The 60948-nt window shown below is 38.1% G+C and overlaps 7 protein-coding genes across 9 annotated transcripts in view; 6 read left to right on the top strand and 1 right to left on the bottom strand.

Annotated features, from left to right (window-relative positions):
- The first annotated feature begins 1522 nt into the window (after nt 1-1522).
- Nucleotides 1523-2302, top strand: pet117 (protein PET117 homolog, mitochondrial). The gene is made up of 2 exons (XM_067416139.1): nt 1523-1722; nt 2150-2302. Exons 1-2 carry the CDS (start codon nt 1627-1629, stop codon nt 2300-2302), a joined length of 249 nt encoding a protein of 82 aa, XP_067272240.1. The 5' UTR covers nt 1523-1626.
- Nucleotides 2303-3680: 1378 nt separating this feature from the next.
- Nucleotides 3681-12131, top strand: kat14 (lysine acetyltransferase 14). Its single transcript, XM_067416138.1, has 10 exons — nt 3681-3939; nt 4134-4255; nt 4446-4567; nt 4649-4830; nt 6025-6444; nt 7862-8442; nt 8526-8659; nt 10920-11095; nt 11181-11371; nt 11622-12131. Exons 1-10 carry the CDS (start codon nt 3681-3683, stop codon nt 11793-11795), a joined length of 2361 nt encoding a protein of 786 aa, XP_067272239.1. The 3' UTR covers nt 11796-12131.
- Nucleotides 12132-13806: 1675 nt separating this feature from the next.
- dzank1 (double zinc ribbon and ankyrin repeat domains 1) lies at nt 13807-31772 on the bottom strand. Of its 2 annotated transcripts, XM_067414861.1 has the most exons (21): nt 31646-31772; nt 31360-31484; nt 31134-31284; nt 26967-27081; nt 26815-26878; nt 26577-26680; nt 26365-26453; nt 24499-24616; nt 24291-24404; nt 24110-24202; nt 23874-23996; nt 23362-23517; nt 23060-23282; nt 18926-19029; nt 18639-18722; nt 18464-18554; nt 16310-16395; nt 16135-16218; nt 14477-14604; nt 14322-14396; nt 13807-14249 (listed from the first exon to the last, which is right to left on the bottom strand). In XM_067414861.1, exons 2-21 carry the CDS (start codon nt 31466-31468, stop codon nt 14078-14080), a joined length of 2283 nt encoding a protein of 760 aa, XP_067270962.1. In that variant the 5' UTR covers nt 31469-31484; nt 31646-31772; the 3' UTR covers nt 13807-14077. The 2 variants fall into 2 exon arrangements, with proteins under 2 accessions (XP_067270962.1, XP_067270963.1); XM_067414862.1 differs by lacking the exons at nt 31360-31484; nt 31646-31772 and having other exon boundaries at nt 26967-27068; nt 31118-31274.
- Nucleotides 31773-33598: 1826 nt separating this feature from the next.
- polr3f (polymerase (RNA) III (DNA directed) polypeptide F) lies at nt 33599-38489 on the top strand. Its single transcript, XM_067414860.1, has 9 exons — nt 33599-33808; nt 34329-34446; nt 34532-34599; nt 36158-36225; nt 36311-36423; nt 36513-36656; nt 36937-37044; nt 37138-37329; nt 38208-38489. The coding sequence occupies exons 1-9, from the start codon at nt 33753-33755 to the stop codon at nt 38283-38285; spliced, it is 945 nt and encodes a 314-aa protein (XP_067270961.1). The 5' UTR covers nt 33599-33752; the 3' UTR covers nt 38286-38489.
- Nucleotides 38490-40220: 1731 nt separating this feature from the next.
- On the top strand, nt 40221-45859 carry nptxrb (neuronal pentraxin receptor b). Its single transcript, XM_067416137.1, has 5 exons — nt 40221-41135; nt 42439-42673; nt 42758-42999; nt 43079-43258; nt 44695-45859. Exons 1-5 carry the CDS (start codon nt 40443-40445, stop codon nt 44926-44928), a joined length of 1584 nt encoding a protein of 527 aa, XP_067272238.1. The 5' UTR covers nt 40221-40442; the 3' UTR covers nt 44929-45859.
- A 2262-nt stretch (nt 45860-48121) lies between these two features.
- dnal4b (dynein, axonemal, light chain 4b) lies at nt 48122-53478 on the top strand. Its single transcript, XM_067414859.1, has 4 exons — nt 48122-48251; nt 48711-48793; nt 52689-52772; nt 52867-53478. The coding sequence occupies exons 2-4, from the start codon at nt 48722-48724 to the stop codon at nt 53029-53031; spliced, it is 321 nt and encodes a 106-aa protein (XP_067270960.1). The 5' UTR covers nt 48122-48251; nt 48711-48721; the 3' UTR covers nt 53032-53478.
- Nucleotides 53479-57728: 4250 nt separating this feature from the next.
- The window catches only part of fam20cl (family with sequence similarity 20 member C, like), an 8870-nt gene continuing 5650 nt past the window's right edge, over nt 57729-60948 (top strand). The window contains exons 1-3 of one of the 2 annotated variants that reach the window (XM_067416133.1): nt 57729-57824; nt 57900-58280; nt 59896-60071. In XM_067416133.1, coding sequence (XP_067272234.1) covers nt 57904-58280; nt 59896-60071 — 553 coding nt within the window. In that variant the 5' untranslated portion in view covers nt 57729-57824; nt 57900-57903. Of the gene's footprint in view, nt 58281-59895; nt 60072-60948 lie in introns of both variants that reach the window. The other variant, XM_067416134.1, reaches the window with a different exon arrangement.

The following is a 60948-nucleotide window of genomic DNA, read 5'->3' as shown; positions in this document are numbered from 1 at the left end:
TTGATGAAATCCGAGTGCTCTCTGACCCAAGGTTTAGACAAGTTGTTTTGCGCACAAAAAGTATTATTATCAGATTTCATCAAACAGATGAAGATGTGAAGATGAACGAGGGTCTTACGGGTTTGGAATGACATGAGGGTGAGGAATTAAAGACAGAATTTTCATTTTTGGGTAAACCAACCATTTTGGGTTAATGGGATATCCACAAAGAACCTTTGACATCCATGGAACTTTATATGGTTCTTTATATTGGAAAAAGTTTAAGATTTAAAAAAAAAAAACGTTCTTTAAAGTAAGAAAATTATTCTTTGTGCAACCAAATATGGTTTGTTTATGGAATGGCTGTGAAAGAAACCTTTTTGGAACCTTTATTTTAAGAGCGTAGAATGACTATAATTATGAATATGATGATACCATATATTTTTTTGAAAACTTCAAAGAAGCATCTCCATCCCATGTGTTTAAGGGAACAAAATCGTCACTATTTTTTCCTGACTTGCTTTTCTGAGTGCGCAAATGAAATGCAAAAAAAAACAAAAAACATGTTATCTTTGTTTGGATGCCTGGTGTTTGTGAACGCAATCATGTGAGACACTTCTGGGAGGTCACACCAAATCACTTTGAGGACAGACTTTGGTTCAGACTTTTCAGATACTGTGAGTACTGTGCAATGAAATTGGTCCAGTTATCCAATCAATTCATCTTCAGTCACGTGAGTTTTTTTTAGTGAATTGTGGTATTTATTCAGTAAATGTGTTTCCATTGTAGTTTATGTGCATGTCTTATTGGATAAAAACAGTATCCGACTCAACTGAGTGCATGCGTTTTTTATAACGCACTTTTCATTCTGAAGAATCTCAAAGGTATGCACATCTTAGCATTTCCATACAGTGTTTTTTATTCTAAATCCCAAATTGCACATAAAAATATGTGGATGGGAACATAAGCAGTGCTGCAATGCGGGGTCAGGCATGTTAAATTGAAATTCGAACTCTTAAATGACATGAAGAGGACTTTACTTTATTATTGTGCTTTGTGCAAACAAAACATAAATAATTGCAGCTAATTTTGACTATTTATGCATATTTATTTCCTGTAAAATATATTGCTTTCTCAAAGTATTACACATATTTCTCTAAACATAATTTAGTAGGATTTATGGGGGACCAAAAATGGACACAAGGACAAGGATTTCTGGTATTTCCATAGTCCGTTCATCTACAAACAGCTCTGACCAATACGCTGTGTGATTTATTGGGGAGTCCAACACACCTCTGCAGGAGAGGAAGAAGACAGAAAACAAGGTGGGATGGGATGTTTCCCACGTAATAACTCTTAACATGTGGATTCAGACTTGGGACAAGACAAAAGGAAAGGAAGAGAAAATAATTGTGCAAAACTGAGTGAAGAACCATATTTATGCACAGTACGCAGTATACTGCGCATGCGCAGTGAGCGTATCTACCTTCGACTACATTGCCATTCGACTCCAGGCCGGGAGGCGGCAGTAATTAGCCCGACATCCTATTGAAACCACCACAAAGGAATCAGCTCCATTCTGTTATCAAAGGACTCTAGCCATCTATTATCCTACTGTAGTTTTATTCACAGTAATGCTTCATAATTATGTCTGCGACCTCTAAGGTTGTCTTGGGATTATCGGTAGTGCTTACTATCAGTACCGTTGCAGGCGTTCATATCAAGCAGAACTGGGACAGACAGGTAAAAACACTTGCCCTTTAGCCAAATGAGCACCATGCCTTTGTTAAGTAGGCTATTAATTCTTGTTTACCTTTAGTGTACAGTATGCGTACAATCAAAACAAGTGCAGGTGTGCAAGACAATCGGTTTATTACTGTTTTGCCTTAATGCAAAACATATCTTACAATTTTACTTTAGTAAAAGTAACTATCAAGATATTCTGTTTGAAATGTTATTTTTCAGAGGGAATCGCTTTAATCTCTAGCAGTTGTCACAATGTTAGATTGTGCTTCATTTCAAATAACGTACATGTATACAAGCTCTACACAGTTATACACAAACTATCTGTAGTTTACCTGTGATTATTGGGGGTTTACTTCAAATGCCACAACTGAGTGGTATAAAATATGCAGTATTTTATATGATAAATCATCTGTCACGTTCGCAGAGGCTGCACGAGGGAGTGTTGCGCGACCTGGAGCGCGTGGAGCGGAAGCGCGAGAACCTGCGCGTCCTCGAGGAACAGATCCAACTGACAAGAGAGCTCTTGGCCGCGCGAGAGCGACAAGAGGCTGGCACGGCGGGGACACACAGTTCATAAAGCGACTAGTTAGTACAAAATATTATTATTATTTTATATGATTATTTTACAGTTGTTCAATGTATAGGTGTCTACTCGTAACCCCCCCCCCCCCCAAAATAAATAAATAAATAAATAATTATACCATTGTTATTTTATAGATAATAATGGTAGCACAGGTGATACCTGTGCATACTATACATGTACTTACTATAATAATAACACTAAATTATCATAGTTACAACCACGGTTACGTTTAAAATGTATGGCACTACAGGTTACAAAATACATGTTTTAAAAAGTAATTTGTAATGTATTTCGTTAGATTACACAAGTTTTGACTTCATTTTCAAATAGTTTAGAATACTTTGGATTGGAATACTGATATATGATTTGGAGGCCGACGTCGGCCAGACGTATGTGTGCTATCTGGGTTATGTAACACAAAGGGGCCACCTAACATAAGACTTTATTTTTTCTCTGCATATTATTTTAAACAACATCGGTTTCCAACAGTATTTCTTGAAGCAAAAAAATGCATACAATCTTGGAATAATGGAAAAATAGTGATGCTCAGGGAGGCAACAAGCTTTGTTTAAACTTTTTGAAGTGGATGAACAGGGTAAATTGAACTTATTTTCTTCTTGGAAATATGTAGTTATTAGCTTCTGAAGAATAGTACTAAATGAAAAAATATGATCTTTAAACAGAATAAGAAAATTTTTCAATTAACCCTGTTCCAAAGTTTTCACCCCCCAATGCTGTAAATATAACATTAAAATAATTATGACTTCTATAAAGTTTTAATATGGATACTTTTCTTATACAAATGCGCCACTTCGCTTTAGGAGGCATTTATTAAACCCTGGAGCTGTGTGGAGCAGTTATATGATGGATAGATGCACTTTTATGGACTTCGTAAACGAGATAACAATTCACTGCCATTATAAAGCTTGGATTAGCCAGGACATTTTTTAATATAACTCCGATTGTATTAGTCTGAAAGAAGAATGAAATATACACCTAGGATGACTTGAGGGTGAGTAAATCATGGGCTAATTTTCATTTTTGGGTGAACTATGCTTTTAAGACATAATTGAATAATTTAAGACGTGAATTTTAACATAATGTTAGGTGCATTTATCCATCAAAAGCACATCCAAGAGAAATCTGTTTGGTTCTTGCCTTTTTTTTCCTTCTTTTTTCTCTGCACCGTCTATCAGACTTAAGAGTGCACTAAATTGAGTTCTCGTTCACGTCTTGAATGTTTAAGTTGGCAAGACTTAAAAAATTGGAAATTCGACACAATTCTGTCAACTTTCCAGAGGCGCCTTTCAAGCTGCTTCCTTATTGTCGAGCCCCGTATCTAATCGCGTCATCTTATCTATTAGGTGGAAAGATGGACAGCGGGGACCAGAGGGGTCTCACGGCTCAGGACGAGGAGACCATGTGCACGTCAGCCTCTGAGGGTCTGGAGGAAGGCGAGGTGGAGGGAGAAACTCTCCTCATTGTGGAATCGGAGGACCAGGCGTCTGTGGATCTGTCTCATGACCAGAGCGGAGACTCTATGAACAGCGACGTCGGTGAGGACGGAGAGGGAAGCTGGAACGAGGACATGTCGTTCTACTGCGAAAAGTGCCACAAATGGATCCCGGCCGGTGAGAAGAACGTTAACAAGAGGCGATATATCCGATACGCCCATATGTGACCAGTTTAAAGTGGGATGTTCAACTTTACACTTTTCAAGTGTATGAACAAACACTGCCTTTGTTCTCTCAATAAAGACTGATCTGAAAAAGCGTGCTTGGTCTCAGAGCTGTCTTTCCTTTATTTTTATCCTTGTGTGGTTCAGCCCAGCTACGTGGAGAGCAGCCCAGCTACCTGAAAGGAGACAACTTCTTCAAGTTCACCTGCTCGGACTGTGCGGAAGACGGGAAGGAGAGTTTTGAGAGGATGAGGCTGACCTGGCAGCAGGTACACACTTTTGGGAGAAATTGAAGTAAAGTCAAAAAGTACCAGACAACCTCCATGTATATGCCCAAAAAAGCATTCCAAAAATGTAAATCTCATAATATCCAAATAAAGACTTATGAGATGAGGTTTATCAAGTGATTTGATTCTGCATTCTGGTAAAGAAATTAATTGTTTGATTTTATTTTTATAGGTGGTTATGTTGGCCATGTATAACCTGTCTTTAGAGGGCACCGGACGACAAGGTTACTTCAGATGGAAGGAAGATATTTGTGCATTTATCAGTCGGCACTGGACGTTCCTACTTGGTTCCAGGTGAGAGTGAGTTATCAGAAATATTATACTCCTTATTTTTAAAGGTGAGTATGTTTACGTTTAATGTTTATCCATGCTTAGAAAGAAGACGTCAACGTGGTGGAGCACCGTGGCAGGGTGTCTGTCTGTCGGCAGCCCAACCTTTTTCCGCTCCGGTGCACAGGAATTCGGAGAACCCGGCTGGTGGAAGCTAGTCCAGAACCGCCCACCTACTCTACGGCCTGAGGGGGAGAAAAGCTCGGCAGCCTCAATAAAGGCCAAAGGTACTTGTAGTTTGGTGAATGTGATTTAATTTTACCAAATACCACATTATTGGATCAGCACTCTCGTGTCAACCAACCAATCAGATTCAAGGAACAAGTTTACATTTCATGTCAAGTTTTGGCTTACAACCAAGGTTAGGTGCTTCTACATCAGTGTTATTCACTTATCATTACCCTCTGATTTTAGGGATAAGCTACGGGCTTGTTTTAACAAAATTAAATATGTTTTGCATGGCAAAATCATGGTGACCTACATTAGGTTTTTAAAATGTAAAAATTCAAGTAGGGACAGATGAAACCCGTAAGATTTTGTTCATCTTCAGAACACAAGTGATGATATTTTGAATAAAATCTCTGTTGACACTTCAAAAAGTTTATGAAGAGATCATAAAACTAATCCATATGAATTGAGTGGTGCACTCCCAAATTTACTGAAGAGACTTGATCGTTTTATATGATGAAGAACAGATTAAATGTAGACTTTTTATTTACATTTTTATTCAAATATTGATCAGCAAACATAAACAGAAGCTCAATCTAACCTGCTTGATACGCAAGAACAAACCTCATTGGTTCTTGCTCAAGCTCAAATGTGCTGTGTAACACAAGAATGATCCTCACTGGTTCTTAATGAAGCTCAAATGTGCTGCGTAACACGAGAATGAACCTCATTGGTTCTTGCTGAAGCTCAAATGTGCTGTGTAACACCAGAATGATCCTCATTGGTTCTTAATGAAGCTCAAATGTGCTGCGTAACACGAGAATGAACCTCATTGGTTTTTGGTGATCAAGGGAACCTGCTTGAGCTTCCGTTTACCATTACTGATGTGTAAGTTTGATAATGTTTATATGCGAATAAAAGCCTGAATTCAATCTGTTCATCATATAAAGTGATTTTGTTTAACTAAATGGCTCAATTCATAATGACTAGTTTTACGATCTCTTTATGAGCTTTTTGAAGCGTCAAATTGGTAGTTGCATATCTGTCAATGGAGGAACTCCATTAATATTATTTTTTTTTTTTATCGAATCATTTTTTATTTTTCATTGGTTTAAATAAAATCAAATTGTAGTATAAGAGCGGTAAGATGAAAATATTGATATCGGTAATTTAAATGATTTTGTAATGCAGTATTTTTGCCTTCATTTTCAATGTAAATGTAATAATTTAGAATATGCATGTTGTTATTCCAGCTGTGTCGAAGCCGTCCCTTGACCCCATAATCACTGTGGAGGGTTTGAGGAAGCGTGGAAGTCGGAACCCAGTGGAGAGCGCCATGCAACTGAAAGAAAAGCGTTCCCGAACACAGGAGGCAAAAGAGATCCGGCGTGCACAGAAGGAGGCGGCCGGGTTTCTCGACCGCAGTGCCTCATCCACACCTGTAAAACTGGGCAACCGTGTGCGGCGGCCTGAGCCGTATCTGGAGAAGGGTGAAGTCATTGACTTTTCTTCTCTCAGCTCATCGGACAGAACCCCGCTCACCTCTCCCTCCCCCTCGCCCTCGCCCGATTTCTCCGCCCCCGGAACGCCAGCCTCACACTCTGCTACGCCCAGTCTGCTGTCAGAGGCCGATCTCATCCCGGATGTCATGCCCCCTCAAGCTCTTTTCCACGGTGAGATGCTGCACTTGCTTACTGACCAAACACCTAGTTACTTGTCTAAACAATCAGACTTACAGTTTTTACCTGAAAGATGCTAAGATGGTTACTATGCACACACATAGTAACATTCTAAGAACCACTCATTACACTCCTGCAACCACTTGGCAAGAGTACCAACCTGAGCTCCCTAGAAATGCCCTAGTGCCCAACTAGAACACCTTTGTAACATTCTAATAATGTCCTACCAAACACTCCTTGTTTTATAGCTTATATATTAATATTTTAAAGTGCCCTATATTGCCAAACATGTTGGGACGTCTGCCATTGCATGCAGATGAACTTTAATGACATCACATTCTTAATCCGTAGGGTTTCCCTTTGCAGCTATAACAGCTTCAACTCTCCTGGGAAGGCTTTGCACAAGGTTTAGGAGTGTGTTTATGGGAATTGTTGACTATTCTTTTAGAAGCGCATTTGTGAGGTCAGGCCAGTCAAGTTCTTCCTCACCAAACTAGCTCATCCATGTGCTCTGGTGAGCAGTCATGTTGGAAGAGGAAGGGGCCATCCCCAAACTATTCCCACAAAGTTGGGAGCATGAAATTGTCCAAAATGTATTGGTATGCTGAAGCATTAAGTGTTCCTTTCACTGGAGCTAAGGGGCCAAGCCAAAAGCTGAAAAACAACTCTATCCCATAATCCACCCTCCACCAAACTTTACACTTGGCACAATGCAGTCAGGCAAGTACCGTTTTTCTGGGCACCCGCCAAACCCAGTCTCGTCCATCGGATTGTCAGAGAGAGAAGTATGATCTGTTACTCCAGAGAACACATCTTCACTGCTCTAGAGTCCAGGGGCGCCGTGCTTTACACCACTGCATCTGACGCTTTGCATTGCACTTGATTTAAGGGTTGTATGCAACTGCTCAACCATGGAAACCCATTCCATGAAGCTCTCTACACACTGTTCTTAAACAAATCCGAAGATCACATGAAGTTTAGAAGTTTATTAACAACTTCTACGCACTGTGCGCCTCAGTATGTGCTGGCCCCACTCTGTGGCTGAGTTGCTGTTGTTCCCAATTGTTTCCACTTTGTTATAATACCCCTAACAGTTGACCGTGGAATATTTAGTAGTGAGGAAATTTCACGACTTACTGCACAAGTGGCAACCTATCATGGTACCACACTTGAATTCACTGAGCTCTTGAGGTCGAACCATTCTTTCATAGATGTTTGTAGAAGCGTCTGCATGCCTAGGTGCTTGATTTTATACCATGTGGCCATGGACGTGAATGGAACACCTGAATTCAATGATTTGGAAGGGTGTCCCAATACTTTTGGCAATATAGTGTAGGTTTGGTAAAAAAACAGACTTAGGGACAGCATCCTCATTTACTTCATCTCTAATCATTGTATTACTTTCCATCAGATGATGAAGAATTGGATGCTGAGGGTGTTATCGATCCCGGGATGGAGTATATTCCCCCTCCCAGCATGCCTTTGGCCACTGGCACCATCATGGTCAGGAAAAAGCTACGTCCAGCCGAGCTGATCAAACAAGAACTGGAGAGCGAAGACGAGGAGAGGGGTAGAGATTGCGATGAAGACGAGGGTCAGGATGAAGGCTTGTTGCCGGCGGGACGGGGGCGCGGGATTGAGCGGAGGAAGGTTCTCCAGGATAAGGGCGAGGGTTGCGTGTCTTCGCCCACCCCTCGTTACACGTTCATCAGCCTTTACGAGGAGCGCATGCTGCTCCACAAGCTGGAGGCCTGTCCGCAAGCGCTGGCCGTCACGCCACAGGCCAAGAGGCTGCAACGCAAGCTACTCGTGCGGCAGGCAAAACGAGAGCGAGGGCTTCCCCTGCTGGATGTGGATCAGGCAGTGAGCGCTACACTCAGCCTGGTGGGGGGCGTGTACGGGGCACAAGGGGGCTTGGCCAGCCACAGGACAAGCAGGGAGGAGAAATACAGAACCACCAGCCAGGATCTTCGTATACTCGATCGCTTTCAGGTAAGCCATATGAAAATGTGTATTGTACGTAATATAACTGATACTGAGAATCTTGTTAAAATGTTTTGTGTTTTGTTCCTCAGTCAACAGTGTCCATAAGGAAAGGGTTCTATCAGTCCACAGTGTCCTTCTGGCACAGGCTGATGGGTTCTGATGCCTGCATGGATCAGACCATCAAGAGTCCCTACACATCCAGAGTGCTCAAGCCGTACATCAGGTACACACATGGACACATTTACTCAATGTTCATTTCTTATTATTCAAAGCTGTTTGAATTTGATGCATCATGGAAAACCAGATTTTCTTGATCTTCTTAATGGGATAAAAGGACTGTATATCAAAAAAGTGGCAAATCTGTCTTGAAATTAATCTATTTTTTTATATATACTTCAGGTTTGTGAAATTGTCTACCATTTATTTATTTAAGTATTTACTTAGAGATATAATCATTTAAATATATATTTCATTATATGTTATGTTTTGATAGTGTTCACTATTGTTTTAAATACTATGCACTACCATTCAAAGGTTTGGGGTCAGTAAGATTTGTTTTGTTTGTTTTTGAAATAAACATCTTATGTTCACCAAGGCTGCACTTATTTGATCAAAAATACAGAAAAAGTATTAGTACAAATAGTATTACAATTTAAAATAACTATTTTTATTTTATTTTAAAGGGTTAGTTCACCTAAAAGTTAAAATAAGCCCATGATTTACTCATCCTCAAGTCATCCTAGGTGTATATGACATTCTTATTTCAGACAGATATTAAAAATGTCCGGGGTTTTCCAAGCTTTATAATGACAGTGACTGTTGGGTCATCAAACACCTGTGTAAGACCTCCTTCTTCCACCTCAGAAACATTGCCAAACTTCGTCCCATTCTATCACTGGCTGATGCGGAGAAGCTTGTCCATGCCTTATCTCCTCCAGGCTGGACTACTGCAATGTGCTCCTTATTGGCATCCCTAGCAAAAATCTCCAGAGGCTGCAGTGTATTCAGAACAGCGCTGCTAGGATCCTCATGAGGGTGCGCAAATACGACCATATCACCCCCATTCTAAAATCACTCCACTGGCTTCCTGTGTCGTTCAGGATCGAGTACAAGATTTCTCTCCTTACCCACCAGTGCATCCATGGTGATGCTCCCTCCTATCTCAAGGACCTCCTCACCACACAAACAGCCACTCGTAACCTCCGCTCTGTTTCGCTGTATCGCCTCAAAACTCCCACAGCCAATCTCCGTACTATGGGGGATCGGGCCTTCTGCTCTGCAGCCCCCAGTCTGTGGAATGCTCTCCCTGACCACCTGCGGACTCCACAGACTATAGATACTTTTAAGCGTGGTCTTAAAACCCACCTTTTTAGCAGAGCTTTTAATTGACTTGCTACTTGTTTAATTTATTTTATTTTATTTTTCAGTTTTATTTATTTATTGTTGTTGATTGTTTTGTTTTGTTTTATTCTGTAGCACTTTGAGATTTTGTTTAATATAAAGTGCATTATAAATAAAATTTATTATTATTTATTTATTATTTTTGAAGTCCATAAAAGTGCATCAATCCATCATATAACTGCTCCACGCGATTAATAAAGGCCTTCTGAAGTGAATCAATGCGCTTGTGTTAGAAAAATATCCATATTTAAAACTTTATAAAGTATCAAAATGCCTTCGGTATACAACTTACGGAAAAAATGTAGTGCCTCTCGCAGTTCAAAATGCTTAAATGTCTGATTGGCACGGGCACTACACTTTTTCCAGTAAGCTGAATACGGAAGGCAATTCGATACTTTATAAAGTTTTAAATATGGATATTTTTCTTACACAATAAGATTGTGATAAGATTAAGATTGATTGATTTGCTTCAGAAGGCCTTTATTAACTCCCTGGAGCAGTGTGGAGCAGTTATATGATGGGTGGATGCACTTTTAGGATGGATAGATGCACTTTCATGGACTTCAAAAATGACCCAACAGTCACTGCCATTATAAAGCTTGGAAGTGATTTTATAATAGAACTCCAATTGTGTTAGTCTATGTAAGATCCAGTTTATTCCTGTGATGGCAAAGCTGGATTTTCATTACTCTAGTCTACAGTGTCACATGATCCTTCAGAAATCATTATAATATGCTGATTTGATGCTCAAGAAAGATTTACTTTTAATGTTGTTGTGCTGCTTCATAATTTTGATAAACAGAAAGTTAAAAAGAACAGCATTTAGACAATATTTGAAACATTATAAATGTCTTTACTGTCAACTTTGATCAATTTAATGCATGCTAATCGAATATAAGAACTAATTTCTTTCTAAAAACCAATTTGACTTACCCCAAACCTATGAATGTTGTGAATATACAAAAAAAAATGTTTTGATGGTTATGATCCTTGAGTACATTAACATATAACTGACCATATTTACAGAAATAAATACTAGTAGCTTTGTGTATGTTTATAATAATGTGTGTTACTGTGTGTAGGAGAGACTACGAGAGTCGACCGCTGAAGCTGCGTTTACTCTCAGAGATCCGTGCGTACCATCACAGGAAGGACCCGACTTGGGTAGCTGAAGCTGACGCACCTATAGACTACTGCTACGTACGGCCCAATCACATCCCTTCAGTCAACTCCATGTGCCAAGAAATCTTCTGGCCTGGTAATCATCTTTTCATCCTGTCAGATGCAGATTTTGGATAAAACTAGTTCCTGAAGGAATAAACATGGGGTATTTTGCCCATCAGGTATCGACTTATCAGAGTGCCTCCAGTACCCAGACTTCAGCGTGGTGGTGCTATACAAGAAAATTGTGGTTGGTTTTGGCTTCATGGTGCCAGATGTGAAGTACAACGAGGCCTACATCTCCTTCCTGCTGGTGCATCCGGAATGGAGGCGAGCTGGTATCGCCACGTTCATGATTTACCATCTCATTCAGGTGAGTCACAATTAACCACATTGAGTTTAGCACAAAAAAAAACTGGAATCGTGATATGGTTTCGGCTTTCATTTAATGGAATAAATATATGCGCTGCGTGCTTCAGAGTGAAGCGCGTCAATGTGTTCATTAACACGCAGCAGTTCATTTATAACGCATTTTTAATTATTAAATCGCACCTTGATTTTTCTTCTTCAAATCGTGCGGCCCTAGTTGGTACAGAAATCTCTTTCCTCTCTCGTTTCTGTAGACATGCATGGGAAAGGATGTGACACTACACGTATCGGCGAGCAACCCTGCCATGCTGCTCTACCAGAAGTTCGGCTTCAAGACAGAGGAGTACATCCTGGACTTTTATGATAAATACTACCCGGTGGACAGCAAAGAGTGCAGACACGCATTCTTTCTGCGCTTGCGCCGCTGAGGATGTCACATGATGCACAACACAGACTGGAAACAGCCTGAAATGTCAGTCAGGGAGTGTTTGTTTGTGTTTTTTCAGTCATATTTGTTACGTTACTTTCCTTTTGAGGCTTAGTATGACATGCCATTTCATTTTATATTTGGTTTGGTGTTTAAACCGAAGGGATATTTTGTTTCTCTGTATACACAGCGTGATGATAACTCTCTTGCTCCTTTACATCAAACATGTCTTTTTCGTAGTTCCTATGTGTTTATTTTTAACACTCTTGTTTTTGTATGCCCAGACGATTATAAAAATGATTCAATGTTCATGTTTCTTATGCTGTTTTTAATTTTTCTTGATGAATGGTGTACACGCATGAGATGATGACTCATAATAGTTTTCTATTGAGCATGTAGTAAGAGTGTTTCTATGAGTACAGTAAGAGTGTTTTAATTATACAATATAATGTGGGGTTTGGAGAAAAAAAAACATGCGTATTGGCTGCCGCCTCTGTACATACGCTAATAGTGTAGGTTGGTGATGCGAAGAGCGGAAATTAAACAGAAGACAATTATCATCTTGCTTCTTCAGGGTAGACAACAGAAGATTCAGTTCCTGTACGGCCTCAAGAAATCATGTGAAGACTGACAAGTAAAAAAAATGTGTAGTTAACGGTACGGCATACACACAATGAAAATATTTGATGACAGAATATTCTGAGTATTGATGCCCAAGTTGCTGCATTTTTCTTGAACAGGTAAGAAAATTAAACTCACTAGTTATCGGTGTAATAAAAAAAATTAATTATATATACATATATATATATAAATATACGATTTTAATTCTTTAGTAGACATCTTGGAAAGATGCAATACGTTCAAGCTAGTTATGTAAATGTGCAGCATTAAAGGGTTCACCCAAAAATGAAAATTCTGTCATGAATTACTCACCCTCGTGTCGTTCCAAGACCTTCGTTCATCTTCTAGTTGTAAACAAACTCAAGCATGTTCGCTTGACGTGCGAGAACCAATAGATTCAGTCTTGTGTGGTACAAATCTCATTTGAGCTTCTGAAAGAACCAATGAGGTTCATTCTCGTGTCTTACGCAGAATATTTGAACCAATGAGGTTCATTCTCGTGTCTTACGCAGAATATTTGAACCAATGAGGTTCATTCTCGTGTCTTACGCAGAATATTTGAACCAATGAGGTTCATTCTCGTGTCTTGCGCAGAACATTTGAACCAATGAGGTTCATTCTCGTGTCTTACGCAGAATATTTGAACCAATGAGGTTCATTCTCGTGTCTTGCGCAGAACATTTGAACCAATGAGGTTCATTCTCGTGTTACGCAGATTATTTGAACCAATGAGCTTCATTCTTGTGTGTGATGCAGAATATTTGAACCAATGAGCTTCATTCTTGCGTGTGATGCAGATTATTTGAACCAATGAGGTTCAGTCTCGTGTCTTGCGCAGAATATTTGAACCAATGAGGTTCATTCTCGTGTCTTGCGCAGAATATTTGAACCAATGAGGTTCATTCTCGTGTGTTACTCACAGTCACATTTGAGCTTCCGCAATAACCAATGAGATTTTTTCTTGCAAGTCAAGCAGGTTCTGTTGAGCTTCCGTTTATGTTTGCTGATCAGTGTTTATATGTGAATAAATGTTCAATCTGTCCATCATAAAAAGCGATCAAGTCTCTTTGTGTATTTGGACTAAACCGCTCAATTCATATGGATTACTTTTACGATCTCTTTATGAACTTTTTGTAAGCATCAAAGTGGTAGTTGTCTATGGATGGATAGAAATCTCTAAGATTTCATCAAAAAGATCTCAGAATTTTCATTTTTGGGTGAACAAACCCTTTAACCAACAGAAATCTGTGTAGGTGCTGTGCTTCATACATACAGTAATGTCAATAGACCTTTTTTGCTACAAACAAAATGTAGGTAATGTGACCCCACATTAACACCTTTGTGTTATCGGTTCTTGAAGAAGAGAAATGCTAGAACTACTGAATAATGCATTGATTTAATCAACATATTTATTATAAACAGTGACAATCAGGAAATCACACATTGATTCAAAATGATAAAATTACACCAAGTATAATTAGAAATAAGAATTTTGCATCCATGATAAATGTTTGGTCCATATGGCTGTAATAAGCAATCATTTTGTTTCAACATGTCAGTTTTGCTGGTGAGGTGAAAATTTTGAAGGAGAAACTAAAAAAATCTCCCGAAGTACTGTATGTGGTGCTGATGAGATTTGGTTTGAGTGCGATGTGGATTGTCTCATGAGAACGTATCCAGTCCAGACGCGCTCCTGGCCTTGGTGTGGCGCTGTAGCAGACCCTGTCCCATGTGAGCGGCCATTAGAGAGACCACAGAGCTGCTTCCGGTGGCCACGGCAACATCATACGGCGTCTGTCCCCGATCGTTCTGCTTTCTGATACTTGCGTTACACCTATGTAACAGCAGGATATTTTTTAAAACAAGCCTTTGTAACTTTAACACCATTGCTGTTTGCGATTCTCACCCCAGGAGTATCTCAACGCTCTTCAGACCTTCATTTCCCAGAGCCGCAGCCTCATGCAGGGCCGTGTTATTCAACCTGCGACCCACGCAGATGATAAAAACACAAATTATTACAGGACATATCAAAAGGAGCTTGAAGCTTGTTTCCAAACTCACGGTCCAGATGCTTGGTTAACGTCGGCTTCTCTCTGAACCAGCACAGGAATGACATCGTGATGCCCATTTAGCACTGCAGCAACCAAAACAGGACGCCCATCACTTCCCAAACATGCTGGATCAGCACCCTGTAGAGACACACCCTCATTTAAAGGCGGCCGCCATTTGCACAAAGTTTATATAGCAATAGATTCTGTTCACACTGTAAAAAGAGCAGTATTTTCTTAGCAATTTGTGTAAAAAGTAATTAGATGCTAAACGTATACATAGTGACACTTTCCACTTTATTTCCACTGTTCAAATATTTTCTTAATTTGTTTATTTAAAATAAATGCAAACGAGTTCAAAAGGCGGATTCAAACTCACTACACTATTGCTGCTGTTAACAATCCAGCAACTTCCGTCAATTTTTCTGACCCAACCAGACGTCAGTGGGCGGAGCTAGTGTAAACAGCCTCTGCCAACATGGCAGGTAGAGTGTAAATAGACACTACGGCAGCGTCCGAAACCTGTGAAATGCTTCCTTTTGAGGACACATTAGGCAGGAAGGCATAAAGGCACATTCAAATCCAATGTTAGCTTTACTTCCTGCCTCCTGAGAGACCTTAATCTGATTGATTTTTGAAGGCAGCATAGATGCATCCTTCACTGCATTTGATATCCCACAATCCTGTGCGTTCCATTCAGTGACAGTTGAGCTAGAAAAAGAAAGATGGCGTTCGAAAGTTGTGCTTGCTGGGCAGTTTGTGTGTATATGTACATTTTTTACCAACTTTTTTACTTCTGATGTCATTTCTAACGAGAAATTTCTAATTTAGAAATTAAATATTTGTTTAGTTCTCACCAAAGAACACAGAGCACAACAGCAAAAACAATCTTAGAATTGCTACAGTAGATATAGTCTATATGAGTTATACAGTTAAAATAGCGAGATATACTCAAATGCAAGAAAAAAAGTCTGACTTCTGAGATTTAAAGATTCCTCTCGCAATTCCAAGTTTATATCTCATAATTCGGACTAAATAACTAACTCAATTGCATTTCGTAATTCAGACTTTATTTCTTGCAATTGGAAGATTATTTAAAAAATCCAGATTTTTCTGGATTTCTCCTAATGAAAAGGTAATTGTGATTGCACCTTAAGGTCCAGCTTTAAACAGAGAAGCTTTAAATATCATGAGAGCGCAATTCCATAAAAGCAGTGGAAAGTTCTGCATGTGATCTACTGACAAATTAAAGAACACAGACTCAGCCGGATCATTTCCATTAAAGATCAACACAATCTACCAGTTATCTTCTGGTTCAAGATGTGCTTTTTTGGGCGGGAAATAATGGCGCAAACACCAGTAAATTGACGAGCGCAAAGCTTAGTAAATCACCTTGTGTGATTCATTTAAATACTTCTCCCATAATTTTGCGTCTGAAAGGGAAACTCCTACAAATGCATATACAATAAGTTGAGCCGCAAAAATAACCCTGTCCACACCTTTTCAACGCTGATTTATCACTGAGTGTATTTAGTAAATCCTGACAGTAGTTTTTTAACGCCAAAAGAGGGTTTGCGCTGGCGCAAGCTGTTAGTAAATCTGGCCCTAAGTCATCTGAAGCTATGAACTTCGCTGTTGTTTGGAGTGCTGTAATTGGTTCTTTAGCCTCACCTCCTCCAATAACTGCTGCACCATTGAGATCCGGCCCCGCCCCTCAGGTCCCACCTCCTTAAGGAGAACACTGTCTTTAGACTCCTGAGAAAGACATAAACCATCCTGATTAAAAATGTATTTGTCTTAAAAATAAAAATGGTTATTATGTCAGTGTATTGTGTGTGATACTGACTGACTGCTTTTCTGTAGCGTCTGAGGTCCAGATCTTTTTCTGCTTCTTTTTTTTGGCTGAGGATCCTGCTGTATTAATGTTACTCTCTGTACAAACAAAAAATGACACACGGAAATAATTAGCACTTTGATCATTTTTTTAATAATAAATGGTAAATCACTTATTAAGTAGTAGCAAGAGAAACAATTGCATGGTAATTATTATTTATTATTAATAAATATTTTGACATGTATTTTATTTATATTGTTTATATAATCAAATGATGATTAATAATAAAAAAATCACTATTATTTAAAAGTATATGTATTATAATTAAAATGGTATTAATAATTACAACTGTTAATAGTGAAAATAATTTAGTTCTTAAGTGTTTATTTTTACTCAAGTGATATTTATTTGTTTAAATTATTAATTTGAATTATTTACTAATATTAGTTTAAAAAAACTAAAAGTGTTAATAACCAAGTTAAAATAATATAACCAGTCAACAGTCTCCACAAGGAATATATAATAAATAATTAAATAAACATAAATAAAAAATAAACATAGTAAATGATTAATATCTTTTTTTTATTATAAATAAGATCACTAAATGATTAATAATCATTTATATCATTTAAAAATATATGTATTTTTTAATAACAAAAATTGCATTAATAGTTAAAAATATTAATAATAAAAACATTTAAGTTCTAAAGTAATAGGGGTCAATCTGTCCCATCAGAAAAATAGTTTAATGAACATATTAAAGTATTATTAAATATTACAAGGGCTAATATATTATTAATCATGATGTAAATTATTCTATTTTTTAATTTTTATAACGATAATAATATTTTTTTAATATTTCTCTTACATGATTAAGTTGTTAAATAAATAGGGCCAGTCAAAGGCATCACCATGACAATCACTTAATAAATATACCACATAATACAGTGTCTTAGGGTATGCTTACATGACAACAATGTACTAAAAATTGAAAAGTTGTTGTGTGTTTTCACCTACAGATGACAACATTGTCAAAAAAAGCCCTGTTCCCACAGATCTGTGAAAACAACTTAAATGGTTGGTTCACCCAAAAATGAAAATGATTTAATTAATTACTCACCCTCATGTCGTTGGACACCTGTAAGACCTTCATTCATCTTCAGAACACAAATGAAGATATTTTTGTTGAAAGCTGATGGCTGAGAAAGGCTTCAGAAAGGCCTCCATTGGGATTCAGTACATTCACACTCAAAAGACCCATAAAGGGTCTAAAGACAAAGTCCATCTCACTACAGTGGCTGTACAATAATGTTACAATGCGATGAAAATAGTTATTGTGCGCACAAAAATCAAAATAACGACTTTATCCACCAGGTTATTGACATGAACTCGACGCATGCGCGAGAATATGACGCAGATCCGCCGTTCAGATAGATGACCCGGAAGAGGAGGAGCGCCACTATCGCGTGAGTTCACGTCCGAGACCTACACGAAAGACAATAACTTGGTGGATAAAGTAATTATTTAGATTTTTGTGCGCACAATAACTATTTTCGTTGCATCGTAAAATTATTGTACAGCCACTGTAGTGAGATGGACTTTGTATCGATGTGTTTAGTGCCTTCATGGGTCTTGTGAGTGGGAATGTACTGAATGCCAATGGAGGCCTTTCTTGAAGCCTTTCTCAGCCATCAGCTTTCAACAAAAATATGAAGATGAACGAAGGTCTTACGGGTGTCCAACGACATGAGGGTGAGTAATTAATGAAATAATTTTCATTTTTGGGTGAACTTACCCTTTAAAATGCTGCTTTATTCATGCCAGGCCAGTAGGTGGCGATGCGACTGTGTAAATAAACACTACACACAGAGACTGAACGTGTAACATATATGCGCATGCCGTCACTGTTTTCCGCAAAATCATGTTTTTGTAGTTTCCACAGAGACGATAATGGTATTATTTAAAAAACCAAACACATTAAAAACAGTTTGCGTTTTCAGGCCCCCAAAACGCATTCAAAGTTTTCTTTTTCAGTTGAGCGATGACATTTGATTGAAGCTTAGTAAGCAATAGAAAATATCACTAGTTAGAGAAGTACAACAGTACAACAGCAGAAGAAGCCAATGTAAAGGCCCCATCATGACAGAAAACCAAACGTGTTTGTACCCGGGCTGGCTGAATTACTGCCTTCTGTCACGGCACTGAGGTTCTGACTCTCTGATCCCACAGATCGGCTCTGCTGTCCTGCAGAAGACGACTGGAAAAAGACAACACAAATATGATCACACACGCTGAAAAGCCTGCAGTGCTCAAGAGACTATTCAGACTCTTCAGTGTTTACCCTGGATCCCTCCGGTGACGCACTGATGAAATTGATGCGCAGACTGACTTCATAGCTGTCCTCCTGAATAACAGCAGAGATCATCTAGAGAGCAGATTGACAAAAACACGTTCAGGATATGCAAATGCCGACTAATAATAATAATAATAATAATACAGAAATAAAAAATAAATAAAAAAAGTATGACATTAATTGCAACAATAGTAGATACTGTAAGTAAATAAATACATTGCAGGAATATATGTAAATATTTTTTTATAAAAATGTATAACTTTGAGTGGTCCTACTCTGCCCAGCCGAGGTTCTCCAATCAGAGCTCTGAACTCGTTATTATTCTGAGTGTAACTGCGCAGATGAGCGCAGATGTGATCCAGCTGCTTCCTCCAGAACCCTGAATTATTCATACATTAAAATAAAAATTCAAACGTCATGCATATTTGTCAAGCGCCTTTTTCTTTAGTGAACCCGGATGTCATTCACTACCCTCCTTCCACATTCTTTTTTTTTTTTTAAACATTATAACAAGAAAACTATGATAAAATTATAAAGAATGCCTGTTTTCCCATTCATTCATTCTTTCATTCATTCATTCATTTCATTTTTTTTTTTTTTGTAAAAGGGTGTGTAACAGTTAATTGAACAACAATAATTGAATCTTTGACTAAATAAGTGCAATTCAGCATTATTCCACAAAGTGGCAATGCCTCACACACAATGAAGAAGAGATCTTTCTATGAAGGTAAAAATTATGCAAAAGCATTGCAAGCGAACATTGATTTGCAAATGAAAACAACAGCTTCAGGAACTGCAAAACAGATTGACTGCATGAATTCAACCTTTGTGTACAAAATCGACTGTTGCAAATGTCTAAATGACTTCTTGTGCATGAAAGGCAAAAAAGTTCCCGAAATAAACCGATTTGTACAGTTCTGTCTTTCTTATAGCTGCACTTACAGTTTTGGCACGATTCTTTGCAAGTATGTCCACCTTCTTATTGTAGCCAATCAAATGAACTTCTCGCTGACTCTCGATTTACTCTTATCTGATTGGTTCAATAAACAAGCCAGATTTTATTAAAGGGATAGTTCAACCCAAAAATCAATAATTAAAAAATTAAAATGTTATGTTTATCTGCTTACCCCCAGTGCATCAAACATGTAGGTGTGTTTGTTTCTTCAGTAGAACACAAATGAAGATTTTTAACTCCAACTGTTGCTCGTATAATGCATGTCAATGGGGTGTATTTAAAAAAACACACACACATATATACGGTATATATATATATATATATATATATATATATATATATATATATATATATATATATATATATATATATATATAAACATATATCCATATTAAACCCTGTGGCTCATGACTACACATTGATGTCTTAAGACACAAAATGATCGGTTTCCGTGAGATCAGTATTTGTAATTTTTTAGATAATTTCAGACAACTCTCATCTACTATTGCCCAGCGCCATTACTTCCGTTGAAGGTCAAAATCTTGACGCGATCATATATAAATATATAAATATATAAATATATATATATATATATATATATATATATATATATATATATATATATATATATATATATATATATATATATATATATATATATATATATATATATACACAGGTCTTGACATTAACTTTTTTGCTCACCAGCCACTGTGGCTAGTCGTTTTCCAAAGTTACTAGCCACTCAGCATTTTCACTGGCCACAATTTTGCTGTTTGGAAATTACATTGTATATGTTTAAAGTTGACTTTGGCATATATAAATTACTTGATTTTGAGTCATTTTACTTGATTTAGAAGATTTAAAACCCTTTCAAACTTTCAAATGCAGAGTGACCCCCAAATCAAGACTACATTGTATATCAGCTGGGATGTGCAGGTGGGCAAGGGGTGGGCAATATAATAATACATTTGAAAAATGTAATATGATAGGCTATGAGTTATTTTAGTTATGCTATATATATATATATATATATATATATATATATATATATATATATATATATATATATATATATATATATATATATATATATATTAAAAAATACCCTAAGCAAATTACAAAAACAATAGTAAATACAAAATAAAATAAAAATTCAGATACTATTACATATTTATTTAACATGTATACATTTATTTAACATCTGTAGTTGTTTGCTTAACATTAATGACTGATTTAATTGGGCTCCTGAATGCATGGATGTAATATTTGTGACACATATAGTTATTACCCACCTGTTTACGTACACTTAAGCCATAACCGACTGTGTTCATGCGATGGACATTTTGACATCAGTGTGCGCGTGTATTTGACTATTCAGGAGCAGGGAGAACTGATCACGCGTGCGATAGAGAGCGCACGGCGAGAGCGCGCACGCGAGAGAGCGCTTTTGTTGTGTGTCATTCAGCGCGATTCCGCCTATCTCGCCATCACTAAGTATAAAGAATTGTATTGGAATTGTAGCCAATTTTGTGATACGACGGTCTTGGCATTTCATTTAGCTGTAAGTTATTTTCAACCCGCCAAGGTGGCTAGTGGGAGTGGCTGCCGCCACAGCTGAAATCTACCCGCATTTGGCGGGTTGGCGGGTGTTAATGTCAAGCCCTGTATATATATATATATATATATATATATATATATACTCCTTAGTGCCAGTGCGGATCAGTGGAATGAGGCATCTCTGTAAAAATATGTCTATGATCATGTCGGGTTTCTGACCTTTCTTGACGGAAGTAATGGCGTTGGGAATATTCGACGAGATTCGTCTACTATGAGGTACAAAAATTACATACATACTAATCGGTTTCTCGCAGAAACCGATCATTTCGTGTCCTAAGACATCAGTGTGTCGCCACGAGCCGCAGAGTTTAATATGGATTTGTATGTCTATGTGTTTTTTACTCTCATAGAATTACACCCCATTGACATGCATTATACGAACAACGGTTGGAGTTAAAAATCTTCATTTGTGTTCAACTAAAGAAACTAACACACCTACAACTTTGATGCCCTGGGGATAAGCAGATAAAGAAGGAGAAGAAGACACACTTTGTTTGAGCTAAGGCTGCAAGAAAAAACACAGACGAAAAAAAAGCATGCACAAGTGACGATTCTCTGTCAACCAATCAACGTTCTGCATTGAGTCTAGCTCCACCCTTTAGCACTGGACTGCTGTGCATCATTTTACCTTCATCGTTACCGTGGGCAGGAAATAGAAGTGCTTCCAAATAAGAAGTATCATCAGCAAAGCTTGAAACAAAGAATGAAGAAGCTGTAAGCGATCAAAATATTGATTTTGAAGATGATTAAGCTCTTAGCCCCGCCTACAATTTTTTTAGGACGGTGAGTTCGGTCTGGCATCGCTCCATAGAGGAGTAATTATCTCCAAAGAGAAACTGTTCGGACCAATGAGATCATCAGGGCGGGCTTTAGACGATGACGGACAGATAATAAACAGTAACGCAATAATGCACGTCATCAAAGGGGCTTGGATTATATTTACTCGAATCCTAAACGGAGAGCTTGTTTGTATGCATTTACCTTCCTAATTTCTCTCAAAGATGATGATCATGTTGGGTAAGGACTCTGTATATCATTAAATTCTTTTATTTTCTTATAACACCGGCTAAGATCGTTTATTCCAGCGCGTGTTGCAGACAGGGTTGCCAAGTTTTTATTTTGACAAAATCAGCCCTAAATAATAGCTTCTCAGGGGGTTCATCGGGGGAAAAATGGTGTTTGGGGGTAAAATGTGTGTTATTTTGACAAGATTGCCTGCTAAAATTCGCAATTATGGGTCTATATATTACATAACACTTCGCTTCAACCCTTGGACATATAAAACAACTGTGGGAAAAAACGCGGACTTGGCAACACAGTGCAGTTGAGCTCTATCTGTTGACATTTGACAATGCTTCGCTTCGTTGCTCTGATTGGTTGTAGGTCTATCCAGTTGATGTCTTTCCTGGTTCGGTTGAAACACGCCCCATAATCACAGCCCAATGGAGCAGTTTCAGACTCATATTCTGACTAGAATTGAGTATGACCAGGTCAGGCTAGAAAATGATAATTTAGAGAATATGTTTGAGATGGCGAATATGAGGCAGATTCTGAATGTACTGGGAAATAAGCTCTGATGGGGACGGTGATGATGGTATAAAACATCTGATCAAACTGAACCCTTCCAAGCTCCATAAGGTACCGAAATATACTTTATTTTATTCTTCTGTAATTGTTACTCTAACATCAGGAGAGTTTTATATTATCACGGCAGGTAGAGATACACACATGCAAGACAGAGATCCGGGTCTCTAAAGACCCGAATATGTAAGAATGATTGGGGAAACATTCATGGATTAAAGGTTTAAAAAAATAATATCGTATAGAAGCCTACCTCGGCCTGGACTAATGGCAGTGAGAAGGGGCTTCCTGTCACTCATCTGTTCCTGTCTGCTAAGCTCCGCCTCCCTCTGTTGGCTCCGTTTTTTCAGCTCAGTGTTGGATGGGAAAAACAGCCCCACTGTCTGCGTCTGTGCATCTGCACACATGCGCAAACCCCCAGCTGGAGGCACGGTTGTAGATTCAGGCACAGGAACCGCCTGCCAGGTGGCTGAGGACTATATGAGAAAGAACGAGAGAGAGGATGATATAATACTGTCGTTTTTTTATGAGCACCAAACAGGACGTGTACTGTACCAGATCAGCTTCCTGTGTGTCCTGTCCTTGGTTTACTTGTGAGGGCGTCCTGGGTGGGCCGTCCAGGAAGACACCACAGCCTCCGCAGTAATTAGAGTATGGGTGGCAGCTAGCTCCACACTGAGAACATATCACAGAGCTGGCTTTGTGGCCGGGCTGCATGTATAAACACAAAACCACACAGCATTTTGTTTGTATAGTACAAATTTTGTCAAGTATACACAATGATATGTTGATTAAAAAATCTCCATATTATAATTTACACTTAATAGTCTGGTGGGAAAAAAAATTCTGTGAGAAAAACAGTTTGAAAAGGACATAGAGTACATAGCTAGAACATTTTAAATGCAGTAAACTGTGTTTCAAACCAGTATAGTATGCTTATGACTGCAATATCAAGCAGGGTTACGAGTTGTTTTGTACAGCTAAAAAAATCTGGAAGCGGATGACACCGGAAACCTCACACATTGAATTTACAAATGAACTAAAAAATGGGACATCAAGTTTGTCACCTTTGCACCACACCAGTCACAGAATCGAGCATCTGAGTGGTTGACTCTATAGCACTTGGAGCAGGAGACCATTTTGCCCTGTGAACTGGGTACAGGTGCAGCTCTCTGTCCACTTAAAATGGGCTGTGGAATGAGAAAGCACTATTATAACCACTGTAGTGTCCTATCACAATGTTAGTAATGATTCAGCAGACTTCTGAGTGGCTAAGGAGAGTATGCTGATTCCTGGCTCTTACTGTGGTTTGCTGAAGCAGCTGGGATTCACAAGTGACACAGTGTGTGATGTGAGACGGGTTTCCTGTCCCACACGAGCCACAGATTAACTTATCCTAGAAAAATAGTGATATAATATACTGAATCGATTTAATGAATACATTTAATTGACTCATGAGTGATCCACTCCAGACAGACATTTACCTGTAGTCTCAGACTAGCCTGTGGCTGCAGTTGTTCAGCCAATGGAGACTCGCACACCACGCATGTGGCCGTATTGAGAGGCACCATGGTTTTACAGTGCACACATAGACCCATCTGTGAAAAAGCACAGCTGATGCTCATATTATTGGTAAATGATTACTGATGATCTGAAATTCACAGTATTGTGTAGTAACAAAGTACATATTACCTGTCCTCCTTCAGTAGGGGGGAGTCTTTGACCAGGTATTGGGGGTACTGGTGATCCACAGTGCAGACAGAATCGGGCAAAAGGGTCTGAAGGGCGATGATTCAGGCACTTTGGACATCTTCAGAAAGTTATAATATATAATACACACACACACACACACACACACACATTATAATATTCATCAAAGAATCCTGAAAAAAATTATAACATATTTCAACATTGATAATAACATGAAACATTATTAGTAATTGAGCACCACTAATATTTTCTAATAATTGAGCATCAAATCAGCATATTAGAATCATTTCTGAAGGATCCTGTGACTTGTAACAAAAAGTTTAAATGTAGCAAAAAAGTTCATTTTATGTTTTATAACAAAAAAATTTACCCTATAAAATGTAACAAAAAACTTGTTATTTTGAGCATGAAATTATTTAATAATTAATACATGTATGTACAGTATGCATGTATGTAACAAGGCCAGCTAATAAGAGCTGTGTGTGTAAATCTCACTCCCCTGGCCTCAATAGGCACGTCCTTGTTAGTGCCTCTAACTTCTATGCAGGAAACACCAATTCGAATCCCGCTTGGTGCATTGCGAGTGGAACCGGACTAGTTATGTTGGTGCCGTGACCCAGATGGGAGGAAAGTTTAAGGGGGTGAGTGTAATGGAGGCCAGCCAACAAGAGCTGTGCATGTAAATCTCACTCCCATGGCCTCAAGAGACATGTTCTTGTCAGTACCTCACCTTCAATGCTGGAAATACCGGTTCGAATCCTGCTTGGAGCGGTCCAAGTGGAACCGGAGGAGTTATTTTGGTGCCGTGACCCAGATGGGAGTGAGGTTTAGGGGGGTGAGTGTAACGGAGGCCAGCTAGTATGAGCTGTGCGTGTAAATCTCACTCCCCTGGCCTCAAGAGACACATTCTTGTCAGTGCCCCGCCTCTCATGCTGGAAAAAACAGTTGAACGGTCCGATTAGAACCGGAGGAGTTATGTTGGTGCCGTGACCCAGATGGGACTAAGGTTTAGGGGGGTGAGTGTAACGGAGGCCAGCCAATATGAGCTGTGCGTGTAAATCTCACTCCCCTGGCCTCAAGAGACACATTCTTGTCAGTGCCCCGCCTCTCATGCTGGAAAAAACAGTTGAACGGTCCGATTATAACCGGAGGAGTTATGTTGGTGCCGTGACCCAGATGGGAGTGATGTTTAGTGGGGTTAGTATAACCGAGGCCAGCTAGTAAGAGCTGTGCGCACAAACCTCTTTCCACTGGCCTCAAATGCACGTTCTTGTTAGTACACCTGCCTCTCATGCCGGAGACACTAGTTTGAATCCCGCTTGGAGTAGTGTGAGTAAAACCGAAGAAGTTATGTTGGTGTTGTGAGCCAGATGGAAGTGAGGTTTAGAGGAGTGAGTGTAACAGAGGCAAGCTAGTAAGAGCTGTGTGTGTAAACCTTACTCCCCAAGCTTCAAGAGGTGCATTAGATGCTGAGGCCTTTAGCATCCTTCTTAGTGCGCCTACCTCCCATGCCGAAAACACCCATTCGAATCATGCTTGGATTAGTGTGAATAGAACAAGAGGGCTACATTGGTGCCGTGACCCAGATGGGAGTGAGGTTTAGCAGAGTGAGTGTAACGGAGGCCAGCTGGTAAGAGTTGTGCGTGTAAAACTCACTTCTCTGGCCTCAAGAGGTGCACTATAGGCTGCAGTTTTTTTTTAGCGTCCTTGTTAGCGCACCTGCCTCCCATGCCTGAAACGCTGGTTCGAATCCCACTCAGAGCGGTGCAAGTAGAACCAAAGGGGTTACAGATATATAAACAATTAAATAATTTTATGCTCAAAATAACTTCTCTCCATCTCACTCACCTAAGGAAATCTGTCTCTCTCTGGATCCGTGATATCTGAGTGCTTGTCAAGTTTCTTAAGGGACTTTCCACAACATCTGAACTCTGGTTCTGTTGGGATTGAGAATGTTAACATTAAACAGAATGTGCTTCTGTTTTCTGCTTGAGATGACAGTGAACACCATTACAGTGAGGGTTGTTGGAGAGTGTTTTGTGTATGTTGTAAAGCTTTACTTGCGTGTTTTCAATTGTCAGCCGTGCAGATGAACCGGGGCCGAGACGCTGTGAGAGGAATCGAGGGCCTTTCAGAGCTCTGCGAGAGTCACTCCCAGGAATATCTGAAATAAAAGAATGCAAAAATAGCACAGGAAAGTCAAAGGACATGCAACTGAATTTTGTTTATGCAAAAATTTGTTTTTATAATTTGTGTGTATATGTGACAAATGCACGCTGACAAGAACAAATGATTTACCTAAATATTTAATAGAGGAAACGCCAGCTCCATTTTCGCTCCCCTTCAAATTCTTTAATGAATCCTGTTCAAAATAAAGTATTCTTTAATACATATTCTAAAATACATGAATCTTACTATGGGGGGAATCCATAAAAATGAACAAAACTGACATCCTTGCCATTGATCTTCAAAGAGTCACCCTTTTGGTCCGCAGTCAGATCCTCATCTGAAGCAGGCGGCTCCACTATGAAAACCTTGGTGACAACAGCACTCTGCCGGCCATCGCTGCATTACATTTCAAATGGATAAAGATTATTTGGGTCAATTTCAGGTACAATTTGTTGCTGGGTGTTTTTCACTTTTAGAAAATAAACTCTCTTGTAAGACTCTCAAAGGATATGCATCACATGACAATTCTCTGATTCTTATTTATTTTTTCAGAATTTTCCACCACATTTTAAATGATGTATTATGCTTAATAGCATTTGGTTACGGAAATTACATTTTAAACAGTTTTGAAAAAGAAAAAAAAAGAAAATTATTTGTGGAAAACATCTGGCATGCCTTCTTATAGTACAGAGCCCTTAAAGGAACAACATGACGATGAAGAAAATATTAAGTTGGGAGGGAAAAAATATATTTCAGTTCCTTTGCAAGAGAACTTGTGTTGCAACCGAAAGAAAAGTTTATCGGGGTAACGCAATACTTATGAAAGCGCACTTAAATATTTTGAGGGCTAACACAAAGTTTGTCAAGGTAATGCAATACTTTTACTAGTGTACACAATACTTTTGTGAGGTAACGCAATACTTTTACTGGTGTACACAATACTTTTGTGAGGTAACACAATACTTTTACTGGTGTACACAATACTTTTGTGAGGTAACGCAATACTTTTACTGGTGTACACAATACTTTTGTGAGGTAACGCAATACTTTTACTAGAGTATACAATACTTTTGTGAGGTAACGCAATACTTTTACTAGTGTACACAATACTTTTGTGAGGTAACGCAATACGTTTACTAGTGTATACAATACTTTTGTGAGGTAACACAATACTTTTACTAGTGTACACAATACTTTTGTGAGGTAACGCAATACTTTTACTAGTGTACACAATACTTTTGTGAGGTAACGCAATACTTTTACTGGTGTACACAATTCTTTTGTGAGGTAACGCAATACTTTTACTAGTGTACACAATACTTTTGTGAGGTAACACAATACTTTTACTAGTGTACACAATACTTTTGTGAGGTAACGCAATACTTTTACTAGTGTACACAATACTTTTGTGAGGTAACGCAATACTTTTACTAGTGTACACAATACTTTTGTGAGGTAACGCAATACGTTTACTAGTGTATACAATACTTTTGTGAGGTAACACAATACTTTTACTAGTGTACACAATACTTTTGTGAGGTAACGCAATACTTTTACTAGTGTACACAATACTTTTGTGAGGTAACGCAATACTTTTACTAGTGTACACAATACTTTTGTAAGGTAACGCAATACTTTTACTAGACTATACAATACTTTTGTGAGGTAATGCAATACTTTTACTAGTGTACACAATACTTTTGTGAGGTAATGCAATACTTTTACTAGTGTACACAATACTTTTGTGAGGTAATGCAATACTTTTACTAGTGTACACAATACTTTTGTAAGGTAACGCAATACTTTTACTAGACTATACAATACTTTTGTGAGGTAATGCAATACTTTTACTAGTGTACACAATACTTTTGTGAGGTAACGCAATACTTTTACTGGTGTACACAATTCTTTTGTGAGGTAACGCAATACTTTTACTAGACTATACAATACTTTTGTGAGGTAACACAATACTTTTACTAGTGTACACAATACTTTTGTGAGGTAACGCAATACTTTTACTGGTGTACACAATACTTTTGTGAGGTAACGCAATACTTTTACTAGTGTACACAATACTTTTGTAAGGTAACGCAATACTTTTACTAGACTATACAATACTTTTGTGAGGTAATGCAATACTTTTACTGGTGTACACAATACTTTTGTGAGGTAACACAATACTTTTACTAGTGTACACAATACTTTTGTGAGGTAACGCAATACTTTTACTGGTGTACACAATACTTTTGTGAGGTAACGCAATACTTTTACTGTTGTACACAATACTTTTGTGAGGTAACGCAATACGTTTACTAGTGTATACAATACTTTTGTGAGGTAACACAATACTTTTACTAGTGTACACAATACTTTTGTGAGGTAACGCAATACTTTTACTAGTGTACACAATACTTTTGTGAGGTAACGCAATACTTTTACTGGTGTACACAATTCTTTTGTGAGGTAACGCAATACGTTTACTAGTGTATACAATACTTTTGTGAGGTAACGCAATACTTTTACTAGTGTACACAATACTTTTGTAAGGTAACGCAATACTTTTACTAGAGTATACAATACTTTTGTGAGGTAACGCAATACTTTTACTAGTGTACAAAATACTTTTGTGAGGTAACGCAATACTTTTACTGGTGTACACAATACTTTTGTGAGGTAACGCAATACTTTTACTGGTGTATACAATACTTTTGTGAGGTAACGCAATACTTTTACTAGTGTACACAATACTTCTGTGAGGTAACGCAATACTTTTACTAGTGTACACAATACTTTTGTGAGGTAACGCAATACTTTTACTGGTGTACACAATACTTTTGTGAGGTAACGCAATACTTTTACTGGTGTACACAATACTTTTGTGAGGTAACGCAATACTTTTACTAGTGTACACAATACTTTTGTAAGGTAACGCAATACTTTTACTAGAGTATACAATACTTTTTTGAGGTAAAGCAATACTTTTACTGGTGTATACAAAACTTTTGTGAGGTAACACAATACTTTTACTAGAGTATACAATACTTTTGTGAGGTAACGCAATACTTTTACTGGTGTACACAATACTTTTGTGAGGTAACGCAATACTTTTACTAGTGTATACAATACTTTTGTGAGGTAACGCAATACTTTTACTAGTGTACACAATACTTTTGTGAGGTAACGCAATACTTTTACTGGTGTACACAATACTTTTGTGAGGTAACGCAATACTTTTACTAGTGTATATAATACTTTTGTGAGGTAACGCAATACTTTTACTAGTGTACACAATACTTTTGTGAGGTAACGCAATACTTTTACTGGTGTATACAATACTTTTGTAAGGTTACGCAATACTTTTACTAGAGTATACAATACTTTTGTGAGGTAACGCAATACTTTTACTAGTGTATATAATACTTTTGTGAGGTAACGCAATACTTTTACTAGTGTACACAATACTTTTGTGAGGTAACGCAATACTTTTACTGGTGTATACAATACTTTTGTAAGGTTACGCAATACTTTTACTAGAGTATACAATACTTTTGTGAGGTAACGCAATACTTTTACTAGAGTATACAATACTTTTGTGAGGTAACGCAATACTTTTACTAGTGTATACAAAACTTTTGTGAGGTAACACAATACTTTTACTGGTGTACACAATACTTTTGTGAGGTAACGCAATACTTTTACTAGTGTATACAAAACTTTTGTGAGGTAACACAATACTTTTACTAGTGTACACAATACTTTTGTGAGGTAACGCAATACTTTTACTAGTGTATACAATACTTTTGTGAGGTAAGGCAATACTTTTACTGGTGTATACAATACTTTTGTGAGGTAACGCAATACTTTTACTGGTGTAAATACTTTTGTGAGGTAACGGAATACTTTTGCTAGAGTATACTTTTTGCTAGAGTATACAATACTTTTGTGAGGTAACACAAAACTTTAACTAGAGTATGCAATACTTTTTGCTAGAGTATGCAATACTTTTTTGAGGTACTGCAATACTTTTGCTAGAGTATGCAAAGTTTGTCAGGTAATGTAATATTTTAAAAGAGGCCTAACATATTCTGTGAGCAAATGCAAAGTTTGTAAGGGGAACGCAATACTTTTGCGAGAGATATAACTGAAATATATTTTTTCCTCCTAACTCATCTTTTCTATCACCATGTCTTCTTAGTTGCTCTGTAGAGTTATGGGCAATAAATCAAGACATTCAAAACATTAGAAAAGCATAAAAATAAATAATGAATGCATGGTAACAAAAGAAAAAATGAGAAGATGTTCCAAAACTGTTTTAATGTAATCAGAATCTAAAAAAATAAATATCTTATGTTAGTTTTTATAAAACTCAATCCCTGGGCCATAATAATGCCCTTAGGTGACAAAACACCCAGCCAAGATATTAACAACATACCATAAAATGTACCTACGTGGTGACAGCCATGGCTCTCACGGACACTTTTCCCACAGGCAAGTGAATAGGTTCAGTAAACTTCAGAGTGATGCCACCAGAGCCCAGCCTCTTCATCGCCTCCGGCTTACTGCCGTCCAGCGTGTACAGCACACTCACATCAGAGGATTCTGGAATATATGCAATATTAATCACATGAAGATCAAAAAGCAAGGGACAAACTTGTGTTAAAACCTCTGACTCACCGGATTTGATCTCAACAGGAGTGCAGGAGTCAATCTCATTCTTGGCTTTACCTGGAGGAGGCATGCGAATGGGAATTATTTGAGGTGCTGCCACTGAACCTGCTGTCATGTTTGCACTCTTGAACCTGCGATATAGGAGAGAAAAAACATTTGTGGATCGGACAAATAAATCACATACAGATGTGTTTAATTCAGCACACGCATAAAAAGTGAAGTAGGCTACATTAGGCTATAGAAAATATGAGCTACCATACTGACTATTTGTGTATTTTAAAGTAGAACAGACCTGTACAAAAATTTGAACCATAAATGAAATGAACGTTTCGAAAATACTCGCAGCGCAAAGCTGTATCTAACGATGCAACAATGATACAGTCAAGGCAGGAAGTGCTGTTGTTGCGTCTTCACGTATCCCATAGCAACTGCACAGCCTAGCCTGGTACACTGACATGCGTAGTTGCGTACCCCAATCTCTCCCCCACCCCACCCTCAAACTTAAAGGGATTCATTCAAAAATGAATTATGTCATTATTTTTCCCTCGTGTTGTTTACAGCTTTCCCCAATATATTCTTTGGGAACACAAAATGAAATGGCGCACGTAAAATGCTCATTTGCATATGAAACGTTCTTTTTCTTAGCTTTTTTGCTGAAATGTTAGATGATATGAATTAATAGACTCAACTGTATGATTATATCATTGTATTCTGGCGTTGATTTAAACACAAAATACAGTGAAATTCTTAACTCAGCACTTGTTACAGTCCATTTACTGATTGTAAGATTCGTAGAAAAACAGGAACGCTTATAATGAAAATAATGAACGAGCTCCACAGCTAAACTTCTTGATTCAAAAGTGCTTATCGTTTACATACATTTCTTCAGTGTTTTCTATGTCAGGGGGGCTTTTTAACTTGGGTCTGGGGACCCGCATTGGGGCCAAAGGGAAGTGCTGGGGGCCTAAAGTGTGAATAGATTAAAATAAATAAAATAATAACAAAATTCAAATAAATGCAAAATGATTAAACAGTTAAATATAAATAAATGGGCATCAAAATAAAATACATAATAGAAAACATATTAAAATGAACAAATAAATAATACACAGCAGTAATGTGGTGAGTAGGAGAAGAAATATCTTGATCTGAGTATTACAGACAAATGACAATATGACAAGATAATGTTAATAATGTCAGCTAGCCTAACTGATAGAAAGGTATGTGATGGATTACAATCAGCTGTTAAATTTAAGGACATAATTAGATAATACCATTTTAGGTCAACCAATGAACAAACAATACTTCATTTTGTTTAGTCTGTGGTGTAAAAGGTCGCAAAACAATGTCAGGTCAAAGTGTCTGAATAATTTTGGTCCCAAATTTTAATACATTTTACTGCTAGTCTCTGTATGAAGAAATGTTGGGTATATAATATGTCTAAATTGTCTTTTATGTGAGCCAATTATTCTGTAATGCTAACAGTAAACTTGTCTTTTGATTGGAACTATTTGTTTTCATTCCCATTTCAGTTTGCTTCAAATATACTGTTCATCTAAATAATGCATATTAAACAATAAATTAACACAGAACATGTGTGTAGGCCCATATAAAATATGCCCATCATGACAATGGCACAGTTAACACAATGCTTCATTTTCATTCTTTTCTCATACCTTTTTAAACCGAAAAGTCTGTGCTAAAAAATGTCATTATTCTTATTAAAAAAAGATGTGTCATTAGGAATCTGCTAAAAACATAAACGCAGAGGTGAAGTGTCCAGTCCAATACACACAGTCCAATACAGACAAGCTATTAAGTCAACTAAAGTGAATTTATTGATATGGTTCAGGTACATTTTTAAATGCATATCAGTAGGATAAGTAATGCATATTAACAAACAAACAGAATGGAAATGGCAAAAAAAAAAAAAAAACACAATCTAATAACAGCACCTGGTGTGTCATATGAATGCTTCTCTTCTCTTACTCCAGCACAGTAGATGGCGCTGTGAACCTTTTAGTTTGTTCTACCAGCCTGTGTTGCCATGTCATGTTTTTATTCTTGACCTATACTTGTTTTTGGTTATAAATATTATAAGTCACTTTTGTAGGATTTATAGGATTACTTCCAGAATAAAGTAAGGGTTTAAGATAAAACATTTCACTTATCCAGAAGAAGGAAGTCGCTAATTTATGCTACCGTTTGATAACCCGGATACACGTTTATTTTGTGCGATCTGGCAACCCTCGTAAACTCGCTCAGCTCTGCATACAGCAAGACATGAGTGCAGACTGAAATTCTGCAGCGCTCTCTTCAACTTCAAATGGACATTTAAATGGATTATTATTATTATTGACATTCGACTTTCTTCTCAAGTAATTCCTTTCTTATGAAAAATGACAGAAGTTAAAGTAAAAAAAGAGTCAACGGACCCTGTAGATATCGAGAATCGGTGAGTTTCAACATGCTAGTTTTAGCCTGTAAACAGTATGACAACGTGTGGATGGATTTCATAAGCAATTACAGTTAATACCGAAGCTATTTTGTCAACTTTGTGGCTTGTGTGTATTTAATTTTATGTCAGAAAGAGTTCAAGCTTTGGGAAATATGTGTTAAACACAAAAGAAAATATTTTGAAGAATTGTCTGTAAGTTAATCAAACAGTTGACGGCACCCATTGACTTCCATGTTAATGAGGTCCGTCAACTGTTTGCTGCCCCACATTCTTCAAAATATCTTACAGAAACTCATACAGGTTTGGAACAACTTCAGGGTGAGTAAATGATGATTTGTGTGAACTGTCCCTTTTAGTGACATTGGTCAATTAAACGGTCAATTTTGATCTTTCTTTTTGCACTGAGACAGGAAGATTTGTAGAGCAAAGGAATGTATTTTTGTCTGTGCTGTACTGAGAATGTCAGGAAATGTTGTTGATATTGCTTGAGTATTTTTATTTTTTTCCTCTGTTAAAGGATAAAAGAGTTGTGTCAGCAGTTTCCACAGGGGATCACAGATCAGGTCATCCAGAATGACATGCCACACGTTGAGGCGCAGCAGCGGGCCACGGCCATCAACAGACTGCTGTCTGTGGTAAGATGTTTAGCTCAAGCTCAAGTGCAATGAAACATGTCCCTGCTCTTTATGCTCATGTGTGATTCTTCATTTTTGTTCTCAGGGTCAATTAGACTTGCTCAGGAACAGCAGTGGCCTTTTATACAGGCTTAAAGATGTTCAGGCTGCAAGGTTTGTCTCTTTCAATGCACTTGCATCATCTTAATTTACTCTATACAAAGATCAGGCATAACATTATGTCTAATATTGTGTATTGGACCCTGACCCGTCGAGGGATGGACTCCACTAGACCCCTGAAGGTGTGCTGTGGTATCTGGCACCAATATGTCAGCAGCAGATCCTTTAAGTCCTGTAAGTTGCGAGGTGCTCCATGGATCGTACTTGTTTGTTCAGCACATCCCACAGATGCTCGTTTGGATTGATAAACTAGTTGTTGCGCTCCTCAAAACCATTCCTGAACCATTTTTGCTCTGTGGCAGGGCACATTATCCTGCTGAAAGAGGACAGCCATTAATGGAGGGAAGGCGTTGATTGAAAATCCTGTCAATAATGGCGAAGCATTTTGTCGTAAATGATTCATCAGACCAGGCTATCTTCTTCCATTACTCCAGTTCTGATGCTCACATGCCCACCGTTGGCGCTTTCGGTGGTGGAGCTTCTCATGGATAGGGGTCAGCACACAACAAACTGTGATTTCTATCAGAACCAGCATTAACTTCTGGAGCAATTTGAGTTACAGTAGCTCGTCTGTTTAATCGCACGGGCCAGCCTTCGCTCCCCACGTTCATCAATGAGCCTTTGCCGCCCATGACCCTTTGGCTGGTTCACCACTGTTCATTCCATGTACGACGCTGCAGTTTTGGAGATGCTCTGACCCAGTCCTCTTAGCTATCAAAATTTGGCCCTTGTGAAACTCGCTCAGATCCTTACAGTTGCTCATTGTTACTGCTTCTAACACATCAACTTTAAGGACAAAATGTTGACTTGCTGCCTGATATAATATAATAATCCTACCCACTAATAGGTGCCATGATGAAGAGATAAGAAGTTCAATCATAATATTATGCCTGATCGGTGTGCATATACACATTACATATTTAATGTTTTCTATTTTAATATATCTTTTAAATATAATTTATTCATGTGATTCGAAGCTGAATTTTCAGCATCCTCAGTGTCACATGACCTTCAGAAATCATTCTATAATCATTAATATAATAAATAATAATTTGTATAGTGCTTTTTCTGGATCCTCAAAGCGCTTTACATTTAGAAGGGGGAAATCTCCTCAAGCACCACCAATGTGCAGCATCCACCTGGATGATGTGACGACAGCCATGTTGCGCCAGAACGCTCACCACACACCAGCTGATTGGTGGAGAGGAGATTTGCTGCTCAAGAAACATTTTATTACTTTCAATTTTAGATAAATGCTGTTCTTTTAAACTTTATAAACAACTGTTGTTAACATTGATAATAATAAATGTATCTTAAGCAGCAAATCAGCATATCTGAATGATTTCTGAAGTATCATGTGATGAAAATATGCTGAAAATTTAGCCTCATTCAGCTAGATTTGTGTGCATATATATTAAATATAAATAAATATATATTGGATTGGATTTTATATATATATATATATATATATATATATATATATATATATATATTTGCAATTATGTGCACATAGATTTATAATGTATAATTTATGTATTTATTTTTTTCACAGTAAAGTAAAAGGCTCTGATAACCAAGAAAAACTAGTTTACCAAATCATAGAGGATGCTGGTAATAAAGGTAAAAAATATTTTTTTCTTAATTGTCTGGTCTTTATTGATGATAAAAACAGCTTATTTTGAATCACTTTTTCTGTTTTCTAAAGGAATTTGGAGCCGAGACATCAGATATAAGAGTAACCTTCCACTCACAGAAATCAATAAAATCCTCAAGAACCTTGAGAGTAAGAAACTCATCAAAGCGGTGAAGTCTGTCGCTGTGAGTTGACCTCCAAACTTTATTCAGACATTTATTATGTTTAATTTACCTTAGACCTACTGAAGTCTTGATTTTTTTTTTTCATCCAGGCCTCTAAGAAGAAGGTCTACATGCTGTACAACCTGCAGCCGGACCGATCTGTGACAGGAGGTGCCTGGTATAGTGATCAAGATTTCGAGTCCGAGTTTGTTGAAGTTCTCAACCAGCAGTGTTTCAAGTTCCTGCAAAGTAAGGTTAGATTGTAATATTTCTTATTCCTTTTCATCTTTGTGATCTTAAAAGTCTAACACTATAACACTTTCCTCATCAGTATTTTTTTTTTTTAATTGCCAGTCAACGCCAGTGTTTTTGTTCATTTTTCACAAATCTTTCATGTTTCATTTTACGTGCAATTTGCTTGTATATTTACAAAAGTTTCATAAATGAGGCCCACTGATGGGATAGCATTGTCGTAAATGAGAGAAAATTCTGTCAAGCGTTGTCATAAATGAAAAGTTGTGTTGTTGTTTTTAGGCAGAAGCAGCGCGAGACAGTAAGCAGAGCCCTATGGTACAGAGAAACAGCTCATTTGCCACGTCTCATGAAGTGTGGAAGTACATCTGTGAGCTCGGAATCAGCAAAGTAAGTGGGAATAATATCTTAATACTTCAGTACTTCAGAGTTTTTAAACGTGAACTGAATTGGTTTATTATATTGTGATGTTCCTGTCCGCAGGTAGATTTGTCCATGGAGGACATCGAGACGATCCTAAACACGCTGATCTTTGATGGCAAGGTGGAGATGACCATAATCGCTGCTAAAGAGGGGACGGTGGGGAGTGTCGATGGACAGATGAAGCTCTACAGGGGAGTGAATCCCATAATTCAACCCACAGGCCTGGTCAAAACACCATGTGGACTGTGTCCGGTAATGTTCATATATTTATAATAATCACGAGTCAGAATTCAATAATAACTAGGGCTGTCAATTTAAAGGGTTAGTTCACCCCCAAAATTATATTTCTGTCATTAATGACACACCCTAATGGCGTTCCACACCCGTAAGACCTCCGTTCATCTTCAGAACACAGTTTAAGATATTTTATATTTAGTCCCAGAGCATATGCAGTCTATGCACACTGTACTGTCCATGTCCAGAAAGCTAATAAAAACATCAAAGTAGTCCATATGTGACATCAGTTGGTTGATTAGAATCTCTTGAAGCATCAAAAATACATTTTGGTCCAAAAATAGGCAGTGTGATGCTTTGGGCAATGTTCTGCTGGGAATCCTTGGGTCCTGCAATTCATGTGGTTGTTACTTTGGCACGTACCACCTACCTGAGCATTGCTGCAGACCATGTACACCCTTTCATGGAAACGGTATTCCCTGGTGGTTGTGTCCTCTTTCAGCAGGATAATGCGCCCTTCCACAAAGCAAATATAGTTCAGGAATGGTTTGAGGAGCACACTGAGTTTAACGTGTTGACTTGGCCAAATTTCCCAGATCTTAATCCAATCGAGCATCTGTGGGATGTGCTGAACAAACAACAATTCTTTGTTGAGTCAAATATTTTTTTTTTTCATTATGCTTTTCTCATTTAACACAAAATTATGACTTTAAATTGTCCTTTGGGGCAGTTTCTCAGCCAAATTCAATGTGCGATTAATAAAATGGCACATCATGTAATAATTTAATCAAAACATTTAATTGGTTGACAGCCCTAATAATAATTCTACAGCATAAAAATAATTTGTTGATTACATCATGTGGTTTACTGTGCTAAGTTAACTCTTTGTCTTCTAGGTGTTTGATGACTGTCATGAAGGGGGTGAAATCTCTCCATCTAACTGTGTTTACATGGTTGAGTGGCTGGACTTCTGACCACCCAAGCGGATGTCTTTGTTTTTCTCTGTGGAGAAAGTATTTTTCATGCAGCGATTCGATGCGGCTGAAGATTTCTTTTATTTATATTGAACATTAATGGCTTGAATGGCACAAGCAGAACTACACTGAGTGAATAAGCAGCTTATATCAGCTTACATTTGGAGTCATAAAAATAATGAATTCTTTCTTTTGTGGTATTTTTTTTTTTTCCACCCATAGTTATGTCTTTAAAGATATACCTTAACCATATCAACAAATAAAGGTTTCATATTTGTTTATAGCTAGTGTAAATGTTGGACTGTGTGTTTGTGCACCTCTATCATTTCTATACTTTAGCAGATGAATGACACTTATGTATAACACAAATCTCATAAATCAGCACTGACTGAGGTAAAAAAAAATTGTACAAAAAAGCAACAGTGAATACATAAATAATGTCTTGACAGTGCTTATTTTTTATATACATTGTTATATATATTTCTAATTTTGCATTTTATATACATATTCAGACAATTAATTATTCTTCTATCAGCGTATGAAGGATTTTGACAGTTTGAGAGGTTTTTTTTGGCCCCATTTTAACGATCTGAGCGCATGGCCCAGGCGTATAGGGTGTGTCCGAATCCACCTGTGCTACCGTTAATGATGAAAAACGGTCGGCCCGCTAGATGCATGATCCAAAAGGGTTGTATCAAGTCTCTTAACTCTTTCCCTATCAGCGTTTAAAAAAAAAATTTGGCAGGTTTTTTTTATAATTTTCACAAAAAAGTAATAGCCCATATAATATTTTGTTGTATAAATATCTGAGCATGTGACCCTCTTCTTTTATTCTAGCTTCATGCATTTCTTTTTTATTAACACTTGAATATGGGTAAGTTTCATTTTCAAAAAGTAACATTTTGGAATAAAAAGCAGGGGAACTTACCCTTTTGTGAAAGAATATCCAGGTCCGATTCAGAGTGATGATCAAACAGATGGAGTAGATCAAGTCCATCAACACCACTAATGCTTGCACAGTCGTGTAGCTCGTCCTGGGTCCACATTTCTTTCAGGAACATTAGGCAATTTTGATTTATATGATGTTTAATGTTGATGATCACGTTATTTTACATATGCGTCTGCTTGCATACGATCGCTTGGTTTTTTGTGCAGCTTCTTCGCCTGTGTTTTGATCAGAAAATTCTGTACTTATTCAGATGATGCGCTATAAACGCCCCCTAACATATAACAGTGAAAACACGGAAAATCGTGCTACGTGGTAAACTGGTAAATCCTGGTAAGTTATGGTAAATCATGCAATGATTCCCTTCCAGTGCTATAACATGCATCTCGACGACATAAAACTCTCACAATGAAATGCACATGCACCAAAACTGCAGTCAGACCCTTCTCAAAAACAGCATCACAGCTGCTTTGATCATTGATAATCAGAAATGTTTCAAGCATCAAATCAGCATATTACAATGATTTCTGAAGGATCATGTGACACTGAAGATGGAGTAATGATGCTAAAAATAAAACAAGAATAAAAATACATTTTCAAATAGAAAGCCTTGTAAATTGTAGTAATATTTAAATATTACTATTTTTACTGTACTTTTTCAATCAGATAAATGCAGCCTGGGTGAGCATGAAACTTTAACATTTAAAGATCTTACCAATCCCAAACATTTGGGGGAACTTTAAAGTAAAAATAAACTGTCCTTTAATTCTGCTTGTCAAAATGGAATCACTAAAACGTGGTAACAATTTTATGCCTTCATTGTGTTCTAGACTGCATTTTCCTTTTGGTGTCTCGGTCTGTACGCATGATATTCCAGAGCATTAATAGATGATGAAAAGACCAAAAGATGTTTTATTACATCAGTGTGACACATCAAGCATTTTTATCACGGTCTCTCACCGCCCTCTCTCGCGCTCAGTAGCCATAGTAACCGGCCAAAGAGCGCTTAGCAACACGAGAGGAGGAGGCACAGCATCATCTGCTAAGAGCGGAGGAAAAACAACCGATGCGATCGACCTTCATTTCATCCAGACCTGCTTCTGATGGAGAAAACTGAACGTTATATCGTTTAAATTCGGTTTAATGGGCCTACTTATTAAACACCCTTAATACTGCATTCAGCGCCTTTATTGTAATTCTCAATTGGCACGATGAAGTTCGTCTTGGTTTTGGTCTCCGCCGGCCTCCTGGCTTTTCTTGGCGCGGTCATCTGCATCATCGCCAGCGTGTATTCGCGGTCATCGGCCGCCGCGCCCCAGGCGCTCTCCGACAACCGCTCGCTCTCGCTCATGGAGCCGCTGCCTGGATCCGTAGCGCACCCCGGCCCGCTCGGAGCTCTCCATGGTGCTGAATCCTATGAAGGAGGCGGTCTGGACATCGGACTGGAGATGCCGTCGCTTAATGAATTGAGTACCGGGGACGTGACTGGGCCAAGTCCTAAGCAATTCACCCTCAATCGACTCATCTGTACCCCTGTTCCCATCAGTGACTGTAAATCAAGGGATTTGAGAGAACAATCAGACGACCCGTTTGCCGACGAGGAGGACTGGGGCCTCCGCACCACTGCCGAGGAGCTCCGACAGATCGTCATGCAACAAAACGACCAGATCCTCATGGACCAGAGGACCATCACGGAGCTCACCGGGAAGCTCTCGGAGTGTGAGAGCGGGCTGGAGGAAAGGAGTCTGCACGAACGGAGTATGGGAGTATGGGCGAGCAACCGGCGCCACATGGCCGGGGATGATGTGAGCAGCTCGGTTGCCGTACAGCTGCAGACGGCGCGGGCTGTGGAGGAACTGGAGAGAGCGATTCTTCAACTCAAAGATCGCATAGAGAAGTTAGAGGTTGGTGATACTAAACACTTTAAGACTTGGCAGTACAAATATTATTCTCAAAAGGAAATTTGGAATTAAACTAGCAAAGATAAAAATGTAGGCTACAAGAGAAAGGGCGATTTGGGGGAGAACTCAGTCCCTGTTCATTTTGTAGCTACTTTTAGTCTCTGTGTGTCTTTCTCACCTAGTGAGTGATTCCTTTCCCCTCCATCTTGTTCATTCCCTGGGTAGAAAGTCATACACATAAATTATGAGGGAGGAGAGAATATTCCAGGATCTCAGCTAGCTGACATTGTCCCTAGTCACACCTGAATTATAAATGTTGTGATATAGACTTACAGATCAGAGTTGTTATTAGCTAAAATTAAAACTATTAAAATAGTGGGATAAAATAAAACATAAATAGGCTATAATGTGGAAAAACTTGGCAGATAACTGATATAAAATAAGTTCTAAATTACTACCAGTAAGTACTAAAATTACTACACTCAAAACAGTTTTTAAGCTTTTTTTAAAAAAAAGATTTACACAATTTGATTAATATTAAAATTCCATCAAATTGAATTAGAATAGCCCATATTTCATTTCATAATTTTTTAAGGATTATTCAGTTTATTTAATTAAATTAGGTAAGAATTAATCAATTGAATTAGATTTGTAATTAACTATTAATTAATTAAATTGTGTAAATCTTAAAAAAAGTATTTTTTTTGTTTAAAATTATTTAAAAAATATTGTATTGTGAAAATTGCTTTACAAATAAATGTGTATTGGACTCACCTTCATGTCGTTCTAAAGCCATATCACTTTTTTCTGAGGAACAATAAAGGAGAAGTTTTAATGAATGGTAGTGCTCGCTCTTTTCTATGCAATTAGATGTATTGCTCAAGCTTCAAAAAGGATGTAAAAGCATCATAGAAGGTTTTAAAGTGTAGTTTGTATAACTCGTGCATCATATTCCAAGCCTTCTAAAACCATATATTAGGTTTTTGAGGCAGGGGCGTCGGTCTGGGGGCAAAACCTGATTTCCAGGGACCCAAGGGGAGAGAGGGCCCTTGAAAAGTCTGGAATATATTTTGTATAACTAGATTGAGGAATATGGGGGCCTATCAGGACTGCCTATGCATAGGGCATTGGATCTTGTGCTACGCCTCTGGATTGAGGAACAGAGCAAAGTTCTTATTCACTGAAAATCAGCTCTAGCTCACTTTGAATTCTTGTAATGCAAATGAATCTAATATAATCAGATAAACATGCTGAACAGGATAAATTAGGTTTTGCAATAACGACTTCTTGTATAATTCTCTCTCAGTTGGAAATAGGCCCTGCAGTGATGAACCACACTGAGCATACTGTGAGCACATTGGGGAGCGTAGTGGTGGGCGAGCCTGGCAGGCCTGTGGAGGATCTGGAGGGAGAGCTGGAAAAGAAGATTCGACTGCTGGAGAAGGAGAGGAAGAACCTCCGCAAAGAGACCCAGAGCCACCACCAGCACATCGACCAGGGACTCAACACCCTGCAGGAGCGTATTGCAGAGCTGGAACAGAGTAAGGAGGAGGGCTGGGGCAAACTCAGGGGAAAGGGGATGGAATTGTCTCTCCATTTTCCAACTCTTAATCTTTTCTTCTCAGGTCTAACAGATTACAGTTACCCACAAGGGTATAAACTTTCCTTCCCCGTGCGGACTAACTACATGTATGGGCTTGTCAGGCGGAATATTCCAGAGATGTACGCTTTCACGGCATGTCTGTGGCTCAAGCCTGCCGAGAATGGAATTGGGACACCGTTTTCCTATGCTGTACCGGAACAACCCAATGAAATTGTCCTGTTGCAAGGAATTCATAATCCCGCAGAACTACTCATCAATGATAAGGTAAGACCTGCTACACCTTCCATTCACAGAAACCTTGCTTAATACAGTTAATGGACTCAACCGTTCCCTCCATTTACAGGTGGCACAGCTGCCTCTATCTTTGCCCCAGGGCATCTGGCAGCACATATGCGTGAGTTGGACCCTACGGGATGGAGTTTGGAAAGCGTATCAAAGCGGAAAGTTGAGAGGACGGGGTGAAGGGTTGTCCGCATGGCACCCAATCAAATCCGGGGGCGTCTTGGTATTGGGACAGGAACAGGTGAGCAAGACAAGGAATTCTCGAAGAGTCTGAATATACCCTCAAAGGTACGCCTTCACTGTCAGAAAAAATTGTAAGCTTTAGCGGTGCAACGGCTTGTCAATGATGCAGTACCTTTTGAACCCCTAACATGTTCATAGTTGTACCCTAAGTGGATATTTTTCGACTCCAAAGCCCCGTTTCCACCAAAATTACCCAGAACAATTTGTCCCAAGAACTTTTCTCCCAGGAACCCCCCCAGAACTGTTGCTCTCTGCATTTCCATCACGATCTAAAGTGCAGTGAAGAATAGTCCGGTGGCGTAGGACTGCGCGTGACTTTCTGGTTCCCGCTGGATTTCGTCCTCCGCATATAAGCTTAATAAATCCTGAACCACGTCTTCGAATCATCTGTTGTATTTTTTAAACTTCATTGTTGATTCGAATAGCAAATCAACTAATCAAAATGCTGTGTGGACTCAACCAAGATAGATAGATGGATAGATATGATCTATCTCCTTTGAACTTTGAAAAAGTACTACCTTGCGAGCAGGGACATTTTGAGGGGGACATTTTTACTCAGAACTTAATTTAGACCTTGGCTCCTACGGTCGAATCCTCCCAAAGTCCCTAGTTCATCGGGGAAAGTTCCTGTGGTGGAAACGTGGCTTAAGCTACTAATATGCACTTTTCAGGGGTTGATAAGGTACAAAGTTGTCCTTCTACTGCAGAGTGATAAGCTGTTTTACCCCTTAAGGTATCATTTTTGCAATTTTTTCCCCTGGCACTGTTTGCGTCCTTCAGGAGTCCTTAAAGAAGCATACCGACTTTTGGGGACTTTATCTTATTCACCTTACCCCCCAGAGTTAGATAAGCTCATACATACATTCTCATCTCCATGCATCCCATAACTCTGTCTGACGTACCCACCGCTAACCTAGCTTAGCACAAAGACAGGGGATATACTGCTCCATCTAGCCTACTGCTCAATAAAGGACAAAATAACGGCAACATTTTCCTATTCACATGTTGTGATGTGTATCGTTACATCGTGTACTAAGACCGACCGAAAATGAAAAGTTGCAATTTCATTCCTGCATAATATTGAGGCCAATTTCATTCCTGCGTAACTTTAATGCCGTACCATGGGTGCAGTGCCGCAATGATATCACGCAGCGCCTGAAAATAGTCCCCAGCACGCTGCCTGTGCAAGCAGGCTGTCATGTTGGTTATGTTAGCCTAGTGCGTCAGACAGAGTTATGACATGCATGGAGATGAGAATGGTATGTATAGACAAAACTTTGGGGGATACGGTGAATAAGCTAAGGTCCTTTAAGGTACAAAGGTGTACCTTTGAGGGTAAATACCTTTTTGACAAGGTGTTGTCCCTTAAAGGCACCATTATTTTTGATGTAACATTAGTGTGTAACCCTTTGGCTCTCCTTGGCTACTCTGCAGGACACCCTTGGTGGGCGGTTTGACGCATCCCAGGCTCTTGTTGGGGAGCTTTCATTATTTAACCTGTGGGACCGAGTGTTGTCTCCAACAGAAGTGGCCTCTCTGGCAGCTTGCCCAGAATTGCCACGGCTGGGGAACGTGGTGCCCTGGACGGACCGAGATGTGGACGTGTTTGGTGGGGCCGTCAAGGACCCCGTGGACCCCTGTGTTCAGAGCTCTCATCCCCGGCAATGAGCTGGGTTAATATCATGGGTTCATACCTTTCTTTTTTAAGGAGGTGGTAAATAAGACACAAAAAAAAAAAGGCTTGAAATGTATGACAATTGCACCGTGGTCCTGGCCTAGGTACAGAATGCATTTACCGTAGAGCTACACTCTCACTGAGAGTTTGTTTCTGCAGGGAAGGGATTTGTTTGTGTGTGCAGTTGTGCTTGTTCGGATAGAGGTAATGCCGAAGGTCTGTTTGTGTCTCGTGTTGCTTGTGTTATTTCATGCCCTTCTTCTGAAAGCATTACCGCACAGTGGCCCCTTCAGATCTAGAGAATGTTTTTTTTAATAAGATGGATGTGGCTCATTCTCACAGCACTTGTCTTGCTCTTGTTTCATGATGTGTGTAATGTGGCGCTTTAGCTTCTTTCCCAGAGCAGCCCTTTCCTGTCTTGTTTTTTATTACCGCTCCCTTAGGGTCACTTCCCTTGGAATACACTGTTATTTCAGTCCGGCAGCACTTAAAGGTGTGCGACGTCTCGTCTTTATCATAACATGTCTTAAAATGTTTGTATTTTTGCATCTGGTGAAATGGGTCCTTACTCTGCAATGTATTTTCTTGAGATCCAAAAATATTTTAACCAAAATGTGTTATTTGAAGCTTAGTATCTTAAACGTCACACACAAATTTGAAGATCTGGTGTACAGCCCACACACTGTGAAGATGTAAATGTAAATCAGTATTTAGCATCTTGTCATGTTTTGCATTGCATACGTATAGCCCTCGTTGCCCCACCACAGAGAAAAGCTTAAGGAAGTGCCTGTCTGTTTATTTGACTCTTGCTATTGGTTGATGATCGGCTGTGATATCAGTGTAGTGCTTCTTCATATTTGCACCACCAAGGATCTAAAATGATATTGTGACAAATGTGGATGAAAATATTAAAAAGGTGAAGAAAATAAATATGAGTGTATTGTCTTGTTTAATTGTATAATTGTTTACTTTTTATCTGTCATGAACTATCCATCCATCCATCCATCCATCCATCCATCCATCCATCCATCCATCTGTCTGAGTCTATCTATCTATCTATCTATCTATCTATCTATCTATCTATCTATCTATCTATCTATCTATCTATCTATCTATCTATCTATCTATCTATCTATCTATCTATCTATCTGTCTGTCTGAGTATCTATCTATCTATCTATCTATCTATCTATCTATCTATCTATCTATCTATCTATCTATCTATCTATCTATCTATCTATCTATCTATCTGTCTGTCTGTCTGTCTGTCTGAGTATCTATCTATCTATCTATCTATCTATCTATCTATCTATCTATCTATCTATCTATCTATCTATCTATCTATCTATCTATCTATCTATCTATCTATCTATCTATCTATCTAACACAAAATGGTCTGAAAACACCCTAACATTTGTGATCACCAAAACAAATTTGATCATGACTGTTAAAAGAGTACACATTATATTTATTATCCCCATACACCTCAAACCACTCCAGAACAAAACATAAAATAAGTACGTACGCACAATGAGATTATAATTGGCTAAATTTTTAGAATGAGCTTCTATCTCATCCTCTCCTCCACTCTCCTCACGCTGCTGCTGAATTATAGATGTGTGTTAATCATCCCTCCATCACGCTGACCCCTGATGCTTCTCCCCTGCTGCATTTCCTCCTCCATACAATCTCTGTATTTGCCATTTCAATTAACTGAATCTTTTCAATAATGTTCAAAGTGTATTAATCATAAATAAGTCGCCTGGGCACCCTTACACAAAAACACAATCACATAAAAAATTATATCACAGCAAGGATGGTCTTTAGCCCCTGCAGCATTTGTTAGACACATTCATAAAGTGCCGATTTTAGTAACGCTCTGTAAGTGTAACTGTGTACAGTACGCAGCCAGACTCCCATCATTTTGAAAGCCTATTCTTCTCATAAGGTACCATTCTTAACCTCCTTTATATTCTTTCTCAAATCAGGTTAGATTATCCCCTCCCCCTGCTTTTATTTGTAAATCTATCTAGTAACTGAAAATCCTCTAATCCACAAATCAAAGCATGGTCTGTCTGGGAAAGTCACTGAAAGCTTTTAGATGATCAAATGCTGTGCTGCAAAATCCTAATGCATTTACATACCCTATACTAAAAAAATGGCTAGCTTAATGCTGTCCCTGAATATTAAATTGGGATAAAAGAGATAGTATTCAGTATTTCAAATCACACATTTGAGCTTTATTGCGAAATTTCATAGCATATAATTCATGCCATTTATTTGACTGAAACGAGGAACAAATGTTTTTATTGGGTCAAGTAAGTGATAATTTCACAAAAAAATTATAGTAGGCCTACTGCATTAGTGTAACATAAACTCTTGCTGACATTTCTCAGATATGTGTGACGGTTATCTGGGCCAAACTCACCAGCTGTGCACAGATGTATCGCTTAATACAGGTCAGTAAAAAGTGAGAGAGAAAACAACAAAAGATGAATATAGTGGGGCCGATGAAGCATCTAGACAGATGTTTTTGTTGGTGGGGTCACATGGGGACATGACACAGCTGGTGTGTGTACTCATAAAATACTGAGCATAAAGGGATAGTTTAAAAAAACAAAAAAACAACAACTATCATTTAGGCCTACTTGTTGTGGATAAAATATGTGTCAATATGTTGCCTAAAGGTTTGGAATAACACAGAGGCAAATAAATGATAACATAATATTAATTTTGGGTGAATTCACTCAAAAAAAAAAAAAAAAAAAAAAAAAATGATTGGACAAACTCCATTTCACTTAGGGCAGGTTTTCCATTTAATAAAAATATGTAGCTTCAACTCATAAAAACAAAACAAAAACAAATTCATGCAATGAAATGTAATTGAGTTGGTTCAACTCAATTCGGGACAATTTAATTGTTTCAAATATACATTATATTTATATACTTATAACGTGACTTTTGCATACTTGCCAAAACTTAAACAAAAAAATATAATTGGAAAATCATTTATAAGCAGTTTCATCATCACAGTAAACACAGGCGCCGCTCCCCCCCCCCTTTTTTTTCCATGCTTTGTCCCAATAGATATTACGAAATAAAGAAGATTCTAAAAAAAAACTAATAATTCTATATATACCGGTGTATGACGTGTTTTCAAGACACGCCCACGGACCAATCACGACGAGCTACACTTTTAGCGAGAGGCGGGGTTACGCGCTCAGCTGACGCGTCGCGCAGGAGTGGTTGCTATGGTGGACATGTATCCTTAGCGACGTCGGTTTAAGCACATAGAACTTGAGTTTCCTTTTATTACGGTACGTAAATGTCTCTTCAGACTTCCCGCGTTAGTTAATATGCAACGTTAAATGCTTAGGTAGCGGAAAAAACTTTAATGCAAATAAAAGCTAGAGACCTAGCCAATCAAGTGAGCTAACAGTGCTAACAAGCTAGCAGGTTACCTGATATTATACTGTTCGCTTTCCAAAGCAAACCTAATAATCGCTTCATAAGCATGCCGAACTATTAGTAGCCACTTTAAAATATGCATTTACATATTATTTCTATTTTCAAAAAATTACTATGGTATTAACGTTATTTGCACACTGTAGGCTACCATGGAAATATGTTATTGGAGCCTATAATAGAAATGTCATTTTTACATGTAAGTTACGTTTGCTGTACTATAGTAACGCATATCAAAGTGTGTATACCATGGTATTAAAGATACCGGTTTCTAATTTCTGATATCTTAAATATGTCCATGTTTCTTCTAGATCTAAACATCATGGCAGAGATAGTTGATGGCAAGAAGGATGAGGCAGACTATAAGAGACTACACAGCTTTCCTCTCATAAGGGTAAAAACTAATGGGTTTGAATCTTCCATGATCTCATTGTGTTAGGTTTACATTCTGGGTGTATATTTTTTTATGGTGCTTGTCAAATACAATTAATTAAAAATCACACTTTGGAAACCACAAAAAAATCAGGTTAAAAACATTAATATTAATACTTATTTGTGTGTACTGTGTAATTTTGTAATTGTGTGTACTTTTGTAAAAAAAAAAGAAAGAAAGAAAAAAAAGAGAACATTTGATGTATAGTCATTATACCAATAAAAAAATGTAAAACTATTTTTTTAAAATCACAAGTTATGAATACTACAAACTATGGGAGCTTCTTTCCATCACAGATTAATAATAATAAAAAAGCTAGTTGTGATTTTCTTTTTCTTTTTATCTCACAATTCCAACCTTTTTCTCACAATTTGCTAATCAAAATTTTGGGGGAAAAAAAATCTGATTTATGAGATAAAATAGCAATTGTGATAAGAAAAAATCAACTTTACTTGTTGAGGCACATGACTATTAATAACTAATTGATTAAGTAATGTAATTGTGGTTATGGGTTTTGAATTAATTTTAAATAAATTAATAGTCATGTGCCACAATAAGTAAAGTCATAACCTAATGATACCTTTGTAAATGTATAGCTAATCATTAATTAAAGCAGACAGCTGGAAGTTGACATGCATGTTTGGCCATTGTGGTAATTAACACATTCATTTACATCTGTGCATTAGTTAAGCATGAATTAACCTGTATGCACCTGTATTGTAAAGTGTTACCAAAGATCGCAATCTCGATTCAGACACCCACACTATCTTATTCCTAAATGACAATCTCCTGTGCATATTAAATATTTGACAAACATTCAGATCTGCGTTTGGGCTGACGCTGATCCAGAGAAAGCATTTGTAAGTTATAGGTGTTAAACAGATTCACAAACAGTCTTTTCAACCACACAGTATAATTTCTGTGTTACAAATATTTCTTATCATCACAGAAGAACTGGAATAAGTTTATAGTACAGATATAAATGCTGATGTCTGTCTACCGAAGCGGTCGATCGAAATATAACAAATCATCACCACTAAAAGTAACTTGCCACTTCAAATAATTACATCGTCCCATCACTAGGTGGTGACAAGTAACTTTAAAAAAATATATATATATATATACATATACACACACACACACACACACACACACACACACACACACACACACACACACACACACACACACACACACACACACACACACACACACACACATATATCATTGAATCATTTATTCAAGCGTTCGTTCAAAAACGCTGATTCGTCCAGTAATGAATCAAATTAAGTAATTATGAATCATTCATTCAGAATTATTTTTAAAATAATTTATTCAAATTAATAAAACATTTTTAAATAGTCTGCAGCAATTAACATTTTGTTAGAACCTCTAGTAAATTACATGTTTTTCTTTGTTTAGTTGTCTGTTCAGAATCGTTCAAGAATCATGATCTCTGAAAATTGTGACTTTCAGTTTATCCAGAATCATGCAGGTTCCGTCAGACACTATGTGAGAGAACATAACAAAAAAGGGTTTTATTTTATGTCTGTGCAGCTGCCTTTAACTTTGAAATACATGGGTCAAATTGACCCGCAAACATCATAAATGTAATATAGACTGATCATCAGGCATAACATTATGACCTAATATTGTGTTGGTCCCCCTTTTACTGCCAAAACAGCCCTGACCTGTCAAGGCATGGACTCTGAAGGTATCCTGTGGTATCTTGCACCAAGACATTAGCAGCAAGTCCTTTAAGTTGTGAGGTGGAGCCTCCATAGCTCAAGCTTGTTTGTTCAGCATAGGGCTGGGCGATATGACGAAATATATCGTCTGGACGATAGAAAATGTCTATCGTTTTATATAAGGCTCTATCGCTTACGCCACGATAAGGCGTTTATGGCAGAATTTTACGTCAAGATGCACCTCACGCCACGGCACGCCCATGCAATACATAAACGCGCTCCCTCTGTCTCTCTCTCGCTCTCTCACTCACACACACACACGCGCTGCAGCCTCCCTTCCACTCACGTCACTTTTTTTAAATCCCCTACAGCGCGAAACACGAGTCCCGCAAACGCGCCGCAGAGGAGCTTGTTTGTAATCAGAGGACAATGGCTCCTTAGTTTCGAAATGGTTTGGGTACAAGGTGATCGCGTTGAAAATAAAGGCGTTTGTCCAGCCTTAGAAGCTCATTTGAATCATTGCCGCGGCTCATTTAAGAAAATGACAGCTCCGAAGAGACGCCGCTTTAGTTTGAGGTAACGTTACTGCTAACAATAATAAAGAAAGACGATCAACACCTTATGTGTTACCGCTGAAATGAAGATGTAATATATTTCCAAATGTAAGCCCATCTTAAGCGAAATGCATGCTTCATACTGTCGTCTGCTCTGGCTCTAACCTTGAGTGTTTACTTTTTGCAAACCTTGTGAGCGCGCAAACCCAAACGCTGTGACCTCGCGCCAAATGTTTTTATTGGTTTATTAAGTACAAACAGGCGAGTTATGAAAAAGTGAGTGCGAGGGATATGTTCAATCACACAAAAAGATTTTGGAATGAGACGGCCAACTGTAGTAGCGTTTAGTCCACTGTCTATAATAGCCTAATTTAGAGATCACTTTTTTATTTATTTTAACCGACAACTTTGATCGGTTAACGTTGATACGGTCAAACGTTCATCGGTAAACATCCCTAGGCAGGTGTTAACTTTACTAACAGTCTTGCTTTAAAAAAAGGTTCTAAATAAAATAAAAATGTAGTTCATACTACCTTTATTTGTTTTGTATATCATTTCAAACTGCATTTCCACATTGCAATTTTGTATAGACTATTCATAAACTGAATTAATAGAAAGGTTGCTATATCGTTATGTATATCGTTATCGGGATATCAAATGAGCTATATCGGGATATGAAGTTTTGGCCATATCGCCCAGCCCTAGTTCAGCACATCCCAAAGATGCTCCATGGGATTAAAATCTGGGAAATTTGTTAGCCAAGTCAACACCTCAAACTCATTGTGCTCCTCAAACCATTCCTGAACCATTTTTTCTTTGTGGCAGGGCACATTATCCTGCTGAAAGAGGCCACAACCACCAGGGAATACGGTTTCCATGAAAGGGTGTTCATGATCTGCAACAATGCTTAGGTAGTACGTGTCAAATTAACATCCACATGGATTGCAGGCTATGCAGCCTCATATACAACAAACTGCGATGCACTGTGTATTCTGACACCTTTCTATCAGAACCAGCATTAACTTTTTTTAGCAATTTGAACTACAGTAGCTCGTCCGTTTGATCGGACCACACAGGCCAGTCTTCGCTCCCCGCGTGCATCAATGAGCCTTGGCCGCCCATGACCCTGTTGCCAGTTCTCCACTGTTCCTTCCTTGGCCCACTTTTGATAGATACTGACCACTGCAGACCGGGAACACCCCACAAGAGCTGCAGTTTTGGAGATGCTCTCACCCAGTTGTCTAGCCATCACAATTTGGCTCTTGTCAAACTTGTTCAAATTCCTACGCTTGCCCATCTTCTTGCTTCTAACACATCAACTTTGAGGACAAAATGTTCACTTGCTGCCTAATATATCCCACCCGCTAACAGGTGCCGTGATGAAGAGATAATCAGTGTTATTCCCTTCACCTGTCAAGGGTCATAATGTTACGCCTGATCAGTGTAACTTTCGCATGCACATATCACAACATGTCAGAATGTTGTCACTTTGCAGGCATGTTCATTACCCTAAATGAGGAAAAAAATGTAACATCATGCAAACTTCATGAAACCCATCCACCACCAAAAATCGATGTGGGTCAAATTGACCCACAACATATATTTATCCCACAGCACACAGACATGCCTGAGGAGATGCGGGTGGAAACAATGGAGCTCTGCGTTACGGCGTGCGAGAAGTTTGCCACTAATAACGAGGTTAGCTCACATTGCCATCTAGGTGAAGCAGTTGTGATATTAATACAATCTCCTTTGTGATTTTTCATCCCTACGGTTATTTCTTTCTCAACAGAGCGCCGCCAAAATGATTAAGGAGTCGATGGATAAGAAGTTTGGGAACTCTTGGCATGTTGTGATTGGCGAGGGCTTTGGTTTCGAAATTACGCACGAAGTGAAGAACCTTCTTTACATGTTCTTTGGTGGAAGCTTGGCGGTGTGCGTATGGAAGTGTTCCTAGCTCAAACACTGGCAAACTCACTTTTCACGTGCTTTCACACTTTATAATGGATGTGCCACAAGTGTGTATGTTTTTTTATTGTTTGATTTTATATCCTGTACTGAACAGGGTGCATCATTTTGTACATTACATTTTTACTGTAGCATTTTATGTTTTCATCTCCATGTTAACAGTTGGCTGGCAGGCCATCTGTGGGTTTTATTGTCTATCTCTGCCACTCTTTTTCTCCATCTGTCTCCTTTCTGTGCGTCCTGTTTATCATTTCTGTACTTAAGTGTTTTTTTTTCCTGAAGGATAAAGTATTTTTATAAGACAAAATGCTATTTTTTAATGAATATGTGAATATGTATGATCTGTTTTTAAAACTTCAGATATTTTATAAGAGTTGTACATTTTGCACAGCTGCAATGTGTATTTGTTTTTATTAATGACTATTATGTCATTGTCTTGTGTAATAAAATCCCATTAGAAGTGAAACTCTTGTACCTTTTTGAACCGTTTTTTGGAGCATATGCCTTTTAAAGAGATATTTCTGATTCCCTAAAGTACCTTTCAGTGAACAGTTCATTTTTGGTTTGACTGTATGTTTCTTTGCTCACAGCTGATTGGTCAAACTTAAGTCTGAGATCTCGAATTCAACCATACCCAGACTACCTCCCAAGATGGTCTCGGTTTGGTTTGCTTTAAAGGGGTCTGAGATCGTTCGGAGTGTTCACATTTGGGCCAAAAATCACGCAAATCGCTTTCAGACCCCTGAAAAGGACCAAGTGTGAAAACAACCTAAGAAAGCACAGCCTAGGTGAGAAAAAACGTAACGCAAAAGTAACAGCTCGTTACTATCCATAAAAAGTAACTAAGGCCATCTGTCCACCAAAGCGTTTTTGTCTTGTTAGCATATTTTTCCTGTTGTTTTCAATGGGAGCACCATGTTTTTAAAATGGCAGGAACGAGGCGCTCGGGTGTCTATTTCGTGCTAAAGTTCTCAGTCTTTTTTGCCGGCCGGCGGTAAGGTAAAGAATCTTCAGTTTGGGGTAAAACACAGCGCTCATCACAGTTACTTTTTACCCAGCCGTCCAATCACAGTGGAGGAGGGGCGGGACAAATGACTTTCCGAATATATATTTGTTTTCAGGCACATCCCTAATTGTAAAATTACTTTTAAAAGTAGCTTTCCCCAGCCATGCTTTTAAACGGCTGTCAGTGGAGAAAAATACCTCGATCCTTTGGTCAAAACCACATCCTGTGTCTGGGCAGTTAATTTATTTAATGTAGCTTATGTGTTTGTTGAGGATATAAGTTGTTTTAAAGAGCATGGGTTCAAATGTTGAGTTGTTGAGGCACATTTTATTGACAGATTATTGCACAAGGGAGTGTAGAAATCTGGCTCAGAGCATCTGTTTACACACACACGCACACACTGACCTGCTGTCAGGTTACACTGCCCTCCATACCCATATAAACACAGTAACCTTTCTTTGCACTCCTTTTTCATACATACAGCAAAAGTATAGTCACCTGTGCATCAGGCATTGTACATTATGCTAAATAAGTAATAATTTACTCAATTTTGTCATCATTTACCAACTTCATGCTGTTCCAAAAGCCTTTTCTTCTTCTTCTGTGAAACACAAAAAAAAATGTTTAGCAGAATGTTCATGCTGCTCTTTTCCAGGTGCTGTCAAGCTCCAAAAAATGAAAATAAGTCTCAAAATTAATAAAAACAGCTCTGCACTATATTTCAAGCACCACTATTAACTAAAATCTCCTCTACTGCAGCTTTCAAATCTTATTTGCATATGAATATGAATGACACTGCATCACCACAATGAATACAAGTAAAAATTCTACAGTAAAACATGTTCATTTGTTGAACTAAATTAACAAATAATTTTACATTCTCATGTTGCGCAGCACGTTTGAGCTTCAGCAAGAGAAAATGAGGTACATTTTCATGTTGCGCAGCACGTTTGAGCTTCAGCAAGAGAAAATGAGGTACATTCTCGTGTTGCGCAGCATGTTTGATCTTCAGCTAGAGCAAATGAGGTTCATTCTCGTGTTAAGCAGCATGTTTGAGCTTCAGCAAGAGGTTTGTTCTCACGCATCACGCTTCTGTTTATGTTTGCTGATCAGTGTTTAAATCAAAAAAGCCTAAATTCAATCTGTTCATCATATAAAATTCAAGCTTTATGAACTTTTTGAAGTGGTAGTTGCGTAGCTATCAATGGAGGGACAGAAATCTCTCAGATATTTGTGTTCTGAAGATGAACAATGAACTTATGGGTTTTGAACGACATGAGGGTAAGTAAATGATGATTTTGGGTGAATTAACCCTTTAATTGTTCACAATTAGATCTATAACATGCATTTAGAAAACAGATGGCGGATTCTCATTTAATTTCATCGTATATCCCTTTCTGAATCCCAGCAAAGAAAAAGAAACCCAAAAGAAACCCTCTTATGTGAGCTTGAAATGGTGAAATGCATCCTCTTGCCTGGCATATTATCAAACCACAGTCAATCTTTTAGTCTGCAGCACTTAATGAAAACTCTTGAAAAGGCTTTAGCCTCCCACTCTCTAAACAACTTTGCTTTAATCGTTTGGCCTTCTGGCATCTCCCTTTTGACCAACTTCATTTAAAATCTGTTACTTAGCAACCTGCACAGGCATAACGGACCATCCGCTGATACAGGACGCTGAATGATAACTAATTATGTATTTGTACAAGCACTTCTGTGTGTTTATTTATCTATATATCTATCACCATTGGCTTAATATCATGCAATACACTTCCCCTTCTGCTGTGTATCTGATTTGCAATCGCATGCCATGAGGTAAGATTAGCAAACATGCAGATTTGATCTCAAACGCACCAGGCGGTGTGAGGTGTTCTCCGGGTTATTCATCTGCTGGGACACGATTAGATGTGTTGTGAATGTGGGCGCCTTGAGATGTACATGCCAATCTTTCTCAGAGTTGCCATGGTGAGGAGATCCCCCATCAGATATACAGGGTGAGATTATTAAACCCAAAAGAGCACTTGTGCACCTGTCTACCTGATTCGGAATGGACTAGAAGGCATTTTATTTTACATGGCAGATCTTTTTTTTTATATGTCAAAACATATAACAACACTAGGGAATACTGGGGAAAAGAAGACTTCAAAGAAGGAAAACATTCCATAATTAGTTTGTTCAGTCCAACTATTTTTTTTTGGCCTGCTTTTTATTATCGAGATTGTAAATGACATTATGTTTAGAAAATTGGAGAATAGAATAATACAAGAATAATAGAATAATACAAAATAAAATAAGAATATTGTATAACATTTTAAACATTTTTTTTTATTTTAACATTAATATATTGTTAAAATATTCATGTTTCATTTATATTAATATAAAAAGCATTAATATTATCATTGACAACATATAGTTAAAAAAATGATCATGAACATATTTTTTGTTTATTAAAATGGAAAACCAAAATGTGTGTGTGTGTATGTGTGTGTGTGTGTGTGTGTGTGTGTGTGTGTGTGTGTGCATGTGCAATATAGTTGCATATATGCAACTCAGCATTCTTTCTCCTCCAAACACGACAAGTTGAGTTTTTACCAAAAAGTTATATTTTGGTTTCATCTAACATTCTCCCAATCTTCTTCTGGATCATCTAAATGCTCTCTAGCAAACTTCAGACGGGTCCAGACATGTACTGACTTAAGCAGGGGGGACACATCTGGCACTATGGAATTTGAGTCCCTGGCGGCGTAGTGTCTTAAAGAAGAAGTTACAGGTCTGTGAGAGCCAGAAATCATGCTTTTTTTGTAGGTGACCAAATACTTATTTTCCACCATAATTTGCACATAAATTTGTAAAAAATGTAATTTTCTTTTTTTTTCTTCCTCATTCTGTCTCTCATAGTTGAAGTGTACCTATGATGAACATTACATGCCTCTCACATCTTTTTAAGTGGGAGAACTTTTTTTTTACCCCACTATATAATACAAAAATAATATATTATAATTTTTTTTACGTTTTTTTCTCTCTTTTCTATTTCTTTTTCTTACTTTTCTTTATTTTATTTTAAAAGGATTTGATAATATTAATTAAATTATTTTTATACATAATTTAATATACATATTTTAAAGTGCTGCCCTGGCTGATTTTTTTTTTATATAGTTGGAACAGGACAATTTGTTATTAAATATTATCTTGTATAATCTTGTCCCTGCCTTTCTTTTTTGCTTCTTGGCACACAGAAAATAAATCCTCCCCACATCATTATAGATTTGCATTATATGAATTATTGATATGAAGCATATGACAAAAATCTATAAATAATGAATAAATAATATGAAATAAAAAAAGTAATAATGAATAATTCAGAATGAATTTGAGCTATGTGTGTTTTTTTTGTTTTTTTTTTTTTAAATAAAAACTGATTTTAAAAGTTTTCATGGCCATACTCCCAAACATTTAGTCTTTGAGAAGTTACCAATGTGAAAAAGAGTAAACAAATGTGATGAGTCGTAGGAGGCTAACTGGTAAAAAGTGTCACAGTTTACCCCACACTCCCCTAACAGGTTCTTCTGATTAGCCGCTCTGATGTGTGCTAGGCATTGCAGGGGGGAAAGTAAACATGTCCATTCAGATCAGCCTAACCTGGCACCTCTCCTCTGTAATGTTTGAGAGAAACAGGGAGTGCAAGGGAGCAAACAGGGGAATGAAGGTCTAAAGGACAAACAGCTTCCTTTTAGTCCAGGCAGACGGAGACGAAAACACCTTAAACTGGGAGCCGGGTATGTTTTGCTTTATATTCTTTAATACGGACGACTGTAGAGTTGAAATTAATTCTCTTTGCCATCTCATTTCAGTACAATGCGAATATGCACGCGTCGACGTTCACAGACTTTGCGTATGTGGCTAATAATTGTCTTCCTGAGTCTGCATTTGCTTGTGGTTTCACTTGTCCTGTCCACGTACCACACTTCTTGTGAGCCTCGCTCGCACCCTGACATCCAGACCTCCATCAGCTTCTTCGTTCAGAATACATCAACTTCGACAAACACGATGGCTGCTGCAGGAAGTGACACCCTGGAGGTGAAAATAGACAGCGCAGCAGACGACCTTGCCAAACTGGAGGCTCTGTACTCCCACCCGCTGTATAATATGCCCACCCCACCTGTGCCTGATGGTGATTTGTTGCTGAAAGTACGAACGAAAAGAAAAGAGGAAGGGAGTAACGCACAGCAGTGGTGAGGAATATATGACATCTTTAATTTTTTTTTTTGGCTACATGTGGATTTGCTTGTTCTACTAATCCAGGCGATATAGTAACACCTACTTGTAAATCATAGTGATGAAAGTGAGATCTAAAGTGAGATCTTTTCAATGGTCCTGTTTACACCTGGTATTAAGATGTGTTTTGTTCGATCGGATCACAAGTAGACGAGGGAGATACTTTCCCCTTTACACCTGGTGTTTTAATTAGACTCTTTTGTCCACTTTCGACCACTTTTGTCCTGATTTGTTAGAGGGGAGGGTCTATGATGTGTGGGAAAATGTATGTTTTTTTCCCCAGATCTTTCTAATAGACAAAATAAGCTGATGCAATTTACAAATGAACGCAAAAGGAGCGATTGGAAAAGAGAGAAGCAGCTTTCGTTTCTTGTCAGACAGCAACAAGACCACGTCAAACCCTGTGAGTGTGTGTTAGAAATCAGGAATGGTGAGAGAACATTGCGCTTGGTACGTTTTTCGTCTTGGGTCCAAACTTGGGTCTTCAGCCGACAAAGTTTGAATCCCGTCTGGCTATCGTGCTTCTCCTAATCTTTTCGCGGAGCCGGAGAGTAGGCGTCTTTTGTGGCTGTTCAAAAACATTTGCAAAATCAGCATTTACACTACGAAAGCAAACTGGACAAATGCGCAGCGGCGGACAGTAGTGGAGTATTTTTACTTTCCAAGTAATTTTATTTTCAAGTATAATTATTTACTTTATCAGTTTTCTTCTTTGGAAAACTTTTACTTCACAACATTCCAAAACAAAATATTGTGATTTTTACTGCACTGCATTTCATATTGAATATAATTTAATACTTAATTACATTAAAAATGTAGTGCTGCATACTTAATCAAGTAAAAGTTACTCAATTTACTCAATTAATATTACTCAATATTATTTACACACACACACACACACACGGTTCGACGTGGTCTTGTTTCTGTCAGAGCAGAAACGAAAGCTGCTTCTCTCCATATGCTTGAGTAGTACAGTAAAAGTAAAAGTAATACAATTTTTACTTGAGTACAAGTAAGAAAGTACTATGTTTAATTAAGAGTTTAAGATAAAAAACAACAACTTTTATTTATGAAATTTAGTGCAGTAAAAAGTATGATATTATATACTATGCTTTGGAATGTAGTGAAGTAAAAGTTTTCCAAAGAAAAACACTGATAAAGTATATACATGAAAAATTTACTTAAGTAGAAAGTAAAAATACTTCACTACTGTCCGCCTCTGCAAATGCGTTTTCAACTACCTCTGGAAGTGATCGAAAGTGGACACGCTCAACTTTTTAGACTTTGTTTACACCTGTATTTACCATCGTCCACTTATGATTCAATCGACAAAAACGCTTCTTAATACCAGGTGTAAACAGGGCCAATGATTCAGAATAACTGGTTCACAAATGGTGAATCGAGATAAACATGACCAAAAACATATATTTTTGTGCGAAGCTGCATCCTGGCCTCTAAATGTATGTATGAAGTTCAAGACTTTGAACCTTGATGCTGCCTTATCCTCAGTCAAAACAAACATAATTTCTTAGTACACCTTTAAGTGAAAACACAAGTGATTCCCTTTCTTAGGATGAGTGCTAATGAGGACGGTTATGATCCTATCCTCTGGAACACCAGTGCTGAGACACATCCGCCTTGGCTCCGGTTTCACCTTGGTATATCTCGCTGGCAGATGTATCAGCACAAAGATCCCAATCTGTCAGCGCTGACTCAGCAACTGGCATCTCATCGCGTTGTCAGTGCAGGTAGGTGACCTTACATTTTGCAAGGCAAGGGCTTTATACGAGAAAGAAGGAGGGAGGTGCATGAGAGGTGCAAAGAAGTTTCCACCTCCCAGTAATTGTGAGACTAAGTTTAAAGTAAGTTACTTTAAGTAAGTAGTTCAACCATGGCAACTGCCAAAATACAGGTCCTTCTCAAAAAATTAGCATATTGTGATAAAGTTCACTATTTTCCATAATGTAATGATAAAAATTAAACTTTCATATATTTTAGATTCATTGCACACCAACTGAAATATTTCAGGTCTTTTATTGTTTTAATACTGATGATTTTGGCATAAAGTTCATGAAAACCCCAAATTCCTGTCTCAAAAAATGAGCATATCATGAAAAGGTTCTCTAAACGAGCTATTAACCTAATCATCTGAATCAACTAATTAACTCTAAACACCTGCAAAAGACTCCTGAGGCTTTTAAAAACTCCCAGCCTGGTTCATTACTCAAAACCGCAATCATGGGTAAGACTGCCGACCTGACTGCTGTCCAGAAGGCCATCATTGACACCCTCAAGTGAGAGGGTAAGACACAGAAAGAAATTTCTGAACGAAAAGGCTGTTCCCAGAGTGCTGTATCAAGGCACCTCAGTGGGAAGTCTGTGGGAAGGAAAAAGTGTGGCAAAAAACGCTGCACAACGAGAAGAGGTGACCGGACCCTGAGGAAGATTGTGGAGAAGGACCGATTCCAGACCTTGGGGGACCTGCGGAAGCGGTGAACTGAGTCTGGAGTAGAAACATCCTGAGCCACCGTGCACAGGCGTGTGCAGGAAATGGGCTACAGAGGCCGCATTCCCCAGCTCAAGCCACTTTTGGGCTACAGAGAAGCAGCACTGGACTGCTGCTCA

This window comes from Pseudorasbora parva, chromosome 14, assembly GCF_024679245.1.
Source record: "Pseudorasbora parva isolate DD20220531a chromosome 14, ASM2467924v1, whole genome shotgun sequence".
Taxonomy (NCBI): Eukaryota; Metazoa; Chordata; class Actinopteri; order Cypriniformes; family Gobionidae; genus Pseudorasbora; species Pseudorasbora parva.
This window is presented reverse-complemented; position numbering and strand designations above follow the sequence as displayed.

Coding starts and splice junctions, on each gene's coding strand:
- pet117 (XM_067416139.1), top strand. CDS start 1,627: ATGTCTGCGACCTCTAAGGTTGTCTTGGGATTATCGGTAGTGCTTACT. Junction 1,723..2,149: donor AGCAGAACTGGGACAGACAG/GTAAAAACACTT, acceptor TCACGTTCGCAG/AGGCTGCACGAGGGAGTGTT.
- kat14 (XM_067416138.1), top strand. CDS start 3,681: ATGGACAGCGGGGACCAGAGGGGTCTCACGGCTCAGGACGAGGAGACC. Junction 4,831..6,024: donor AGCCTCAATAAAGGCCAAAG/GTACTTGTAGTT, acceptor TTGTTATTCCAG/CTGTGTCGAAGCCGTCCCTT. Junction 6,445..7,861: donor CCCTCAAGCTCTTTTCCACG/GTGAGATGCTGC, acceptor ACTTTCCATCAG/ATGATGAAGAATTGGATGCT.
- dzank1 (XM_067414861.1), bottom strand. CDS start 31,468: ATGACAGCAGGTTCAGTGGCAGCACCTCAAATAATTCCCATTCGCATG. Junction 26,879..26,966: donor TGAAGATCAATGGCAAGGAT/GTCAGTTTTGTT, acceptor TATTTTGAACAG/GATTCATTAAAGAATTTGAA. Junction 23,518..23,873: donor GTGACTGGTGTGGTGCAAAG/GTGACAAACTTG, acceptor TTATACATGCAG/CCCGGCCACAAAGCCAGCTC.
- polr3f (XM_067414860.1), top strand. CDS start 33,753: ATGACAGAAGTTAAAGTAAAAAAAGAGTCAACGGACCCTGTAGATATC. Junction 33,809..34,328: donor CCTGTAGATATCGAGAATCG/GTGAGTTTCAAC, acceptor CCTCTGTTAAAG/GATAAAAGAGTTGTGTCAGC. Junction 37,045..37,137: donor GTGAGCTCGGAATCAGCAAA/GTAAGTGGGAAT, acceptor TCCTGTCCGCAG/GTAGATTTGTCCATGGAGGA.
- nptxrb (XM_067416137.1), top strand. CDS start 40,443: ATGAAGTTCGTCTTGGTTTTGGTCTCCGCCGGCCTCCTGGCTTTTCTT. Junction 41,136..42,438: donor ATCGCATAGAGAAGTTAGAG/GTTGGTGATACT, acceptor ATTCTCTCTCAG/TTGGAAATAGGCCCTGCAGT. Junction 42,674..42,757: donor TATTGCAGAGCTGGAACAGA/GTAAGGAGGAGG, acceptor TTTTCTTCTCAG/GTCTAACAGATTACAGTTAC.
- dnal4b (XM_067414859.1), top strand. CDS start 48,722: ATGGCAGAGATAGTTGATGGCAAGAAGGATGAGGCAGACTATAAGAGA. Junction 48,794..52,688: donor ACAGCTTTCCTCTCATAAGG/GTAAAAACTAAT, acceptor TTTATCCCACAG/CACACAGACATGCCTGAGGA. Junction 52,773..52,866: donor AGTTTGCCACTAATAACGAG/GTTAGCTCACAT, acceptor CTTTCTCAACAG/AGCGCCGCCAAAATGATTAA.